Consider the following 72,089-nt stretch of genomic DNA (forward strand, 5'->3'; position numbering starts at 1 on the left):
ATGTGGTAGCTTGAGGACTGAAAAAAAACCAAGATTTTTATGAACAAATTGTTCTTTTTCATTTCACTATGACTCTGATACACGTCTGCTAACAGCAAAACCAGCGCGCTAATTCCGATACAGAAGTTGTGCCTTTTCCCAACGACCACTTTGGAGTTGATAAAGTATCGCGATGATTTACAAATGTGTTTGAAATTAACTTGTTCAGACGGGCTTTGTTTGTGCATAACATGCACTAAGCCCTTCTGAAAGAGTTAATTTCAAACACTTTTGTAAATTATCGAGCTATTTTATTTTAGCTCTTACTGTAAACAGTTGGTGCGGATGCAGACCACGGTTTTGTGAGGTCAAATTTAAGTCAACAACAATGAGGAATTCCTGTCTGGCAATATTTCCGTTACTACTTCCATTGTGCACTCTCAAATATAAATTGTCCAAATACTGACTGGTTTCTTTACTTCTTGAACAAAAATCATTAAGGTTTCTTGTCGATATGGATAATACACTACGAAGTAACATTTGTGGATTTTTTTAAAATTTAGGTTCGACTGTTATGTTGGACTGTTTTCTGACGGCAGTTTTTCGCAAGTATAAAACATCAAGTTCCCTGCTGTGATTCAGAACAGTAAAGATGTATTGATCATTCAAAATAATATTTCAGAGGAACTACAAATCGGTGTTTCACATTTCGGTTTCAAAAAAAAAAGACTCGCAAAACCTGGACTCTTTATAACCTGGCCAATTTTTTTTGGCATGATCAAGCCCACTCTTATTTTTGGCCTCTTTTTTCCTATTGACTTTATCGTTGAAATTTTCAAACATGAATCCTAGTGCAATGTACTCACATTATTTCCGGATATCACTCAAACTCAATCAGAATGAAAACTTATGCGGAAGTTGGTCACGGAAGAACGTATACAGATATCCGGACATCTCAAAATGCCGGTCTTATTTGTTATATTATTTGTGGTTATTCTCAGTGACTTTGAACTTTGTTGTTCAACTGGCATTTTGCTATAGTTCACAGTGCGCCATTCCGGTTTCATCAAGTTACTTTTAAGCATTGCAGGATAAAAGTGTCACTGGTCAGAATAGACTAGAGGGCGCAAATACAAACGCACTGGATCATGATGATGCACACAGTTTTATACAAGTTCAAAAGCTGGATGCATTTTGTAGAATTCATGGATAGATTTGATTTTTTGGAGAACGCATTTGAGATAAATAGTCAACCCAAATTACATTTTTACTGAACAGACATTTTTTGGCCGTATTGTACTTGTGGAATTCAGCCATGCCTCCCCACCAAACTCCAAGTTATCTCCTAGAGGATTTTTAATGACTCATATTGTTGTTGGTATTTTTTCAGCCAGCAATCCGCTTAAGTGTTGAAGAGTGCTTCTGCGAGAGAATTCAAGAACTGTGCTTAGGTGAGTGTCTGTTGACATTTTCTTCATTCAAGCATCAGAATAGAGCGGTGATTTGGTAGGAGACTGTTCCTTTTTTCTATGCATTGAATCTTTTTGGTCCAAATTAGAAACCAGAAAACGTCATTCAATTACCTCTACGAAAAATATCATCCTGGCCATGATGGTTAGTCTTCTCAATTATCCCTTCTAAAACAATATCCTCCAAGCCATAGTCTCCTCAATTATCCCTTCTAAAAATATCCTCCTAGCCATGATGGTTAGTCTCCTCAATGATCTCATCTAAAAAATATCTTCCAAGCCGTGATGCTTTGTCTGTTCAATAATCTCGTCTAAAAAGAATTCCTCCAAGCCATGATGATTACTATCCTAAATTATTATCAACTCTAAAAAAAAAATAGCTTCCAAGCCGTGATGGTTTGTGCGTTCAATAATTTCTTCTAAAAAAATCCTCCTAGCCATGATGGTTAGTCTCCTCAATTTTCCCTTCTAAAATATCCTCCTAGCCGTGGTGATTAGTCTCCTCAATTATCCCTTCTAAAATATATCATCCAAGCCATGATGGTTTTCATTTCAATAATCTCTTCAAAAAAAATCCTCCTTGCAGTGATGATTAGTCTCCACAATAATTATCCCTTTAGAAAAGATCCTCCTATCCATGATGGTTAGTCTCCTAAATAATGATCACATCTAAAACATATCCTCCTTGCCAGGATGATAGTCTCCTCAATTATCCCTTCTAAAAATATCTTTCTAGCCATTATGGTTTTCATTTCAATAATCCCTTCTAAAAAATATCCTCTTAACCGTGATAAGTCACCTCAATTATCCCTGTAAAAAAAACCTCCTAGCCGTGGTGATTAGCCTCCTCAATTATCCCTTTTCAAAAAAATATCCTCCTAGCAATGATGGTTAATCTCCTCAATGATCACATCTAAAAAATATCCTCCAAGTCCAGATGATTAGTTTCCTCAATTATCTCTTCTAAAACATATCCTCCAAGCCATGATGGTTTTTATTTTAATAATCCCCTCTAAAAAATCCTCCTAGCCATGATGGTTTGTCTCCTCAATTATCCCTTCTGAAACAATATCCTCCTAGCCATGATGGTTAGTCTCCTTAATTATCCCTTTAAAAAATATCCTCCAAGCCATGTTGGTTTTCATTCAATAATCCCTTCTAAAAAAATCCTCCTAGCCGTGATGATAAGTCTCCTCATTTAACCCTTCTAAAAATATCCTCCTAGCCATGATGGTTAGTCTTCTCAATTATCCCTTAAAAAATATCCTTTAAGTCATGATGATTAGTCTCCTCAATTATTACATCTAAAAGATAACATCCAAGCCATGATGGTTTGTCTGTTCATATAATCAATAATAATAATGTTCAATAATCCCTTCTAAAAAGATACCTCCTTGTCATGAGTGTGAGTCTCCGCAATTATCCCTTCTAGAAATTATCCTCCAAGCAATTATGGTTAGTCTCCTCAATTATCACATCTAAAAATTAACTTCCAAGCCGTGATGGTTTGTCTGTTCAATAATCTCGTCTGAAAAATATCCTCCAAGCCGTGATGGTTTTTATTTCAATAAGCCCTTCTAAATAAAAATATGCTCCTAGCCATGATGAGTAGTCTCCTCAATTATCCCTTCTCAAAAAAATCTTCCAAGCCGTGATGGATTGTGTGTTCAATAATCTCTTCTAAAAATATCCTCCTAGCCATGATGGGTGGTCTCCTCAGTTATCCCTTCTAAAAATATCCTCCTAGCTATGATGGTTAGTCTCCTCAATTATCCCTTCTAAAAATATCGTACAAGCCATGATGATAAGTCTCCTCGATTATCCCTTCTCAAAAAATATCTTCCAAGCCGTGATGGATAGTGTGTTCAATAATCTCTTCTAAAACATATCCTCCAAGACGTGATGATAAGTCTCCTCAATTATCCCTTCAAAAAACTATCCTCCGAGCCATGATGGTTTTCATTCAATAATCCCTCTGAAAAATATCCTCCTAACCGTGATGAATAGTCTCCTTAATTTTCCCTTCTGAAAAAATATCCTCCAAGCAATGATAGTTAGTATCCTCCATTATCCCTTCAAAAATATCTTCCTAGCCGTGATGATTAGTCTTCTCAATTATCCCTTCCTTATCATCCAATCCATGATGCTTTTCATTTCACTAATCCCTTCTACAAATATCCTCCCAGCCGTGATTATTAGCCTCCTCAATTATCCCTTTAAAAAATATCCTCGTGGCCATGATGGTTAGTCTCCTCATTTTAATAGCCCTTCTAAAAATATCCCCCTGGTCATGATGGTTAGTCTCCTCAATGATCACATCTAAAAAAAATATCTTCCAAGCCTTGATGGTTTGTCTGTACGATAATCTCGTCTAAAAAATATCCTCTAACCATGATGGTTTTTATTTCAATAATCCCTTCTAAAAAAATATCCTCCTAGCCGTGATGATAAGTCTCCTAAATTATCCCTTCTCAAAACAATATCTTCCAAGCCGAGATCGATTGTGTGTTCAATAATCTCTTCTTCAAAAATATCCTCCAAGCAATGATTGTTTTTATTTTAATAATCCCCTCTAAAAATCCTCCTGGCCATGATGGTTTGTCTCCTCAATTATCCCTTCTAAAACAATATTCTCCTCGCCATGATGGTTAGTCTTCTCAATTATCCCTTCTAAAACAATATCCTCCTCGCCATGATGGTTAGTCTTCTCAATTATCCCTTCAAAAAAATATCCTCCTAACCATGATGGTTTTCATTCAATAATCCCTTCTAAAAAAATCTTATAGAACTGCGCCTGGAACACACCTTTTTGAACCGTAGCCTTTTTGTTCGTGGTCTTTGAATCATGCGATTCAGTTTCAAATTCTCCCTATTATAACTAACTTCGTTCGATGACGTAACAATGCTGAATTGTCGCAAAGACGTTTATGGTAATTCAAAGAATATCTATGGCTGCAGACCAGCAAATAAACTGCCATGGACCTCAGTGATAAATACCCCCACTTGTAAAGATCAGGACGAATACTCACAACTCTCCAAGGTGTTTGAGACACCCATCAAATTACAGCTTATTTCATCATCTTTCATTGTCTGATCAATGTTTGCGGTATAATCCGATGACCTTTTTGGAACAAAAATTCCACCCAAAGATGATGACCCTGTAGTCCTGTAGCCCATCGCCCAAGGCAAAATCTGCCACTTCACAAAACACTGAACACTCAGGTTTATTAGGACAAAAGATATTGCTCAAACAGGGGCGGATCCTGGAATTTTTGCAGGGGGAGGGCCAGGCTCCTAAAAAAAATATGTCAGATTGTTGTGACAGGCGAACGGGTAATATTTTGTGTGCATGTTTCACAGCGGGGGCTGGGGGGGGGGGGGTTCGGCCCCCTCCCCACCCTCTGGATCCGCGCCTGTCAAACTATTTTGTCAAATTTTGACCTGAAATGCTTGTAATTTGATGTATGATGACGTCATGACGACGTCACTAAAGTATCCACATTTTCACACTAAGGTTCATGTTCATATCAGGTTTCGTCTTTCTGCAACTTCTTTTTGCATTTTAAATTCACCTAAATTTGACCTACCAGTAACCCCGGAAGGAAAGGTTAGACATCAAAAATGTTATCAATCTATAGTCAATCAGATTTCAAAGTGTGAACATGATTGTTCATTTTGTTTATGAGGTTTTGCAGTGAAATTGCTTGTAATTAGATACCTGATGACGTCATTATGACGTCAGAGTATAAAAAAGGTACACCTCGGAGTCTTGATGTTCATTCAAAGTTTCAAGTTTATACCATGTTCTGTACGGTTCAGAAGAAAAGTCGCAGATAATTATTGTCCGGAAAAAAAACAAGAAAGAAAGGAATAAAGTAATATATTTCTTAATATATTTTCATTTCGCACGCTTAAAACTAAATTATTGTTCACATACTGACTGATTTAGTTTTTGAAAAAGTTGAAATCTTGTCACTATATGGATAGCACACTGCACATTCACGGAAAGTTGTATTGTCAAAACAAAGGCTATCAGGTAGGACTTTTTCTAGTCATATCTGATTGCAGTTTTTAGAAGAGTTTAAAAAAAAACATCAAGTTCCCTGCAGATTTCAGAATAGTTTCAACTGATTGTGATTAATGCTTAAACAAATTCACGCACTATTAATACTTTAAAAAAAGTGTCTTTCTTTGGTTTAAAGAAGACATATTGCGAAAGCTCCAACCTTTATAAATAACCTCACCCATAAAATAAGTATGATCAACCACCCCTTATTTTCTTCCGCATTTTGCCATTTTAATTTTATCACTTTGATTTGAAAACATGCGATGTACTCACATTGTTTCCCGGCAATCAGTAATTCAGGATCAACAGTTATGGGGAAGTTGGTCACGGAAGAACGTTTTTCAGGAAATCCGGACATCAAAAACATTCCTGTCTTATTGTGTGTTATTGCTCAAGCAGTACCCTTTCACTTTGCCATTTCGCTAGAGTTCACAGTGCGCTTTGATCATCAAGTTACATTCAGCAGGATGAACGAGTCATGAATATAGAGGGCGCAAATACAAACGGACCGGATCGTGATATGATGCACACAGTTTTATACAAGTTCAAATTGCTTAACTGGATGAATTTGTAGAAATCATGTGTAGAGTTGGTGTTTGTACAAATTGCTCAGGCTTTCTGTTCGCCTGAAGAGATTGAAGCACAAGCTCTCGGATGAATTCACTCATGTATTTGCATGTAGGGTTCCACTCAGCATGCAGATTCTGTTGGATATTTGGACAAACAGCGATATTGATTTTTGGCTTATTTTTCGAAAGTTTTTGGTGATTGGTACAGATTTTTACAAATCTGAAATATTTTGTGAGACAAGTTTCAGTTGACAAACAGATGGTGGCTTACCAGAGCCAAACCGGTGCGCTGATTTCCCATCCGGAAAATAAATCTTTATGTAACGACTGTAACTTGACTGCGGTAGTCCAGCTGTAGTGTTTGCGGCCCTACTTCCTTGGTATGAGATCGATTTCCCCCACAAATGCAGAAACTGCATGCTCATTGTGATTCCTATAACTACAAGTTCAAGCAACTTTGAACCAGTTAGAGGAACATATGATCAATTGCTCACAATCTTAAGTATGATGCAGCACAACTAACTTTTGAACTTTTAGCTTGGTTGATGCTATACATTTGACCAAAACAGGGAAATTAAAGGGATTATTTTTTTGGTTCTTGTCACTGAATTTCGTTGCTAACACACGTTAATAGTCTGCCCACCGGCACACTATTTCGAAAACGTCTTCAGTTTTTTAAGACGATATATCTTGTCTGATATAACACTATACAAACACGAAATAATTCAGTGTCAAAAAAATACGGCGTGGGGTTCAGGTCCCGCTTAATCATGGGCCCCGAATTCTTTGTAATTCTAAATGCTCTGTGGCGATCTGAGGAAATTTCTGACCACTTTAACCATTTTTTGTTTCGAAAAGATGGTAGTTGTACCCAGTGCCTGCCTTTATTGCGACGTCAATTTTTTTTTTGGCGGGGCGGGGGGGGGGGGGGCCATGGTCCCCCCCCCCCCCCCCGGATCCGCCTTGTCCGCTGTTCGTCTTAAAATATGAAGCAAAAGCTCTGTTTGCATGCAGGGTTCCACTCAGCATGCCACTTAGATTCCCTTGAATATTTTCTTGAAATGGCGATTGTAGTATTTGCTGAATACTTTGAAAGTGTTTGGTCAGTTGGTACACAAATAATAATAAAAAATATGGGACATTATTCGGTTAACAAACAGATGGTGGCTGATGCTAGTAGTCAAACCGGTGCGCTGATTTCCAATCCGGAACATAATTATTTTTTGTAACGACCATACCTTGACTGCGGTGCCCACCTGATTTCCGCCGCTACTTCCTTGGTATGAGATCGATTGTCCTTGATAATGCAGAAATGTATGTTCATTGCGATGCCTACAATTTCAAATGCAAGCAATTTAAAAAAGAAAACATAGGATTATTTGCTTCTGAATCTTTTTTTCGTGAGAAGCAACAAAATGGCTTAAAAACCTAAGAAGGTCGCAACTAACCTGTTGAAGTTTCAGCTCAGTGGATACTATCATTGAGAAAAAGCAGAGAAAACTTAAGCACTATTTTGTTGGATCTCGTAACTTGATTCCGTTGCCAACACCTTAACAATTCTTTTTTTATTTTTTAAAAACACTTTCAAAGTTTTCAAACGATTATAACAGGCAAAATACTTTCACCGGGTATTTGATACCAGTCTTATCTTCACTCTAAGCATTGCAAGGTTTCTGTTATTAAATCGCTAAGTACTTTTCCGGGCAATTGCAAATGATCCTACGTGGTCTTTAATTCTTTTTGCATACAGATTTCTCTCAGAAAATCTGAGCATTTGTTTTGGTAGTTACTGCGTTTGATTCGAAAATATTAAATCCTACAAAGAAGACTTGAATATTGTTGCTCGTGCGTGGGTCTGTTCAGTGGGTGCTGGGCCGTTGCATGCAGGACGCATTCCGCTTAAAAATATATTATCAATCCAGCACCCGATTTCACGAAGCGCTGCGACGCGTCGCAACTCAAGTTACGACGTGTAACACGTCGCAACTCGCGACGCGTCGTATCTTCCATTTCACTAAAGTTGCGATGTGTTGAACGCGTCGTAAGTTCCTTGACAACGGCTTAAAACACGTCGCAAGTTACGACGTGTCTAGTGGTCATCGCAAAATAAGAAGAGTCATTTCTAAGCCAGTTTTATGCCACAAACATAACATTAACGAGATTATAATACCGAGGCAATGTGTGTAAAGTTGTAAATAGAAAATTCATTGAATAATTATGAATTAGACCGGAATAGTGTTGAAATTTCAAAGTAGCTATACAGTCCAATGAGAGCTTGTTTTCCTTCAAAATTGTATCGCACGGCCGCCATTTTGTTATACGTTTAAACAAATTTCGAGCCGAGATCCGACGACTCTTTGTTGAATATCAGACGACTATTTACTGTACGCCGACTAAAGACATAAAACAGTCACCGAGTTGTGCTATAAATACACCTACGACGCGTCGCACTTACGACGTGTTTAGTGAAATGGATCGCAGGATGCGTCGCAGCTGCGACGTATCGTAGAGATACGACGCGTCGCATCGCTGCGATGCATCGTAAGTTACGAAGAGTTTGATGAAATCGGGTGCTGGGCCGTTGCATGCAGGACGCATTCCGCTTAAAAATATATTATCAATCCAGCACCCGATTTCACGAAGCGCTGCGACGCGTCGCAACTCAAGTTACGACGTGTAACACGTCGCAACTCGCGACGCGTCGTATCTTCCATTTCACTAAAGTTGCGATGTGTTGAACGCGTCGTAAGTTCCTTGACAACGGCTTAAAACACGTCACAAGTTACGACGTGTCTAGTGGTCATCGCAAAATAAGAAGAGTCATTTCTAAGCCAGTTTTATGCCACAAACATTACATTAACGAGATTATAATACCGAGGCAATGTGTGTAAAGTTGTAAATAGAAAATTCATTGAATAATTATGAATTAGACCGGAATATTACAATTGAAATTTCAAAGTAGCTATACAGTTCAATGAGAGCTTGTTTACCTTCAAAATTGTATCGCACGGCCGCCATTTTGTTATACGTTTTAAACAAATTTCGAGCCGAGATCCGACGACTCTTTGTTGAATATCAGACGACTATTTACTGTACGCTGACTAAAGACATAAAACAGTCGCCGAGTTGTGCTATAAATACACCTACGACGCGTCGCAGTTACGACGTGTTTAGTGAAATGGATCGCAGGACGCGTCGCAGCTGCGACGCATCGTAGAGATACGACGCGTCGCAGCGCTGCGATGCATCGTAAGTTACGAAGAGTTTGATGAAATCGGGTGCAGATCACATTTCGCCCGACAGAGATTTTGATCTGGGGGTGTTTTACTTGTGAAATTCAGCTATGCCTCCCCCAACAGCCCCCTAGATATCTCCCAGCGGATTTTCAATGACTCATTTTTCGTTGGTATTATTTCCAGCTCGCAATCTGCTGAGTGTGAGGATTCCTTCGTGATAGAATTCAAGAACGTTACATCGAGGTGAGTGTCTGTTATTTGACATTTTCCTCACGCAATCATCAGAACGGAGCAGTGATTTGGTGGGAGACTGTATTTTTTTCTCTATATTTATACACCTTTTGGTCAAAATTTTAACAGAAAAATCGCTCGAGTGATATTCCCTCCCTATATTAAACACCCATCGTAGAACTGTGCCAGACATATTGGCCTGCAGTCTTTGCAAATTCCTCGTTAAACTCATCAGGGTGCCTCGAACTTATAGCGGAAACACGCTGAAATTTCCTTCACATTATTTTTATGCAGGTACATCAGTTGGCAGAAAAAGAGAACTAAGATGAAAACAAATATTGATCACACCAATATTTAGTTGCTGTGTAATCAGATTCTTTGGAATTAGTCTTCTTTTATTTATTTTATAAATCGGAATTGTGTTCGCAACCGTTGTCCTAATTTTTTCTTGATCGTTCATCACTTTGTAATTCGTTTGTGATTGTTTACCACGTTCGGGAATCATAATATATATGTTTTCCGTCCAATTTCGCAACTTGTTCGTCCAATAAGAGAGACTGTTCATTACACTGCAAACGGTCGCATTTAGCGTATTCGATTTTTTTATAAATATTTTACACCCACCAAAGCGTGTAGGCAACTTTTTCGTGCAAAAGAAAAACCATTTCTTTTGTTGGTTTTCGATTTTGCACTGAGTGTCGGCGAATCTGTAAGAGGAAGTATTCATTTCCAACGAAAGTGCAATGGAATAAGGAGTTCATTTAATTTGCAATTTGCAATTATATGATTTTTAATTTTGCAACAATTAACAAACTGGTCACTTGTCCTTACATAAAAACCTGTATTTTGACATAGTATTTTATCGGCGAGTGTTCTAGATGTATTTCCTTCTATCACTTTGACACTTTACATTGATACAGTTCTGTTCTGCTTTTTCATATTCCCTTCCCAGGCATTCCAATCTTTGAAATAGCTGTACATTCCTTAATCCAAACTTTTCAAAATCCATGTCATTTTTATACTCTGTTGTATCACTATAATACAATACCTTGCTAATGCAACTTCCAAATATCATTGAACTGTGTTGCTTTTGTAAACGTATGCATTAAAGTGAAATCCCGAGCGAGACTGATATTCAAATCACAAGAAATTCAATGCACAAGTCACGTAATTTGCTGCTTACCCTTCACGCGTGAATGAAGAATACCCTGAAACATGTTGAGCTTTCGCTAAATTCAACCGGGTGTGAAAAGGTCTGCATGTTTTATGCGATTTTGAAAAAAAATGTTTTATTATTATTATTATTATTAGCAAAGTATGAAATTGGGCGGGAAACCCTATAATATTTCATAGTGAATGAAAAGTTCATTTCTGCTTTAAAACTCATAGTGAACTGGAGTTAAAAGTAAATTTGCCTGGACAAGTGCAACGAAAGCTTAGAATGCCAACAGACTTTTGACCGAGTTACTAGTGTCTCAAAAAAAGATACATGCCTTCACAAATATTAATTTGAAAAAAAAATCGTTTCAATAATAACGTGTAAACAAATTGAAAGCTTATTTCACGAATCAGTCAATTCGAGAGAAGTTGAACAATGCGACATTAAAACAGGTTGTTTTTCTTGACGAATTCGGCCGAGAAAACCTACTATTTTAATTACTTGACCCTAATAACTTGGTGAGTATCCTGTTTTTGAGTGGCAATGTATCCCAATGAGAAAAAAATCTCACTCATTTATCTTAATTGATAATAAAATAGTATTAAATGTAAACTTAACCAGTATTCGTTTGTATGTTTTTTTTTCAGCCTACACTGAATTCCTTGTGATCTCTTCTTGGACCTGATCTTCAAGAACGAACCATCGAGGTGGGTGTGGTGAGGTTTGATTAATGATTCTATCAGGACCGGGGAAGGGGCAAGATGTAATCCGGTCCCCCCCCCCCCCCCAAAAAAATACTACAGCTCCGGAACGCTTCGCCCTATCGGAATGCATTTTGGTGACCTTTCTTAACTCTTATTGGCGGGCGAAATAAAAAAAAATCGATTCGATGGGTTGCCATGACAACCGGTTTGATGTTAGCCCCTTGATCCCTCATACGCCAGTGTTATATAACAAAGAAACATTCTTCGAACAATGATTCCTCCAAACTCTCATTTTTTTTTTTTTTTTTCTTTCAAATCTGACGGCGGATTGTCATGAATTTTAGATTAGTTCTCCTGTTAATCAAACCTCAATATTTTTCTCTACTCTTCCCGTTTTTAAAAACTATTTTTATTGAAAAAAAATCTCACCTGATTTGTTTCAGTTTAATCGTTGTTATTCTGTACAGAATGAAGATCTTCGTGGCAACCGTTCTTTCAATCGCCCTCCTTCTGGGTAACTCCGTCAACCTCCGAGCTTCCGTTACTGGGCCGGTTGCCTCGGACGGTGATGGTCCTGCGTCTCAGGCGTGTCCGATGTGCTGCCAGGGGTCGGCTGCAATTCCCGGCATACCAGGTTTGCCTGGGTCCCTAGGTCAGCCAGGGTCAAGGGCGAGCCAGGTCAAAAGGGTGATATTGGACAGAGTGGACCTATGGGTGAGCGTGGAGCAGCTGGGCCTCAAGGGGACGAAGGCATAGGCCAGCCCGGAAAAATTGGTCCAAGAGGTGTCCCAGGTGTTGTAGGGCCAACGGGGAAACTGGTGTCAAAGGTCAAAAGGGTGAGCCAGGCGAGACACCAGACGACTCCAACCAGCGGGTAGCATTCACCGTGGTGAGGACGAGCAGCTCGGATACCTCTACGAGTCTCGACACCCGTTTGCCCTTCCAGGCGACCGAGACGCTTCTGCCGGGTACCAGCTTCGATCTCGAGACCGGCACGTTCACGTGTGGTGTGCCGGGCACCTACGTGTTCATGTTTTCTGTGTGCAAATATCCTTCCAGCAGCCAACTGAACGTTTATCTCCGGAAGAACGGCGACGTGGTTGTCGCTGGCCTTAGCACTGATTCAAGTCACTATGAGCAGGTGTCTGGGAGCGCGGTGGTGGTTCTGCAGCGTGGAGATACGATGTATCTCACAATGTACGGTAGGGCGTATAGTGGTTCCTATCACTACATCTCATTCAGTGGCTTCCTCCTTTACCCCGAATAAACACAATCCACACATAAAGATACACGAGCATCGTGTTGCTGATTTTTTTAATCGCTTTCCATTTTGCCGAAACAATAACCAATGAATTAAAAGAAATAATGATCAATGACAATGTCACAAAATATTATTATTTATGTTTTCGCATTGCGCATGCGCCGATCTGTATACTACAATGGATTTGCCAATTTTTTTGACTTTTTGCAAAACAAAATATTTAGCTTTATGCATAAGTATTGGGATATAGTGAAAAGTATGCGTTACGTTTTTTGACAACGATTTTTTTGTACCCATAGTATTTTGATGGAATATTTTTTTAAAGCAAGCTGGGTCATCATTTTTTTTAGAAACAAAAGTTTTGCAATAAAGCAGTGCCACCATGTATCCAGAAAAGTAAACAACAATTTAAAAAAATTGTGTTTATGGTGTTATCTCGACCAACCTGGATTTTTTAGGCCATGTTTCTGACCGCCATTTTTTTTTATTGCCACATATGGTCAACATATAAAATAACGTGTTTTCTTTCCCCGAAAACAAATGCAACTTGTTTGTAGTATTGGGTATTTAAAACAGATTAATTAAACACAATAACTGTATCCTAATTGAAGCAAACAAAGTATAAAAGACATACAGACAAACAAAATATTTTGCTACTACCTACCTGGATAATTTTAGGGCGTTTACTGTAACATGTTATTTTCTTCGCCATATGTTCCCTGTATGCCCAGCACAGATGATGTCAATTAAATCAATCCCATGTATGTATCAATTTTTATTTCATGTCACGAAAAAAGTCTCGAGTGATTAAATCTGATTTTCTTATAGACTTTAAGCTTGGCATTTGGATTAACAATTGTTTGAAATATTCTAATGCTATTCACAGCAATTAGAACACACTGGATTTTATGAAATGATTGCATTATTTTAAACGTTACAATATGTGAGAATTATGTAAAAGTAGTCCAATTGACTGGCTATGAAAACAGTATGCATAAAACCTCATTCTGAGGATTACCAAAAGCACCACCATTGTTGATAAATACTCTCTTTTTTTCGCTTGGCTTCGTTATGAAAAAAAACCCATGATTTTAATTACTTTCAGTTGAAACAGAAACGTGCCTACAGTAATGAAAAAAGTAGAGTTGGCTGTTGTTTTTAAAGCCCGTAAAAGTCTGACAAGTGTTTCTTGATTAAAAGACTCCAAATTATTTGAAGTCTTTCATTGTTCTTAATCAGCATTACTTGATTGCATTCAAGAAACTCACTTTGAAAACATCAGTGAAAGTGTGAGCCCGTTAGATGGTAAAGAAACAATGTCAACGAAATCAATCAAAACAAAGCACAAATTCCATTCAAGTGAGGAGGGTCTTTCAACTGTTTGGAATTGTCCTTTGTCACTTTATCATTTCAAGTGAATTTCTTTGTATTGACGTTTATTTGGATGCCATATTTGGCATCCCTGCTGACAGCATATCCTTGGATAATGTCTCCAGCCGGCACATGTACATGTAAGCTGAACAAGTACGCTTCCTGGGAATAGGTAGACTCCTGCAAGAAATCAAAGAAAAGGTTATAATGGACCCTTCCTGCACGTCAATCAACAGTGCACATTGGCCAATCAGATCACCACTTTTGATCAGGTGACCACAGTAGCTCAGTCAGACTGGGTCATAAGCACTGTTAGATCTATTGCTCACCCCGCCCCCATTTTTTGCACCAGCAGTTAACACCCCCCCCCCCCCAGTATTCTGTAGAGTGCCCTTTTTACACAAGAAACTTTTAGTTTTTACACAAGTGTCCTTAGTTTTGTTTAAAAAGTTTCTTGTTTCGCCAGCGGCTTTGAAAGAATTGTTGGTATTTCGTGTAAACGTCAGCAATTGTGCCGCCATGAAAAGCGCCACCCATTGACTTACCGCCGTTTGCGAGTTAACCACGCCCCTTAGACAACTCTATAAGCCTTTTCGCTGATACCACCATCTTTGAATTATTGTTTTCGGGGGGGGGGGGGGGGGGGGGCAGGCATTACAATGAAAATACGTCTCATCATGCAACTGTAGCTGAGAATGATGGGATGTCTTTTCATTGTAATGCCCCCCCCCCCCCTATTTCAAAGATGGCGGTATCCGCGAAACGGCTCATGGAATTTTGTACATTAATTTTTGTTTGTCTCAGATTTTGGCGTTCCGCGTCCATTTGTATATCATGTTTAGACAATATTTCACAAGCTGCGTTGACGCAATTCCACTGTGATAGGTTAATTGTCTGATAGTGGCCATTATTGCCGGTTTAAGCACCCCATAGGAAGATGGTACCCAGCCCCGTCCCCCTACGCCCCGCTTTTGGATTTTACGGAGGCCGGGTGACTAGTGAAAAAAAACCTATCTACATGTTCCTTCAGCACGAATTGGCGAGTGCCCTTTTCATGTCTAAATGACCCCCCCCCCCCCCCCATAAAAACAACTGGCTTAAAATCGTGCAATCTCTATAGACATTAAAAGTAATTTTCACAGCTCTCAAATGGCGAGCATGTGGTTTAACAGTGGTGGATCTACATGTATAGACGGTCACCTCCCCCCCCCCCTCCCCCCGGCGCAAATAATCTAAACATTTTCCAGATCTCCCCCCCCCCCCAACTTGACATCGCACCCCCCAGCCAAAGTTAGATCCACCCCTGTTTAGGATTTCACGCTAGTTTCTGCTATAGTGAGTAGGTTTGCGTAATTGTTTAGTAAGTGACCTTAGATTAGCCACTCATTATGTTCATGGGAATCGCCAACACTACAACAGACATTTTTGCATGACACTTAGAAATTACGGCTTTTGCAAAAGTGTAAACAATCAGTTATGAGGATTACTTCTGTGCTTACAGGGATAGCGCAGGATTTCTGTGCTAGTGTGCTAGATCATCAGCACAGAATTGTGTGCTTAAACCATGAAATTGAGTCTATTGAGTTAGTAGTGGCTTTGTGTACTTACATGACAATGAGCTGAGCCTCCTGGGAATGTTGGAGAAGCAATTCACGGATCCGCATCTGTCTGTTGGTCTGAAAGAAAAAGAAAGATTTCAGGCAAAAAAATGGAGTGATTTATTGATGTTTAATAAAGTGGAGTTCCATGCACTTGGCAAATCAAATGAACTGAGAGTTGTACGGAAAAATGGATTGAAAGTGATAATCTCATTATTGAAAATCACCCACCAGAATGTCAAAGGTTGGACACAATTAACAGATGTTGCAAGGCTGGACTTAAAAACACACAAACCAGGGACTAAGCGTAAAGCGGATACTGGGAAAACTTTAAGTGTATTGTCTCCATGCATGGACAAAAGAGGGCGCTTTATAGTCAAACTAGCAGAAGCCGGAATGAGGGACACTTCACTGGTTCACTCATGCTGGTTATCGTGTATTTGGAACCAGCATTTATAAGCCACGATGGCGCCCAAATGGCCCTCGTTTATAGTTTTCTCTGTGGAGGGGGGGGGGGTGCTTGAGCACAAGGAGGAGATTCTACCTTCTCGTTGAGCGTAGTGACTTCCTCCTTGCTGATCTTCCAAGGAAACTTCTCCGTGGTCTCCCCTGCTTCCTCATCCAGCATCCAGGGTTTGGACAGCTCCTTGAACCGTCTCAGGCTCTCAGTCCTTGGGCTTCTTGTTCAGGTCAGGGATGACCTCCACGTCCGAGCAGTTGATGCGGAACTTGCTGAGCATGATGGCCATGTTCATCTTCTCACTGTCCATTTGCTCCTTCTTGCTCGTGGTGGCAAAGACGCGCAGCCTGCATTTCTCCCAGTTGGATTTCAAGGAGATGAGGTTGGGATGAGTAGGGTCAAGCCTGGGGGGGGGGGGGGTGTGGTGGTTGGAGGTGGGGGCTGAGGGGGGGGGGGTTCACAAACAAAAATTATACAGAGCATTATTTCCCTTTGACATGCAGCCATCCAGAATAACCTGAGAGATCTCTGAAAGGCTCCCTGAAATGAATAGGACACTGAAACAAAATAATAAAGCCAACCAAGAACAAAAAGTGTGGTGTTTTCTATTAGGCCAAAAAAAAAAGTCGGTCTCTGGTCGGCGCGAGCGTCGATTTTAATCATGCACGTCAATCTTTTTTTTTTCAAAATGTTTCGCGGTAACTCCGACAGCGCCCTCTATTGCCGCATCTCCTCAATTTTTTTTTAACAAAGAGCACCAAGGAATGGGAAATTGCTAGAGAGCACCATCGAGAGCACCAAGTCAAATTATGGAGGACACCAATGTACATGAGGACACCAAAAAAGCAAAATAGTACCCCACCTAGGGCCAAGTTCACACAAGGACTATAGTTGACCAATGGTTAACTAACGTTTGCCCGAACTCTGTCTAGTCGACGGTGATTGACTACGCTAGTCGACTATTTGGAACCAGCCTACTGGGGTTGGTTGCTTCGCTGGTAACCAATAGCCGTGCGTATTCATAACGCTAGCAGAGAGCCAGGATCCGGAAGTTTTGCGATGACATTTTGACCAGCATTTGACTAGAGACGTTCGCATGTTGCTATCAGTGCGCAGGCGTAAGGTACGTCACAAATCAACCACTAGTCGACTAATGGTCCTTGCCCGAACTTGGCCTTTTCTGTACAATCCAAGCTTGAAAAAAAAAAGAACACACACAAAAAAGCCTCGTCCCCGCGTCAATTCCGGAACTTTGGTCTGACCAGAGACCAAATATTTTTTGGTCTACATATAAGAAACAACTGTGTGGTAGGGTAGGTAAAAATCTATTTTGGGGGGGGGGGGTTGACATTTCTATAGCCTGAAAATATAAGGTGGGATGATAGTCATTAAAATTTACTTTTTTTCTCTATTTTGCATGCATTAGTTAACATGTGAATCATTCTGCACTTCTGACCAACTTACACAAAAATAAAAATAAAGTTTATAGTTTTCACTATAGGAGGGGGGGTGCTTGAGCGCAAGGAGGAGATTCTACCTTCTCTTTGAGCGTGGTGACTTCTTCCTTGCTGATTTTCCAAGGAAGCTTCTCCATGGTCTCCAGGCTGCTTCCTCATCCAGCATCCAGGGTTTGGAGAGCTCCTTGGTGATTGTGTTGGTCTTGATCTTACCCAACCCACCAATCTAGACGGAAACCAATCAGGAAGGAAAATTTGAATGCATTTGCTCTAAATAAATCGTGTCCAGGTCTTGGAATATACCAACGCTAGTGCTGAAAAAAAGCTAGAAACCTGGACAAATCTGGTTTAATGATCTTGTTATACATTTTGCGACTTTGACTCAATTCTTTAAAGACCTGCTAGCATTTTACTCAAACTGTTCATCAAAATTCATTCCGCAAAGTCTGTGAGTACACATTTCGGTACTCAAAATACTCATCGAAATATTCTGCTCACCCTGTATGTTGAAATCACAAAAACTAGGTACTACACGTTAAGTTACGGAAGACAGATAGTGCCACTCAATGAGTGTGAATATATTTCTTTGGTGCGTGTGGGAATATTTTTTTTGTACAGCGGCCGCCACTTATTATGTGGCGGCCGCGAAATAATAATTGGCGGCCGCTGTACAAAAAAATATTTACACACGAACAAAAAAATATATTCACACTTTTTTATGTGGCGGCCGCCAGTTAATAAGTGGCAGCCGCCACATAAAAAAGTGTGAATATATTTTTTTTTGTACAGCGGCCGCCACTTATTATCTGATGGCCGCCACATAATAAGTGGCGGCCGCTGTACAAAAAAATAATTTTTCACACACACCAACGAAAAAATATTCACACTCATTGAGTGGCACTATCCATCTTCCGTATAAAGTGGGTACTGGGAAGAGCTCTAAGTGTATTGTCTCCATGCATGGACGAAAGAGGGCGCTTTATAGTCAAACAAGCAGAAGCTGGAATGAGGGACACTTCACTGGTTCACTCATGCTGGTTATCGTGTATTTGGAACCAGCATTTATAAGCCACGATGGCGCCCAAATGGCCCTCGTTTATAGTTTTCTCTGTGGAGGGGGGGGGGGGGGTTGCTCGAGTGCAAGAAGGAGATTCTACCTTCTCATTGAGCGTAGTGACTTCTTCCTTGCTGATCTTCCAAGGAAACTTCTCCGTGGTCTCCCCTGCTTCCTCATCCAGCATCCAGGGTTTGGACAGCTCCTTGAACCGTCTCAGGCTCTACTCCTTGGGCTTCTTGTTCAGGTCCGGGATGACCTCCACGTCCGAGCAGTTGATGCGGAACTTGCTGAGCATGTTGGCAATGTTCATCTTCTCCCTGTCCATTTGCTCCTTCTTGCTCGTGGTGGCAAAGACGCGCAGCTTGCATTTCCCCATTTGGATTTCATGGAGATGAGGTGAGGGATGAGTAGGATCAAGCCTGGGGTGATGGGAGGTGGGGGCGGAGGTTGGGGGGGGGGGGGGGGTTCACAAACAAAAATTATACAGAGCATTATATAAAGCATGTGTTTCCTTAGACATGCAGCCATCCAGAATAACCTGAGAGATCTCTGAAAGGCTCCATGAAATGAATTGGACACTGAAACATACAATAAAATAATCAGGCCAACCAAGAACCAAAAGTGTGGTGTTTTCTACTACATACAAAAAACAACTGTGTGGTAGGGTAGGTAAAATCTGTTTTGGGGTTTGACATTTCAATAGCCTAAAAATATAGGGTGGGATGATAATCATTAAAATTTACTTTTTTTCTCTACTTTAATTTGCACGCATTAATTAACATGTGAATCATTCTGCCGTCTACTGACCAACTTACACAAAAATAAATATAAAGTTTATAGTTATCACTGTGGGGGGGGGGGGGGGTGCTTGATCCCAAGGAGGAGATTCTACCTTCTCTTTGAGCATGGTGACTTCTTCCTTGCTGATCTTCCAAGGAAACTTCTCCGTGGTCTCCAGGCTGCTTCCTCATCCAGCATCCAGGGTTTGGAGAGCTCCTTGATGATTGTGTTGGTCTTGATCTTACCCAACCAACAGCACAGAACTCCATCGTGGGCAAAATCTTGTCCTTGTACCAGCCTTCAGAAAAAGAAAAAAAACAGTCAATTGTTATTTAATGATCATTAACTTGGTTATCGTTAAGATCGGAGTAAACCTGAAGTTAAGACAACCTAGATATACCTCACGGTATACCAAACGTTAAATCTGACACCTTGGCAGCAAGGAGATTTCCACCTTTCTATGAATATGCCTTTGAATGAGCATGACGACTATTTATAAAAGATATAGACATATATCATACTCGGCAATAGGGATAGTCAGTGGAAAGAACTTGGGACAGGTGTGTACAAAGTTACGTGCAAGACTCAGACTTGTTTTAAGCGAATTACTGAGAAGACGACCATAATTATTGGTAATGAGGATACTTTTATTATGGAGTAGATTAACCATCTTGGTTAGGGGGATTTTTTTCAGAGGGGAATTATGGAGGAGACTAACCATCTTGGCTAGGGGATATTTTTCTTAGAAGGGAACTATGGAGGAGACTAAACCATGCTTGGCTCGGAGGGTGCTTTTTTTGAAGGAAATTATGCAGGAGACTACCATATTGGCTTGGAGGATATTTTTTTTAGGAGGGAATTACTAAAGGGACTAAACATCTTGCCTAGGAGGATATTTTTTAGAAGGGAATAATGGAATAGACTAACCATCGTGGCTAGGAGGATATTTTTTAGAAGGGAATTACAGAGGAGACTAACCATCTTGGCTAGGAGAATTTTTTTTAGAAGGGAATTATGGAGGAGAGGCACCATCATGGTTAGGAAGATATTTGTTTTAGAAGGGATTTATTGAGAAGACTAACCATCCCGGCTAAAGGACATTTTTAGAAGGAATTTATGGAAGAAACTAACAATCTAGGCTAGAAGGACATTTTTTTAAGAAGGGAATTATGGAGGAGACGAACCATCATGGTTAGGAAGATATTTGTTTTAGAAAGGATTAATGGCTAGGAGGATATTTTTAGAAGGAAATTATGGAGAAAGCTACAACCATCTTGGCTAGGGGAATATGTTTTTAAAGGAATTAATGAGGATATTAACCATCTTGGCTAGGAGGCTATATTGTTGTTTTTTCTTTTTTTGTGAAATTGTTTTATAGAAGAATATTTCATCAAGTATTAAATATCGTGACAAAGGACGAATTAGTTATAATGCAGGCTAGGGGGCTTACTTTGTTAATGAGGAAAAAGGATTTTGATATCTGAAGGAAGGAGGTTAATGGAAACATTTTCCAGATCCCAAACCATACCTGACATCGCACCCCCCTCCCCCAGCCAAAGCTAGATCCACCCCTGTTTAGGATTTCACGCTAGTTTCTGCTATAGTGAGTAGGTTTGCGTAATTGTGAAGTAAGTGCCCTTAGATTAGCCACTCATTATTTTCATGGGAATCGCCAACACTACAACAGACATTTTTGCATGACACTTAGAAATTACGGCTTTTGCAAAAGTGTAAACAATCAGTTACAGGGGATAACTTCTGTGCTTACAGGGATAGCGCAGGATTTCGGTGCTAGTGTGCTAGATCATCAGCACAGAATTGTGTGCTTAAACCATGAAATTGAGTCTATTGAGTTAGTAGTGGCTTTGTGTACTTACATGACAATGAGCTGAGCCTCCTGGGAATGTTGGAGAAGCAATTCACGGATCCGCATGTGTCTGTTGGTCTGAAAGAAAAAGAAAGATTTCAGGCGAAAAAATGGAGTGATTTATTGATGTTTAATAAAGTCGAGTTCCATGCACTTGGCAATTCAAATGAACTGAGAGTTGTACGGAAAAATGGATTGAAAGTGATCAATCTCATTATTGAAAATCACCCACCAGAATGTCAAAGGTTGGACACAATTAACAAATGTTGCAAGACTGGACTTAAAATCACACAAACCAGGGACTAAGCGCAAAGTGGATACTGGGAAAGCTTTAAGTGTATTGCCTCCATGCATGGACAAAAGAGGGCGCTTTATAGTTAAACAAGCAGAAGCCGGAATGAGGGACACTTCACTGGTTCACTCATGCTGGTTATCGTGTATTTGGTACCAGCATTTATAAGCCACGATGGCGCCCAAATGGCCCTCGTTTATAGTTTTCTCCGTGGAGGGGGGGGGGGGGGTGCTTGAGCGCAAGAAGGAGATTCTACCTTCTCGTTGCGCGTAGTGACTACTTTCTTGCTGATCTTCCAAGGAAACTTCTCCGTGGTCTCCCCTGCTTCCTCATCCAGCATCCAGGGCTTGCACAGCTCCTTGAACCGTCTCAGGCTCTACTTCTTGGGCTTCTTGTTCAGGTCCGGGATGACCTCCACGTCCGAGTAGTTGATGCGGAACTTGCTGAGCATTTTGGCCATGTTCATCTTCTCCCTGTCCATTTGCTCCTTCTTGCTCGTGGTGGCAAAGACGCGCAGCTTGCATTTCTCCCAGTTGGATTTCATAGAGATGAGGTGATCGATGAGTAGGATCAAGCCTGGGGGTGGTGGGAGGTGGGGGCGGAGGTGGGGGGGGGGGGGTTCACAAACAAAAATTATAAAGAGCATTATATAAAGCATGTGTTTCCTTAGACATGCAGCCATCCAGAACAACCTGAGAGATCTCTGAAAGGCTCCATGAAATGAATTGGACACTGAAACATATAATAAAAAAATCAGGCGAACCAAGAACCAAAAGTGTGGTGTTTTCTACTACATACAAAAAATCAACTGTGTGGTAGGGTAGGTAAAATCTGTTTTGGGGGTTTGACATTTCAATAGCCTAATAATATAGGGTGGGATGATAGTCATTAAAATTTGCTTTTTTCTCTATTTTGCATGCATTAGTTAAATGTGAATCATTCTGCACTACAGACCAACTTACACAAAAATAAATATACAGTTTATAGTTTTCACTGTGGAGGGGGGGGGGGGTGCTTGTGCGCAAGGAGGAGATTCTACCTTCTCTTTGAGCGTGGTGACTTCTTCCTTGCTGATCTTCCAAGGAAACTTCTCCATGGTCTCCAGGCTGCTTCCTCATCCAGCATCCAGGGTTTGGAGAGCTCCTTGATGATTGTGTTGGTCTTGATCTTACCCAACCCACTAATCTAGACGGAAACCAATCAGGAAGGAAAATTTGAATGCATCTGCTCTAACTAAATTGTGTCCAGGTCTTGGAAAAGACCAACGTTAGTGCTGAAAAAAAGCGACAAACCTCGACAAATCTGGTTTAATGATCTTGTTATACATTTTGCAACTTTGACTCAATTCTTTAAAGACCTGCTTGCATTTTACTCAAACTGTTCATCAAAATTCATTCCGCAAAGTCTGTGAGTACACATTTCGGTACTCAAAATACTCATCGAAATATTCTGCTCACCCTGTATGTTGAAATCACAAAAACTAGGTACTACGCGTTAAGTTACGGAAGACAGATAGTGCCACTCAATAAGTGTGAATGTATTTTTTTGGTGCGTGTGGGAATATTTTTTTTGTACAGCGGCCGCCACTTATTATGTGGCGGCCGCCACATAATAAGTGGCGGCCGCTGTACAAAAAAAATATATTTTCACACGCACCAAAACAAATATATTCACACTCATTGAGTGGCAGTATCCATCTTCCGTATAAAGTGGGTACTGGGAAGAGCTCTAAGTGTATTGTCTCCATGCATGGACAAAAGAGGGCGCTTTATAGTCAAACAAGCAGAAGCCGGAATGAGGGACACTTCACTGGTTCACTCATGCTGGTTATCGTGTATTTGGTACCAACATTTATAAGCCACGATGGCGCCCAAATGGCCCTCGTTTATAGTTTTCTCTGTGGAGGGGGGGGGGGATGCTTGAGTGTAAGAAGGAGATTCTACCTTCTTGTTGAGCGTATAGTGACTTCTTCCTTGCTGATCTTCCAAGGAAACTTCTCCGTGGTCTCCCCTGCTTCTTCATCCAGCATCCAGGGTTTGGACAGCTCCTTGAACCATCTCAGGCTCTACTCCTTGGGCTTCTTGTTCAGGTCCGGGATGACCTCCACGTCCGAGCAGTTGATGCGGAACTTGCTGAGCATGTTGGCCATGTTCATCTTCTCCCTGTCCATTTGCTCCTTCTTGCCCGTGGCGGCAAAGACGCGCAGCTTGCATTTCTCCCAGTTGGATTTCAAGGAGATGAGGTGAGGGATGAGTAGGGTCACGCCTGGGGGGGGGGGGGGGGGAGGTGGGGGGCGGAGGGTGGGGGGGGGGGGGGGTCACAAACAAAGATTATGCAGAGCATTATTTTCCCTTTGACATAAAGCATGTGTTTCCTTAGACATGCAGCCATCCAGAATAACCTATGAGATCTCTGAAAGGCTCCATGAAATGAATTGGATACTGAAACATTATATTAAAAAAATAAGGCCAACCAAGAACCAAAAGTGTGGTGTTTTCTATTATATATAAAAAACAACTGTGTGGTAGGTTAGGTAAAAATCTGTTTTGGGGGTTTGACATTTCTATAGCCTAAAAATATAGGGTAGGATGATAGTCGTTAAACTTTCACTTTTTTTCTCTATTTTGCATGCATTAGTTAACATATTGTGAATCATTCTGCACTACTGACCAACTACCTGATTCTACCTTCTCTTTGAGCATGGTGACTTCTTCCTTGCTGATCTTCCACGGAAACTTCTCCGTGGTCTCCAGGCTGCTTCCTCATCCAGCATCCAGGGTTTGGAGAGCTCCTTGATGATTGTGTTGGTCTCGATCTTACCCAACCCACCAATCTAGACGGAAACCAATCAGGAAGGAAAATTTGAAAGCATTTGGTCTGAATAAATTGTGTCCAGGTCTTGGAAAAGACCAACGTTAGTGCTGAAAAAAAAGCGAAAAACCTGGACAAATCTGGTTTAATGATCTTGTTATACATTTTGCAACTTTGACTTAATTTTTTAAAGACCTGCTTAAATTTTACTCAAACTGTTCATCAAAATTCATTCCGCAAAGTCTTCTTCAAGTACTCAACTGTGAGTACACATTTCGGTACTCAAAATACTCATCGAAATATTCATTAAAATAATTCACCAGAGGTACACAAGACTTGTAAAAAGGTACTCAACTAATACAAAACCTCAGGATTCATTGAAAACAAATGAATCGACTCATAAAGTAGTACTCAGTAAAAAGTAGTCTACTTGTCAAAAAAATGCTCAACTCATACTCGACTTATCGCAGACTGCTTCACTCGTCAAGCAGACTCGACTTAAAAGACCGAAATTATCAAACAGTACCTCAATCCACTTAAAACTGGTGTTCCAGAATCCCTAACTTATCTCAACTAAACTCAACGTAAATAGATTCACGTTTCAAACACAGGCAAAGTTCTTTTATTCATTTTCCATTGATTAGAAGCTGGAGTCATTCTGAACGACTGCAACACACAATCTTTGGACGACTTTTATGTGTAGTTGCTCCTCAATGTTTCAAACGTCAAACTTAATTCAACTCTTTGGAATAATTTAGTTCGGCACTTCTCTGAATGCTAGTCTGAAATGCATGTAGTTGTCAAAAGGCACACAACTCATCAAAATGCACAAAACTTGAGCTATCCACGCATACTCAGGTCTGACCCTGATCCCCCTCATAAGCGTACCTGCATGAGTGCCTGTGCCCCGGTTCTTAGCGTAGGGCTTGCTACCATGGCTGGGAATGCCTTGATCTTCTGAACATCCACCCATTTCTCCTGAGAGTCTGTCAGAAGCTCCATCAAATGTGTACTCTGCTCACCCTGTATGAAAGGCGGGACAAAATGTTTCCCCTTAAAGCTTAGCATCTATACTTTACTAAAGAAATTAATACTCTACTAAAATAATAATTAAAAATATAATGTCTCTCAAATTGTTCACAAAAAAAGACAAATCACCCACTCTTTATGACATTTATGTTCATGCTACAAACAACTTGCAACTGTAGCAGATTACTTATGATTCGCAACGCTAGCTTCTGATCACACTGCTTCACAAGGACAAACTTTTGTCAAATCACAGACAAATTGCGACTATAGCAGATTACTTACGATCAGCACTGCTCCGCATATGAGAAGGCTTGTGCTCTTGGTGATATATGGGAGAGGAAGTGAACCAGGGCAGGCCTGCATCCAGGGCAACCAGTCAATGCAATAATCTGTGGCCTGTACAGGGAAATACAACAATCCACAAATTGAAAGGACGAGGGAATAGAACCTGGGACCTCTGGATTGCCGTTCCAGTGCTCTACCAACTGAGCTACCAAGCTGCATCGTGTTTAGTCTCCCGCTTTGTCAACGTCTATGTTAAGAATAGGCATTGGTCAGAATTGTAATGACTCGAGTCACAATTTTATTCAAAATTGATGTTCACGTTACTTTGCGAATACAGAGTCAGTGGACCAGTTATTTTCCTAATTTCAATCACAAAGTACAAATTTAAAGAGATCACTCACTAATGCCTCACTATTCAGCCAAATGACAGCAAGCAATTACTACACAAGTGAACCACTTCTCCAAATTCTGCAGTTTGTTCAGCTCATTCCTGTGCCTGAGGTCTGCCGAGTCTTGGTCTGCACTCTCCTGCACCGATCTCCCCAGGGTGAAGTTATCACAGCCGTACTCCCCGCCCCCAAAGAACCCCACAAGGGGCGTGTCGGGAAAGACCTCGTGAAAGGCTCCGCTTTCCACATCCTCGGCCTGGTAGAAATGGCGCCCTCGCCCAACGCAGCTGAACAAGAAAGCCAGGCTGTGTTTCGCTGGCAATCCCAACCTCTTGAGTGCCTGGAATTTCGAGCGAGCTTTGTCCCTGGTGGTGACGCTGTTATCAAGAACCACAGATGCTGCCCTCACGTTGGGTCCGGAGAATGTCACTGTCAGACAACTGGGCAGTTTCTTGGAGTTTGTTCCCCTGCAACGAATGTAATTTGACATTATTTAATCCAGCAATACCCATGATGATACTAGCCATGGTCAGCCATGACCAATCTGGAATTTGCAAGTATGTCTATCCTTAAACATATTTTAAGTGAGACACGTCCAAGTCTGCATGCTGAATAAAACTAGTGGCCTCGAACCGCCAAGACACACATCCGCACGCCGTAGAATATTTTAAGTTTCGTTCAAAAGAGGGCGCGCCACATCAATTTAGTGGTCTCAACAACGCATCAACACGGATGCTGCACTTGAAAATTGGACAAAAAGAACAATCACGTTTCCGATGAATTACTCAAGAAATACGGAATGGATTTAATTGAAATTTCGTGCAATTAGTTTTCACGATGTGTAGAAGAAGTAGTTTGAATGGCGGGAGAAACTGTGGAGCTATAATAATATGATCGTAACAATCTGGTGTTTTATACACTAAAAATCCACGTTAACTTCCATTAGGTTTGTATTTGTCGCGATTAAAACCCTGTATTGTTACGGTCATAATAGCTTGATTGTTTGACCTTTTCTTATGAAATTAAATCTGTTCATGTTTAAACATCATGACAAATGAGTGCACGAAAATTCATTTAAATGTAACGTGTATTTCTTGAGTTGTTGCCTCCAAAACGAGTTTGTTCTGTATTTTAAAATTGAATATTCAGTGATTTGTCATGATGATTGTGTTACATTATGAGATTTAATTTCATGATAAACCATCGAACAATGAGAAAGAGCATACCCGAAAGAAATATAGTGTTTTAAACGTGAAAAATACAAACCAAATTAAAAATGAAAAGTCAACGTCCATGGAAAAATAATAACACACTCGTTGTTTGAGCAATAACCCAAGCTCACCAGGTCAAGCTATATTAAGTTGTAAGTTTAACAAGTGATCGGTCTTGATGTCTTACATGAGGAGATTAAATTTCGTGAGAAACCGTCAAACAACTTAAAAAGTCTTTCGAGAAAGGGCGCGCTGAATAAAACTAGTGGCCTCGGCCAAGACATACATCCGCAAGCCGTAGAATATTTTAAGTTTCGTTCAAAAGAGGGCGCGCCACATCAATATAGTGGTCTCAACAACGCATCAACACAGATGCTGCAAAATTGGACAAAAAGAACAAACTCGTTTCCGATGAATTACTCAAGAAATACGGAATGGATTCAATTGAAATTTCGTGCAATTAGTTTTCACGATGGGTAGCAGAAGCAGTTTGAATGGCGTGAGAAACTATGGAGCTATAAATATAATATGATCGTAACAATCTAGTGTTTGAAACGCTAGAAATCCACGTTGACTTCCATTAGGATTGTACTTGTCGCGATTAAAACCCTGTATTGTTACGGTCATAATAACTTGATTGTTTGACCTTTTCTTATGAAATTAAATCTGTTCATGTTAAACATCATGACAAATGAGTGCACGAAAACTCATTTAAATGTAACGTGTATTTCTTGAGTTGTTGCCCTCAAAACGAGTTTGTTCTGTATTTCAAAATTGAATATTCAGCTATATGTCATGATGACTGTGTTACATTATGAGATTTAATTTCATGAGAAACCATCAAACAATGAAAAAGAGCATACCGAAACAGATATTTTTAAACGTGAAAAATACAAACAAAATAAAAAAGGAAAAGTTGTAAGTTCCGCAAGTGATCGTTCTTGATGTCTTACATGAGGAGATTAAATTTCGTGAGTAACCGTCAAACAACTAAACAAAATCTTTCGAGAAAGGGCGGGCGTGCAGTGTGAAACCTTATCTATCTGCAGGCCTTCAATTCTCCGCCGGAACGCTGAGTCTTGACGTCCAGAACATAGCGTAAGCAGGGAATTTTTCTTTTCACAACTACAACTATTCATGCATATAGAAATAATTATTTAGTTTGAGAATGTGAAAGAAGAAACTTCCAATTAAGTTCCGTTTGCATTTTATTGTAATTAATCCTTCAAAAGAGACCATACATCACATTACATATAGCAATAAAATCATCAAGTCAGGATACCCCTCCCTATATGCAGCTCCCCCAACTCCTTGTTGATCTGGTGCTTCTAGAAGCACCAGATAAACAAGGAGTTAGATTGAACAGAAGGCTACACAGAATCCAATGAACCCCCGGGCCTCTGGCCAGCCCCATACAACCCAGATACAGAATGAGAAGTGACCACCTGCTATAATAGCGTGGTCAGGTACGGTTACAACCATTGATCTCCATATACACAGACACCCATAATTCCCGCATTTCCCAATTTCTAACAAAAAGAAAAACGGATAACGAAACCAATTTTCATTTCCTAAGCAAAAAGAAAAACGGATATCGGACTTCGAATCCAAAATCCATTGTCGACAGCAAAACGGATATTAACGAATAACGATTCCCAGTCCTATTCGACAGCCAAACGGAAAACAAATCCCAAATCCTATCGAGAAAGGAAATGGGATTTCTCAATGCATGATGGGAAAATTCGGACTTCGAAACTTTTTCGCAACTTCGTCTCAAGGGTTAGCTTTATTTTGTAACTTTCTTTCCTGTATTAAGTACCTGTCACTGTCAGTGCGTACCGCTCTCAGGGTGCACACCGGTAAATCGATCCGCCAAGCTCATGAATAAAAGTTATATCTTCAAAATATTCTATATTAGAGAGTTCTGAGAGCCGTAAAATTGGTGAATTGAAGAGATATGGTAATGAACCTCTGGCCCGGACTTGGGGCTTCCAATTCTGAGCATTTTGGATGTTATTGGGCTCGAAAGTGGCGCTATTTTGCCATGCTGTGGAGGGATCGTTTTTCAAGATGGCTACTTTTCCGCTTTGGGGAAAATAGGGGTCGTCTTCTTTGCGTGAAAATATCTCGAAAGTCAATGGTCAACCCACCAAAAATTGAAAAGAAAATGAAAGATGACACATTGATCATCATTTTTCTGTGCAGCTTGAATACCTGTGAGAGTTTTGAGTATTTTAAAAAATAATTTTGAAGTATGGGCATTTAGCACTAGTGTCTATGGGAGTTTATTTGCAGGTATGCATCCCTCAACACTACGTAAACGAGATTGTATAATTATGACGCCGTTAATTGTGAAGAGCGCCACCTGTTGTTTGGTTATCCGATATCAACATTATGGATAATGTAGCGGTAGGCTAGGCCTGTACAACAGGTAAGTCTCGGCTGGACTATTTACTTGTCAAAATTCAACTTCCTTTCGGCGTACTGGAAAGATTCCCATATCTGGACTTTACTCATTTCTCCCTTCAGTGATTTATGCCACAATTCCGGTTTAAAATGTCCAAAAATATTGGATTTAGCAGGGAAATTTGTTACCAATGAATTCAACAGCACCGCCATGACCGCTGTATTTCAACATGTTCAAGTTGCAGTGAATCTTTATTGATTCATTTTATTTCATCAACAGCTTTGAAAATGGAGTTGAGGCCAGACAGACAGGGGGCATAGGACTGCATATTTGCTCTCAGGTCATTTTATCTAATGCATTTAATGTTAGACACTATTCGTTTTTGAACTTTTCTCCAAAAACCTGAAAATATTTTTTGCCAATCACCCTCTAGGCTCTAGTAATATTCAAGACCAAAAGTGTTTAGAATTATTTTTGACCATTCTCTTTATTTGGTGAACAATTTTGACCATCGTCTGACTAGAGGCATTTGCATGTTGATATTAGTGCTCAGGCATCAAATTACGTCAGGAATCGACCACTAGTCTCGCCCCAACTTGCTCATAGTTGTTTCTGTGGCATGGTTTAGCTGTATTTGTCCTTTTTAGGGGAAAAAAGTAGTGCAGGTGGGAAAATTATCAGAAAAACTAAGATGACATTTTTGTGTGTTTACGTTTCTAGAGTTACTTCTACAACGACGATAGGTTCAACTACAACTATGCGCAGGCCAAAGCCACAGCAGGCAACTACAAGGAAGCAGAGGAGGTAGGTTGGACTCCCGGACCCAATTTTCGTTGTTGCGCCCTCAATAGTTGGCCAGTCATGGCGCAGTGACTCGTCATGGTGCCTGAACTAGTCATGGTGCCTTTCATTTGCAAACATCAAAAACCCAAACTACCAAGTTATTATGAAATACCTGACTGTTAGGGAATAATAGTCTCAAGCATCCTGTGAAATCACGGCACCTGGTGTGCTGTTATTTCTAAGAGAAGTGGAATTTTGTATCAATTTCCACCGATGGTCGGCCCTGTTTGAGAGAGAAGCCCGACTTTCTGTCTGTTCTCATCCATATACTGTTGCCGTATACCTAGATGTAGAACTAAAAGATATTCCAATAGCTTATTTTCCCACGTGCTGCATCTCTTTGGAATTCCTTGCCTGGTGCTTATTTCCCTCCAACCTATGATCTGTCCTGATTCAAGAGGAGTGTGGAGTGCTGTGGCCTCGTGGTTGAGGGCGTTGGATTCGTGGTCTGCGGTAAAGCTGCAGGTTGTGGGTTCGAGTCCAGCCTGGGGTCATGGTGCGTGTGCCCTTGGGCAAGGCACTTTGTTACTCATTGCTTCTCCCCACCCAGGAGTAATAGGCTCTCAGCTTTGGTCCAAAAAATGGGCCACCGGTACCAGACGATTGAAAAGAGCAATGCTCATAGCGATTATTTGAAAGGCACATCTAGAGTTGGAGAATGTGTGATAGCTTTGCAGTGTGAGTGGTGGCAGTGTTATCACTTTTGATTTGTGTTTTCAAAATTGCCGTCAATATGCTTGAACCGGATAAATTGTATGTTGTAGCAAGCATGTTTTGGCTGCCATTTAAAAAAAAAAAAAACAAGGGATAGCACCCAAAAAGCTGCCACCGCTGCAATGCTGTCGCATGTTTTCCGACTAGAGGGGTGCATACCTTGCCAAAACTCACAATGAGCATTATTGCCCTCATTTGATACTGACCAAACCCCCACACTGATGGCTTATAAGTGGGTGCCTATGAGGGCAGAGATGGTGTGGTTGATTTAGCTGCTTTGCGCTGACTTGTAGCCCTGTATATCTGGAGTGGCTTGTAGCCTTGTTCAGGGCGAATAGGCATACAAAAAACAAGTCTAAAACCCGGATGGGGATCTTTCTGTGCCTCCTAGACCACTGTTTTGGTTGGCAACACTTGGTTTTAGCATGATTTAATTGGAGTGGGTTTCGTTTCTCTTGTTTTCCAGATTTTTGTGCTCATTCAGAGTGAGAAGATCAAGAATGACTACACGTGTCTCTGGTTGGCAAGATGCTGTGAGTATTACCGTCAATTGTGAATGACGTTTCCTCTTCCAACTTCCAAGTTGCTAATGATGGGAATGAATCCACCTGTTAAGCCTCAACTCATAATGTATTGACCACTCACAATTGTGACTGCACAACCAAATGTCCAACTCAAGTCACGACACGTCGCGTGCATGCATTTCATGTACTGCTGGAAAATCCAGAGTGGCATTAGGGAGATGCACATGTTGCCCATGTGTGAGGTAGACTGAAGGGTCTCTAACAATGACATAACCAGCATGCAATCATCGCCCTGATCGTATATTAAGGACGTGACTTTGCGTTTCATTGTGTAAACGTTAAGCAAATATTTTAAGAACCGTTTTAAACGTTTAGCCATTGACAGTGGCTTTTGCCTACCCATATGTCTGATCTGCAGACCGGCGTGATTGACATGATAAATCAACAATGGTTGACATTGTAAATAGCAGGCAGTCGTTGATAAAGTAAAAATGTAACCAAGTGTTCCCCAAATGTAATCAAGTACTACGGTGCTTCTAAGGTTTTGTAAATTAAGGAGGATTTGAAAACAACGTTAATTATTTGTGCTATGCTTCTAAGGTTTAGTAAATTAAGTAGGTTTTAAATCTGTGTTAATTATTTGTGCTATGTGTGGTTATCTCCAAGGAAGATCGCGTGAACAGAACTCCCTTTTCTATAATTCTGGTTTTGTTTACATGTTTTGAGAAATTTGTAAACGGATTGAGAAGTTTTTTCGTTTAAACGTGTAAACTTCACATCTTAGTCGTACATTTGCCATGTTGGATTTGCTCAATCACATTTCAAGCAGATTGTACGACAGAAATTTGCTACATTGAACATCCCTCTTGGCTCCCAAATATTGTACACAGTTACACTGAGCATTGCTGGCCGAAAATTGCTGAAACGAGCATCCACTGAACCGAACCATCTTTTGTGGACCCCAATGTGTTTTCTTACAGCAGTATCCTATGTATTTATAACCTTTCTTTGTGTTGTTTTCGTTGTTCAGACATCGTGAATCGTAAGGCCAGACTAGCCTGGGAGTTGTACCTTAAGATGGAGACGTCTGGCGAATCGTTCAGCCTGCTGTAGCTCATTGCCAACGACGGCTACAAGGTAAAACATCATCCCCTATTTTTGTCCGTTGTATGTTTGGTCAAGATTTTGGCATTAGCCCTAAATTAGTATCCAGTCACTCAATCTCAACCTGCAGCCGATTTCACGAAACACATTTGTCACTTCGTCCAAACGCAAATCGTAGAGGAGACATAAATCTAAATATAACGCATGTGTAGAAAAGAATGCAGTATCCAGACGCCCTTTCAGCTGTTGTGTACAAAGTCTATGGCGAGTCAAGAAAACTTTCCAAGTATTTCTGAACAAAATTGGAAATGTTTCTGCAGATTCGTGTTTGTGAAACATTTTTGCAATAACTCATCTTTATTGAGATGATGTGTGAAGACAAAAGTGGCGTCTGATTGCAACATTGTTTTCACTTGTAAAATCAACGATAATACGAATCCCCGTCAAAAAGAAAAAAAAATGATTCGTTGCACATTTACCACTTTGTGTCATTAGCTTGAATAATGAAGGATGCACTTTTGTGTCGCAAACTTTGGTAAGCATGTAGAGGGCATCATAAAATATTAGAATAGCCAAAAATCCCAAACTGCTTAAAATATTGATTTGGGACAAATTCATCACTTTGTCAACACGGTGGCGAAATGATCGAAAAAATTCAAGCTTTTCATTCGAAATTCTGATAAATTTTTGCTCAACCTCAAAATATAATTGTCACAGCTTCTTCCCGATTCTCAACTTTTCTGTCGGTAGATGGCCAGTTCTACTATGCAGCCAAGGCTTTCGATGTCCTGGAAAGATTGGACCCCAATCCTGAATACTGGGAAGGCAAGCGAGGGGCGTGCGTGGGCGTATTCCAGCAGATCATAGCTGGTCATGAACCAAGGTGGGTGTCATCTCTGTCAATCAGCAGTGCACACTGACCAATCAGATCAACTTATGGTCAGGTGACCACACTACATCTATCAAACAGTGTGCACTGACATATCACTCCGGTGCTCTACCAACTGAGCTATCCAGCCCAATGTTGGCGGTTCCCTAATTGTCAATGTCTCTGTCAAAGGGGCGCTAGTCAGAAGCCCTCAACCCGCATATGCCATGCAGCCAGGGATCACGCCCAACGTCACGATGCAGACCTGGCAAATATCAAACGGGGATCACTCAGAGAGGATACGGCTTTTTATTACAAATCTTCATGAATACTTTTCAACTTCTTAGCCCTCTAGTTCAAATTCATTGATTTTTATGGATTTTTCCTTTGTCCCCATATTCTAAAAACAGCTTTCATTTTCACTATTAGGTTTTGCCCTTCACTGACGTATAAACACTGTATACTCAGTGCATTACCTCCCGAGTGAAATTTGGAAAAAATCACTCGGTTGGGACTCGAACCCATGACCTCCTGCTTTCTAGTGCAGACATCTTACCACTGGACCACCAATCCCGTAAGCTCGGTGGTCGAGTTGTGGGTTCGAATCCCACCCAAGTGATTATTTTTCCAACTTTCACTCGGGAGGTAACACACTGAGTATACAGTGTTTATACATCGGTGAAGGGCAAAACCTAACATTGATTTACATCACCCCGACGCAAAGTCCATCTTGTTAATAGCTTTCATTTTCATGTGCACAAAACCCAGTGAAGTTCAAGCCACTAGATTTTTGTCATTTTTTTTCCTCTACAGAGGAACACTGCAAGACATCCTCCAAATCTTGCGCAACACCGGTAACCCACAGGTGGAATACACCATCCGTGTCATGAAGAAGTGGGCCAAGGACAACAGGGTACCAGTTTCCTGAGGTGGTCCATATCCTATAGTCTTGAGATTGTTTAAATTTGTACATTCCAAAAACCCCTGCTTGCAAAGGGATTTTCCAAAAATAAAATAATGGAACGATACTGTTGATTAAGAGTGATTTAATTATTCTTGACGCATGGGAAATTTGCCTTGAAATATTTCTCTGTTTAGCTTTGGCAAGATAGTTATGCAGGAGAAAAAACAACAGTTCTGGAGAGAGGCTGGTTTCTCATGGCATAAACAAAGTAGGCTTGCCTAGTTAAGCTGGACTCTGTGACTCAGTCAGTGACTTGGTCAGTGACTCAGTCAACAACTCAGTGACTCATTCAGCGACTCCATGATTCAGTCAGATTCAGTCAGTGACTCAGTCAGTGACTCGTCAGTGATTTGGTCAGTGACTCGGTTAGTGAATCACTCAGTGACTCATTGAGCGACTCAGTGGCTCAGTCATCTACTCAGTGACTTGGTCAGTGACTCAGTAAGTGACTCGGTCAGTGACTCTCTCAGTGACTCGGTCAGTCAGTGGCTCATTCAGTAACTCAATGACTCGGTCAGTCAGTACGTGACTAATAGTGACTGACTCGATACTCAGTGACTCAGTCAGACAGTTGAAGTCAGGTAGCATTGAAATGTTCATATCATAATTATAAAGGTTCACGTCATAAATGTTGCTTAGGACAACTCTGCAAGTTTGTTTTCTTGGAGTTTCTGGGGCCTGTTTAGAGACGAGCCAACGGCATGAGAATGGGCCAGGAATGGTTATTCAAGGAAGGGGGTAGTCATCTGTATGTAATGTAATTATACTAATTAATGGTTTATATTGATATGAATATACATGTACAAGTTTTCAGAGCACGTTTGTCAGGTAATTAGGGTGTAAGGTCCAGAATAAGTGATTTGAACTGAGCCCAATTTCATAGCGCTGCTAAGCACACAATTTCTGCCAGCAGAGCCTCTCCGCCTATATTACTGAGACTGTAAGCAGTAAACAAAAGGCATGCTAATACCTCAGAGAAACAATTTGCTTAACTTACCGTAAGCAGAAAACACAGCAAAAGGCATGCTAATACCTCAGAGAAACAATTTGCTTAACTTACCGTAAGCAGAAAACACAGCAAAAGGCATGCTAATACCTCAGAGGAACAATTTGCTTTACTTTTGACGTAACAATGTACATGTAGATCTCAATGCGTGCTGAACCGTTAGCACATCCACGCCATGAGTGCTTAAGGATGGTACAATGTTCTGCTGTAGTAATGAGCACAGCTTTTCTGGTAACTGTTAAGCAGCGCCATGCAATTGGGCCCAGGTTGTATTCAAGTCCCAAGTCCGCACAAATCCTTGAAAGTCAATCTTGTCATCCATGTCCCAAGTCAGTTTCAGAAAATCCAATCCAACAGAATCTTTCTCAAAGGCAATCTATCACATTGTCAATACTATATTTTTTTTCATGTACAATATTGGGAAAGAATGTTGCAACCTGATGCTGCTTTTTCTTCATATCATCTCAATGAAGTCATTCATTGCATAAATGATGATAAGACATGAATCTGGGACTGAGAAATACTTGGGAGAAAATTTTCTTGACACTCCATAGACTTTGCACACAACTGCTGAAGTGGGGTCAGGTTGCAACATTCTTTTCCAATATTGTGTGATATTCTGACTTCATTTCTTTATTTCATCTGTAAAAACATTAAATGTTTACTGCCTTTCTTTAAAGGGAAGATACAACATTTGCAAACATCACAAAACGAAATGATCAAAATATCGCGAAATACCTTACTGGATTGTTGGGGAATGACAGTCTAAAGCATCCTGTGAAATCGTGGCTCCTGATGTGCTGACATTTTTAAGAAAAATTGTACTTTTCCAACGCTGGTCGGCCGACCAGCATTGGAGAAAACTGGCTATTTTTCAAAAATTGCTCCGAATTTTTCATAATTAGTTATTCCGCATTTTCTTTGCAATTGATTACACACCTGTGAAGAGGTACAAGTCTGCTAGACTGATTCTCTGACCTTACAATTCCCCAAAGTCTATTAATTGCTCCGTTTTATCTTATAAGTGGGGTCACCAGACTGCAAATACATGTCTGGTTTTCTTGGCTTTTCCAGCATCTACAAGCCCAAATGCGAAAAAAGTCATTTTAACAATATTTGCTATAACATACTAATCCTCCAAATCCATTTATTTCTGAAAATTGCAGCAAAAGCAAATGTTGTACATTCCCTTCAAGTCCGATAAATCTTATCTTGCAGTGTAAATATTGTGTAGGTGAATTTTAAAAGTAAATGTTACTTAAAAGATTGTTGAAATGCTGTGCATAGTTCTTTGAATAAAGAGATATTAAATCATCACAATAAATAAAAGTGAAAAAAATACCTGTTTGTTATTGATTTGTTTGTTTTCTTGGTAGTTTGTTTGGGATTCCTGAAAACAAAACTTAATTCAATTTATTTAAAAGATAAGTTTAGTAAATTTATGTTTGGGCATGGGGCTATAAAAAGTTGGGAAGGTAAAAAAAAAAAGAATAATATAATTTCAATTTGAAAAAAAGTAATATAATTTCAATTTGTTTAAAAGTAAGCTCAGTCAATTCATTTTTGGGAAAGAAAAAAAAGTGAAGACAATTAAACAACAATACTATGGTGGGACTCGAACCTGAGTCGCCAGATTGGGAGTCCTACACCGGTCCAGCGGACCATTATCGCACTTAAACAAAGCGTCAGTTCTGCTTTATCATAACCGTAAGATAGGCTTATCGTGGCTTTTCACGTTGACGCCCATGCACGCTTAGACGTAAAACACAGTCTGACGATGTAAAACATTCGTTTGATTTTTGGTGTAGCTGTTCTAATTGATCAAAATTTAATTGGAAAAGGGTAAAGGGTGTCAACTGAACTAAAATTGTGAACTTCAATGAAATAAAACTCGTACAATCCTTGGTTTCAGTACGAAACACACGTGTTCAACGGATGCAGAGAAGCCTATTTCTTTTGTTGAATTCCTTTGTTGGATCTGGCGTTAACAATAAAATGTTTCCATTGAGGGAAAAGGATTAAACGCCGCGATCTTTTTTCACGCTTGAGTGCCTCTGAATGGGGAATATTGAAGCGGAAAATCACGAATTACAGCACTTAGGCAGCATTTTATCCCACATAATGATACTTTTTGAAGAGGAAATTGCATACTGAATACATCTATAGTTTCAAAATTCAAAAATTCGCCGTATTTAAAAAGTCGAGGAATTTTTTTTGGAAAAATTTCATCAAAACTTTCCTCATCCTAACGTAGGCGGCGCTATATATATTTCATTCTCAGTGCGCGCATTGTTATCGCGCTAGCCGCCGCCCCATCTGAGTATCAACCGCTATCCACTGTACCCAATCTTATCCTAGCATCACAATTTCAATTTATCTCACCAATAAAAGTTGAAAAGGTCTACAACTAAAACAATAGATAATTAAGGTCTGTGAAAAAAAATGCAATCAGAATAAAAGTCAACTTTAATGGAACAAAAGAGACGCGTATAAGGATATTAATAAAAGGGGCCCGGTATACACATGAAGCAAGAGGGAGGCGGGAATTTGTTTTGTCGTGTGAGATGGGGGGGGGAACAAGCAAAATATTTTTACTAAAAGTTGTTAGTGGGAAAAATGTTTTTAAAAAAGGGTTATAAACCGTACATGTATACAAAACAGGCAGCCAGCCCCGCCCCCATCCCTTGCAATGCCATACACACACGCTAATGCGCGCTAGCCAACTCTGGATACGGTGCACGTGCGAGAATGAAATATGTATAGCGCCGCCTACGTTAGGATGAGGAAAGTTTTGGTGAAATTTTTCCAAAAAAATTACCTCGACTTTTTAAATACGGCGAATTTTTGAATTTTGAAACTACAGTTGTATTCAGTATGCAATTTCCTCTCCAAAAAGTATCATTATGTGGGATAAAATGCTGCCTAAGTGCTGTAATTCGTGATTTTCCGCTTCAATATTCCCTATTCAGAGGCACTCAAGCGTGAAAAAAGATCGCGGCGTTTAATCCTTTCGCCTCAATGGAAACATTTTATTGTTAACGCAAGATTCAACAAAGGAATTTAACAAAAGAAATGGGCTTCTCTGCATCCGTTGAACACGTGCGTTTCGTACTGAAACCAAAGATTGTACGAGTTTTATTTCATTGAATTTCAGGATTTTAGTTCAGTTGACACCCTTTACCCTTTTCCAATTAAATTTAGATCGATTAGAACAGCTACACCCAAAATCAAACGAATGTTTAACATCGTCAGACTGTGTTTTACGTCTAAGCGTGCATGGGCGTCAACGTGAAAAGCCACGATAAGCCTATCTTACAATTATAATTAAGTAGAACTGGTTGAGCATTTGAGCGCGTTAATGGTCTTGTGGACCGGCGTAGGACTCCCAATCAGGCGACTCAGGTTCGAGTCCCACATTATTTTATTGCTACTTAATTTTCTTCCCTTTTTTTACATTCCCGAGACATAAATTGACTGAACTTATGTTAGAAAAATTGAAGTGTTGTTTTCAGAATCAAATAGAATAAAAAATATAAAATATTCTTTTTTTATATTGTTTATTCCTCCATGATTGGATCAAGAAATTCAAAACTATGGGAGAGACAAGTTTGGAAATAACACAGTGTTTCCTGAAAAGCAGTTAAAATTTTATTTCTTTCAACTCCAAAGTAACAGTCTATATGAATTTAACTTAACACAGAGTTATCACTGACTATGGTATTCTCGAACTAGTTGCAGAGCATTTTGTTACACAAAATAAAACAATCATATTTAACCAAAACATTTCACGCATGTCAGTACTGCATGCGTACAGTTTTACAAACAAATGATAAGGACTAGTAACTGGGTTTTGGCATTAAAGATGACTCATTGTCCAAAATCAAGTATTTTTTTCAAAATCAAAAAAATATATAATTAATATTCTCCGGAAATGTAGTGTGTTAAAGCGCTCAAGATACTGGCGATCTAGAGTCAACTTTCATGACAAAAAGCAATGCAATCGGTTTCGAGAAGATAACTCAAGAAGTACTTGGTGCATTAATTTGAAATATTGCATAACGATTCAACCTGATATATGTATCAAATCTCTTGAATTTGGATATCAATTGTTGACCAATAATAAAAATATACACAAGACAATGTGGCATGTAAGCGCGCAAAATACAAGGCGAATTTGAGTCAATATGTTTATGGAACAAAAACAACACACTCGTTGTTGAGACGACTTTTCAAGAAATGCTTGTTGTATTGGACTGGAATCAAATCTCCTGATAAGTTATCATACACAACACATCACTTGCGAATTTGGAGAGAAACCGTCAAAAATATAATTAATATACTCCGGAAATGTAGTGTGTTAAAAAGAACTAGCTAGCTACAAATAACTGGAGATTTTAGTCAACTTTCATGACACAAAAACAACACACTCGGTTTCCAGAAGAAACTCAAGAAATACATATTTGCATGAAATCGACATTTAATAAATTGATTAAACATACAGATGATTGAACAAATCTGTTGAATTTAGTGAGGAATCATCAAACCGAGAGCGTTTTTGTGTCATGAACTTGACAATTCAAAGGCATGTTTTGTGTCGTGTTGACAATGTTTGCATGCACGGTACAGTGGTGACCAATAGCGCGCCCTCTTGTGAAAGAAAAATGAAAATGACATAAATTGGCGGGATTTTCTCCGTGTTTCCCCAGTACATTATTTTGGTTATATTGTTTTTATTGTCGGACGATCCCACTCCAAATTCAACAGATTTGTGATATATGTTACCTTTAATCACAATACGAAATATCGATTCAATGCAACACGCATTTCTTGAGTTATCGTCTGGAAAACGAGTGTGTTGTTTTTGAACTATGAAAGTTGCATTCCTGCTTTCAGTTTAAAGACAGAACATTCTTTACGATGGTGACCACTATTTGTGTAGCGCGCCCTCTCTTGAAAGAAAATTAAGTTTAGTTAAATTTGGCAGGTTTTTCTCCGTTTTTGACATAAATCGGTAAAATAAATTCTAATCTTAGAATTAAGTGTAGAAATTAAGTATTTTTGTGTTGATTTACGCTGGTCGTCTCACCGAAAGTTCATTATTTTCGTTTGCAGATATTTCATTTTATTGGCCTTGTTTAAGTAAAAAAGAATCAGTTTAACCCCTAGCATTTGCTTTTGTTTATAATTTTGGGTAAAAACGGGAATAGTGAAACTTGGGACTTTCCACAAGTTTGAATTTGGTGTTAAAATAAACAAACTGAGGTTATGACCTTCGTTCATAAATGGAAATACATGTAGGTTATTTCAATTTCACTGGAAGGCAACGATCCCACCCAGCAAAAATAATAAACTGATCCACTTAAACCCCGCCCCATGATATTCTGACCAACACAGCCGTGATTTAATGTGGTCTGACACGCGTGCATTTGCGTACGACGCGCGCGTCTTGAACACGCATTGCAGCATTGGTTGAGTGGGTCACGCGTTGCTAGTGTTCACATGGCAGTGGGCGCGGCTTAATGACTCGGTTTGCTACATCCACGATCACCATTTACAATGGAATTTATTTCCATTTACAAGTTCGATTTGAAATTCAAAAAAATAAAGGGAATTTCTCCTTTGTAATGATCCACAAAGTTTAATCAATTTTCAACTGAAGAAACCCAATAGTTTCCAATATCATACAACAAATTAAAATCAATAATTAAAATTACAAAATGAAAATGTTTCCAGATGGTTTTCTCTGAAACCTTCGCATTTTTACATGTGCTTCCAAAACCCATTCAAATCCAACAGGGTGCAGTTGACCAATGAACTGACTAGGAAGTCGAGAACTAGTGTTAGCCATTACAGAGTCCTCCAAAACCAGCGTCAAATTGGGACGAGCCAATCCATGTACAACATGAAAACAAAATCTGGACAATTCCTTTTCTTAATTTTCATTTTCATATTAGGGTCACATCAAATGAAAAAATAAATAAATAAAAACATGAAAAAGAAGTAGTCAACAAAATACTAAAATGAAACATAAACACTCAAATTAGTCGACCACACATTAATTTCTAATCATTGGATTCTCATTGTTTCAAGTCACTATGTAACATTTTTGATGTAAGAGACAATACATGTAAAGTACACATGTACAAAATTATTTACTACGTAACCACGCTGACAATTATATGAATCTTCGAGAATGAAAAATTGGACATGTTTACAAAGAAGATTTAACTGTCACTGAAATTATTATTGAAACCCAACAAATCTCAACAGATTTTTGTTGAAGGACACATTAGGGTTCGAATCCAGCTGCTGGCCATATGCTGTGTCCTTGGGCAAGCCACTTTACCCCACTTGCCTCTCTCCACCCAGGAGTATAAATGGTTCCAGCATTAGCTGGGGAGTAACCTGAGATGGACTAGCATCCCATCCAGGGGGAGTAGAAATATTCTTGTTTCATGCTACTGAAACTGGAGATAAATGCCAGCCTGATGAGCCACATTGGCTTGTGACAGACTGAACTTACATCAAGGTACATGCATCATGGGTAGTTATGCATAATTGTTAGGAACTTACAAGTTAGGGATCTCTTATACACGCACACCCTGCAGAAAAACTGCAAAAACATTCTTATTTTTAATCCGACAAATCACTCTGTTACCCACTAAAAGTAGGCAACAGATCATTCAGAGTGAAAAAAAAATACACTTAGATTGAAAAAAAAAGTTTGAATAGATTTTTCTCTGTTAGAGTCTCAGGTGTAAAGAAAAGAAAAGAAATTTCACTCCGAGAGAAATATGGGAAAGACTGTTGCATCCTGACGTCATTTTTTCATCATATATTATCTCAATGAATTAGTCACTGCAAAAATGTCGAAAAGACATGAATCTTGGACTGAGAAACGTGAGCCCAATTTTGTTAGAAAGTGGTCTTAGACTCTCCATAGACTTTGTGCATAGCCAAAGAAGTAGCGTCTGGATACTGCATTCTTTCCAAAAGCGTACCATTACTACTACCTTGGGTTTTAATCTCGGGTTTAACACGTTTCTCACAAATGCCATCCAGAAAGGAAAAATAGGGATTGATTTCCCTACTGCCTTTATACATTGAGTGTCAACTGTACATAAAGTTCAGGGATATAACTACACAAGTAAACAAAAAAAGATACTAGTAAAATAAAGACCATCAATCTCGACTTGAGACAGTTTTAGCTTCAACCCAAAATATAAAGTACTTTTCTTATTAAGACAAACATATCAATGCAAGATTGAACTGGCAACTCTCAAATAAAATGCCCAAAGTTCAACCCTGTCTAGTCGACACAAAAGTTTGCTCTATAATCTCTGAAATCTGGACATCTATGATAACTTTCCCACTCTTTTCCCTATCAGACATTGTAGTGTGAACCATTCTCCACAGCTAAGTTCTGTACAAAAATAGGTTATTTATTTATATATGATACATAAACTACGTCTACCGAAACAGAAAACAATTCTAATTTTCTCTACGATTGAAAAAAAAAAAACACCACAATGATCAGTTGCTTGTTAAGATTTCCGTTATAAAATAGATAAAAGGTACGCAAGAATTATTTTAGCTCCATTTATACATAATATTCAAGTAATGTAACATTCGGTATTTGTATCATTATGATATAATGAATTACAATATCAAGAAATTATTCTTAAATTGTTCAGTTCCTGTGTGTTAGGGAGCGTCTTTAAAATTGGAATAATTAGCCATGTCTGAATTACTGGGCTACGACTACGGCTTGATATTACACATGAGCCATAGCTGAGTAAGTCAGACACGGCTATCCTTGTTCTGTATCAAACAAATTACATGTCAATGGAAATGCTAGTTCCTGATGGCAACCTAGTATTTTCCCCATTGTGCTGCAAACGGTACCAGACTACTCTTGAGCAAGCCTTGATCAAGGCTGTGTTCAAATTACTTGACTACGGCTTGCAATCACACACACGTCTATGGAAAGCGGCTGAGGTCACTTCCCATAGACTCCTGTACTTCCTAGCCGTAGCCACGTCTATGGAAAGCGGCTGAGGTCACTTCCCATAGACTCCTGTACTTCCTAGCCGTAGCCACGTCTATGGAAAGCGGCTGAGGTCACTTCCCATAGACTCCTGTACTTCCTAGCCGTAGCCACGTCTATGGAAAGCGGCTGAGGTCACTTCCCATAGGCTCCTGTACTTCCTAGCCGTAGCCACGTCTATGGAAAGCGGCGGAGGTCACTTCCCATAGACTCCTGTACTTCCTAGCCGTAGCCACGTCTATGGAAAGCGGCCGAGGTCACTTCCCATAGACTCCTGTACTTCCTAGCCATAGCCACGTCTATGGAAAGCGGCTGAGGTCACTTCCCATAGACTCCTGTACTTCCTAGCCGTAGCCACATCATTTGGAATTCACTGAATCTGGGGAACTTTTCAAGAGTTCTAAGTTGTATAATGCCTCCTTTTAAATACCAACAGACCGGTAATTTCTCATTTGGTATAATCAAAGGGAAGACATATTCTTAGTTGTTTCAAGAAAGAAACACCAGACTGCCAAGGCTTACAAAGAACTAACAATTAAGAGATCTCGTCTATGGAAATACATAGCTTAATATGATGGAATAAAAAAAAAATAGGAAAAAAAAAAATACACAATAAGCCTTTTTGGAGTTCCAACTGCGCATTCGTAACCTGTGACAACGCGCATTGTTTGTCTCAAATGGCCTTTGACAACATCGCGCCACTGACTTTACAAAAAGGCTGTTTGTGCATTGTGGGTACTGTCAAAGGGCATTTGAGACAAACAATGCGCGTTGTCACAGGTTACGAATGCGCAGTTGGAACTCTGAAAAGGCTTATTGACATTATGCTGATATACATAGGACCACTCTCCAGAGGGCGCTATTCAATGTATCTGTTCACTGTACACCGAGTTCCATTGTGAGTAACCAGTATTGTAGTACTCATACTGATAGAAATGACTCATACTCAGGCAAAGTACTCATACTCATACTTGTCATGCCAGAATATGCGTACTCGTACTAGTACTCAAGGCAAAGTACTCGTCTTTGTATTTGAATTCATGATGACAAAGTACTTCAATGTGTCCTTGTGCCCATGGCAACGTACTCGTACTCAAACTCAGGATGACAAAGTACTTGTACGTGTACTCATCGCGAAGAACTCACGCTCATACTCAACCACACGATGACAAAGTACAAACTGCAACACTATAAGTAACGCTACCACCTACCATGATTAAACCGGTTAGATAATTTCCACGTACAATGTAGTTAGCTGGGAAGTATCCCGTGTGACCGTTTAACTCTCCATCGATCCAATTCTCGTCGATCTTACTGACGATGCTGATGATGTCGCCCTCCTGAAACCCCAGTTCGCCCTCGTTTTCTGCCTCAAAGTCGTACAGTGCCTTGCAGCGTTCCTTCGTTGCCGTTACAGGTACTGAGAAATTGGAAATAAATATCACAAAAGTAGTCCTGAAGTCCATCGCCATTTTGAAAAACGATGTCTATGCTCCATTGCAAAATAGAGCAAATTTTGGGCCTACTGGTAATTTCATCCAAATTTCGTCCTCATCACGGCATGGACCCTTCTTTTTTTTTACAAACCCTCAAGTTCACGGCCCACAAAATGCTCCAATACATGTAGCAAACAAATTGAGGACATTCAAATGGTGATTTGGCCAGGGAAGGCAATTTGGGGCCTATTTACTGGCCTGCAACCTTAAGCAAACTGTGTGCTGAGCTGGAGCATGAGATCCCTGTTGACTTACCTGGTGCGTTGTAATCCACCGTTGACGGGTACGCGTCGGTGTCGTCTCCGTCACTGGAGTCTCTCTTCGTGGAGTAAGAGTTGAAAGTACTTCTGGGTTTGCGTTCTGATTTGGGTCGACTGCCTGCCTCCTCAACCCTGGAAAACATCACAGAACATTGAGAAGGATGCTAACTGACAAGTTTGGGTATTATAGTCAGTCAGTCACAAGGCCATCGCAAGGCCATCACAAGTCCATTACAAGACCATCACAAGTCCATCACAAGTCAATCACAAGTCATCACAAGTCCATCACAAGTCATCACAAGTCATCGACAAGTCCATCACAAGTCCATCACAAGTCATCACAAGTCCATCACAAGTCCATCACAAGTCATCGACAAGTCCATCACAAGTCATCACAAGTCATCACAAGGCCATCACAAGTCATCACAAGTCATCGACAAGTCCATCACAAGTCCATCACAAGTCATCACAAGTCCATCACAAGTCATCACAAGTCATCGACAAGTCCATCACAAGTCCATCACAAGTCATCACAAGTCCATCACAAGTCCATCACAACTATATTACAAGTCAATCACAAGTCCATTACAAGTCAATCACAAGTCAATCACAAGTCTATCACAAGTCATCACAAGTCTGTCACAAATCTGTCACAAGTCCATCACAACTATATTACAAGTCAATCACAAGTCCATTACAAGTCTATCACAAGTCATCACAAGTCATCACAAGTCTGTCACAAGTCCATCACAACTCTATTACAAGTCAATCACAAGTCAATCACAAGTCTATCACAAGTCAATCACAAATCAAGCACAAGTCCATCACAAGTCAATCACAAGTCAATCACAATTCTAATGAAAAGTGAGTGGGGGGGGGGGGGGCAGATTTCCCCTGTTGGCATACCTTTCATTGAGTGTTGACAGAAGGCTTTCCAAAACCTCTGCAGACTGTTTGTGGTATTCTAGCTGAGCCTCGGCTAACGCTTGAAGCTGTAACACCTGCTCAACCTGTTAAAGAAAACCAATCAATTAGTCCGTAAATCTCTGTTCATCAACATCTTACTCCAGAAATAGTTGGATGGATTTGCTACCAACTCAAATAGGCCCATTTATCAGACTTGCAACAGGAAATTTGATACCTTACCATGTCTATTAACCATGTTTATTGAATCGAAATGAAACACAATACGCCATAGCTACTTTTGAGAAATAGGAAAGATTTTCCCTTTTTATTTCAAAGGGCCCCATGACATGAATTTCATTTGGGAACATAATTTGTACAACTTTCTACTCCCCTTTAAATGTATGAAAACTATTTCACATCCATTTTTGGATAAATGTATTGAAAAGTGTACTTTTTAAACATTTATATTGTCCATGCTTTTCCTGACAAATGAGGGCGCTGTTGCTGTGATGTAATTTCAGGAAGACACTGTTCAGTTTAGGTGTTTTCTGTTCAAATTGTGAACCCAAAATTTGCTCATTGAAAACATTTGTGAGAAACTTAGCTCAGTGGCTTACTGCCATGTACTGACAAAACAAAAAAAATCACCAAAGAAACTTTACAACATCATAATATCCCAAATTTTGGTGCTGAATATAACATTGAAGTTTCCGCCTAAAATGACATCACACTTTTGCTCATGAATATGAAAATTCTCACTGGCATAAAAACCAAAACGGCACCTAAGTACCCTTAAAAATTGCAAAATGATAACTGAAAATTATGAGGTTAAATTCGGACACAAAGGTACATTTTCAAGGATTGCATTTAAAAAATTACATTAAATGGCCATTTAAAGAAAATCTTACACAACAGAAATAAATAGGAAACCGTCAATCTCTTCACCCATACAATGTCGGTATAAATTATTCTTCCATGGTTGAACTGAAAGAAATATCAAAATAAATGTGAAGAAATATAAAGTGAAAAGTTGTTCTTGAGACTCAATGAGTGGTATCTGATTGAGTAGTAAGATGCTCTAGTGCATCTTGGCTCATCTTTGCTCCGATTTGTCAGGTACTTACATCACTCTCAAGGAGGTTCCTCATCCCGTTCTCAGCAAGCTCCTGAGATTCGTGAAACTTCTCTTCTGCAAATTGGATTTCTTCTTCAGGAATTGTGCTTCCTGTAACACAAACAAAAACAAGATTGATGAGAACAAAAGTCAGAAATATTGGCTCAGAATTATCCAAGATGCCAGTATTTTCCTGGTGTGGAAATGTAGTATAATTCCTGCATCATGCAAGCATGCATTAACCCTAACAGAACTCAACCCATCAAACCCCAACGGCATGTTTAGTGGGAATCTGTCAGGATGGGTACAGTACCCTTAAACTGACAGTCTTTTACATTGGGTTGGCACACCTCCAGAATCAAAGTCAGAAATATGTGTGTGCAGTTTCCCATATGGTGTTGGAATTTGCCAGGATGGGTATGGTTCCTGGTACATCATGCTAGGGAGTTAGAGTTAATCCGTCACCATGTACACAATGAGTCATAAAGAAAGTGACCAAATTAGAAACATATTTCAAAAAATATGTGGCTCACTCTGTTTAATAAAAATAGGGGTAAAGTACTTGTTATTGACTAGTTACTGTAAAAGTTTCACGTAATTTGCATACTCTATTCCCAAGTAATGAATATTTTGATACAATGATCCAACATTCAGTTGTCCACCACTGATCATTTATCATTCTACAAACAAATAAATACCCATTAAATACCATGAAACATAAACGTTTTCCCACCTCCATGAGTGAATGGAAAAACGGACAAAAACGGACAAAAATCGCCATCAATATTTCAGAAAAAAAGAGTGGACTTGTTCCTCGTAATCGAAACACAACTCTGACAGTAAAAATACTGTTTCAGTCTTGACTCAAATGATCAAAATCTCATTTGTATTTGAATGCCTGTGTGTAATCTGTAATTCTCACTCAGCTCAATAGCTTCCAATGGCATTCCATGGAGCTACATTTTGTATACTTCATTCGTCTATTAAATTTGATTGCTTTTTAAGATTTTTTTGTATTAATCCAGGTTTTTTGTTCAAAATGGCGGGCGGAAGTGATTCAACAACTGCTTCACGAACGAACAAATCATACACAAACATTTCTTCCATGAAATGCTGTTATTATCCTCGTCCAAGATGTTTAGATTGTTTAAAACGTGGCCCATGAACGCCAACTTTTGTGAAATCGATCGTAAGTTCATTGCGTGGCCGCGCAATAAGTTTGTTGCGTGTAAGTCCTACGCATGGCGTAAGTTACGCACTGTTTTGTGAAATCAGCTGCATAACAAAGTTCCGTACTTATTACAACTCACACATATTTAACACTTAGACTTTCTCAATTTTGTCCTCGGAAAAAGTCACTTATTTACACTTTTCCAAGTTTGAGTCCACGCAAAAATGATTTGGGTCAATTTTTTTCATCAATGCAATTGAATATTGACCAACAAAATGCGCAAACAGGCTCATTAATATGTATGAGATGTAATGAATATTCATGATACCTTCATATATATAAATTCATGTTATTTCTGAGAGAATCAACTACAACCAACATTAACTCTTTGCCAACATAAGTAGTTGTCCTTCTTAAAAAGACACAATAATTTACAACAGTTACAAATTACATTCTAAAACTTGTAACACAATATGTATTTTGATGTTAAACTAAAAACACTCTTAAAATCAACCATTTTTTTGGTCAATCTGAAGATCTTCCACTGCAACTTTTCTTTTTCTTTTTGAAGATCTTGTTGAGGTTTTATTGATAACATAAATTGTCGTATTTCATCACCCAGTAAAACAGACATTTTTGGTCTTTGGACTGTTGCTTGATTTGGATGTGCTTAAAATAAACTGAAAAAAAATGAAATGAAAAAGGAATGATAATCTCCAATCAAGAAAACATAGCAGCTGGCTTAAACATGCAGGCAAAGTGAAAATGCTGCAGGGTTACGTTTGTTCTATGACATGCTGTTAGTGTTCCAAGCAGGATGTTTGAAAACAAAACATGCAAGTTTCATGAGGACGTTCACATGAAATGCCAAACAAAATAAAGGAAGTAACATGCACAAGCTAGCATCAAAACCAAAACAAAACCAAAACTGCAAAATGACAAAGTGAACTCTAATCCAGTTTTGATTTTCAAAAAAAATGACTACCGAGCTTTAGAAATCTGGGATAGTATATTTCAAAATAGCGGTGTTTGGTATAGCAACGTTCCACTGTATATGAGAATGTAATTTCCAGTAACCCTGCTTAACCCTTCTGTTAGTGAGCATAAGCCATGTCTGAATGACATGGCTACGACTAACACTAGCCCACATGGGAAGTGGCTTCATCTGCTTCCATAGGTGCAACTAATGTATTAGCCCGTAGCCACTTCATTCTGACGTGGCTTTACGCTTTTTCCTTTTCCCTTCATTTTCGACTCTGCACCCACGGCGAAATCTACAAATATATACCGTAGCACTATACTGCCTACTCTATAGCCCAGACTGCTGGCCAAATTTGATACGCTTTAGGCCGACAATCCATGTGTCCATGTTTGACGTGCGTATTGCGTTTTGCATACCAGTTGCGTATCTGCGATGCGTACTCTGAAAATCCACGAGTACGTATTTCTTGGCACACTTGACCGACGTACAAGCTCATATTCCCACAATGACTGGTCTTAACGCAGCAGGGATAGCGCAATGCGCAATACAGGTACATGGACCTATGTATGTATGCACATTGCTTATCAAACAACTGATTTTTACACATCAGTCAGTGCGCACTACGCATGACGGACACACAGATTTTTGGCCTGATACTGTATTTTCTGAATCCTCAATCAATTCTGATCTATTTCACCACAATATTTTCTACGAAATGCTACGCTACAAAATCGGTGTTGACATACCACCTGCTGCTGAGAGGAACCGACGAAAACGTTTTTACAGGTACATGGAAAGTAAAAATAGAAACATGATGTCATCATAGGATAATAGACCAATGGGCTCTTCGCACAAGTACCTCCTCAACGGTAAGAAAGGGAGAGTTGGGGTCGGAGAGACGACTGGGAGAGACATTTGAACGCATTGCCAACGACGCCTGACGTCACAGGTAGACGCTATGGCTTTGTGCATATTGGGAATGAAAGTAGTCAGGGTACCATGCGCTATACGTAGTGTGCCCCATCCACTGGACTATCGAAAGTGATCAAATAGCTCCCTCTCCTGTTTGCGCATGGAGACCATTAATCTAAACAGCCGTTGGATTCCTTTGTATTCAGTTTGGTCGTTTTTTATCCCGGAGGCTGTCTAGACCAATCCTGAAGGGGTAGACGTTTATTAGGGACATGTAACTGATTAACTAACTAAAACACACTTTTATAAGATGGAATTTTGCGTCGGGGTGATATAAATCAAATTAGGTTTTGCCCTTCACTGACGTTTAAACACTGTGTACTCAGTGTGTTACCCACCGAGTATACAGTGTTTAAACGTCGTGGAAGGGCAATTAACCTAATTTGCTTTAAAACACACTTCAAAATAGAACGTCATGATAGTACCATACACGTACAGGCTTTCAAGCAGACCCAGGTGAAAAAGTAGGGGAAAAGTAGGGTCAAAATTTACAAAAACCAACAGGACAGAAGTCGGATTTTGGAGGACAAAATCAGGATAAAAGTAGGACTTTTGCTGGCTTTCAGGAGCAGTTTTCGTTGATGCTCGCCCATGTCCACAGCATCATAAGCCTCATTTGGCATGTTCTGTACTCACAACACTTGTGCTCCATCCTCAACTAAGCTCTTGGAAGTACAGTTGCAGTACTCCTGCGCCCAAGCCCTTCATTGTGTGATTTGACAGTGTGTAACACTGCCTTGAAAGTTTTCAATTAGATTAAATTTCTTCGGAGTTGTGGGACAAAAATCAAGAAAAAAGTAGGAAAAAATGGAGCACGGTAAAAAAAAAAAAACTAGGAAAAGTAGGAATATTTAAAAGCCTGCACGTACATGTGGGCTGAGGTTAATCTATTACATGGACATTTATCACAGTGGTAAATCTTAAGCATCTAGCATTCTACATACACACATTCACAATATTGTTGTAGGGAAAGTACAAGGTAATATTGTGCATTAACAAATGTCAACAACACTATCTATTCTCATTTTTGAAACTCACAGACAATTTCGCTTATTGTTAGTTCAAACTTGTAGTGAGCTATGGGTGTACACTATGGGTGCTAAGCACAATAAGGGACCATTCATGACGAGTCTAGGAACTAGACTATTGACATACCGACCAAACCTGCTAATGCTGATGAGTATGTAGATGATGCACAGTGAAAAATGAAAGTAAAACATTAATACAGTGAGTGGTAAAAAAAAAATGATGTTGAATTCAAAGGTGTGGACAATTCCTTCATAGCGACGTCAATTTACAGGATTTAATGATTAAACTCTTCTATTAGAGACAGTTAGGCCTATCGATCAAAGTAACAAAGTTCAGTTCCCGATGACAATATCCACTTTTGGAAACAATATTTGGCAGATCATATTTGCCGCTGAGTGAATATGGTTGACACACAAAGTTCAAACTTTTTCTCGACTGTCTAAACTAAGTCCTCAAAAAATCTAAACCACAATTGAAGGCTTACAAGGAACACTATTTTAAATGCAATTTTTGTTTTTCTTTTAGTGCAAACAAATATTATACGCATTGTACAGTATGTCCAAAAGAAATGTCCGTCTGACTATTTTTGAAAACCATGAAGTCCAATTTGAAAAGTTTGATTGTGTAGATACTCCTTAGCCTTGGCCTCAACCCCGATGAGTTTCATTTAATTTCAGTCACGCATCACTGCACAATTGTCAATTGATCACAACAACATTTTGGGACACTGTGACCAAGTTCCTGGCCTTAATCAATTTCAGTGCTGTGTTAAGTAAGCTGTGTAAAATCCTGCATGTTGTGAAAAGGGCTGCAATTGGGATTGGAATCATTTGCCTGGCTATCAGTCATCATGGCAAGACCTCGGTTTAATGCTCAAGGGCAAATGATTCCAATCCCAAACCACATCAGACTTTTTATCATGGACACTTTTTTGGGACATACTCTATGACAATTAATAATGATAAATTTAGTGTCAGGTTAACAATAACACTTTGGAAGTCTAATGGTTTATTTTTGTTTTAGTTATGATCTAAGTAATGTAAGATGATTTGATATGATGGAGTTGAGATAATCTGTCGCCACCTTTTGCTTGCTTCTTCTTTTTGTAGTCAAAGTCAAGACGTCGCCCCTGTAACTTCTTCCGATGGTGCTGTAGAAATCAAACATTGGGGAGAAAGTTAATGTACTGTTTGACAAGAGACATTTGCACATTGCTGTAAGGCTCCTTATATAAATTATAGTGTGACAATTTTCGAGTTCCTGTTATCTCTGAGCATTGTCATTTGCTGTTCAAGTATCATTAAGAATGACTTCAACAATTTGTTGGGTAGGTTGTCTGCTTCACATAATCACTCTTGGCAGACGACTGCATTAACCCTAACCTTCCCAAATCCTCCAAAATCCTCTTTGCAAAATGGAGGATTTTGCAGGATTGAGGCTGTTTAATTGGCAAAAATGTGTGGCTGATTTTGCAGGATGCAGTGTGTCGAGGTCTTGGGCCGGGCCTTGTGTTTGTTTATGCTCAGCTGTGCATAAATTATACTTGAAGTCCTCCGCACTGCTCCAGGATGTCACTGGCTCTGCCTCAACATATTGACAGTGATTGCTGGAGGATTTTGTAGGATTGAGGCAGTGATCATTCTTCCAAGGATCACATTCAAGAAATAACGGAGGATTTTGCAGGATTGAGGCTGCATGCAATTTTGACATGGAGGCAGTTGGAGGATTTTGCAGCATCATCGCAAAAATGCCCAGGGAGTTAGGGTTAAGAATGACTTTAAACAATTTTGTATTCATTGTGTAGGTAGTTTGCTATTCATAATCACCCTTGGAGGACGACTGCATTAAGGAGTGCATCAGAATTATAAAATCACAGATGTCAGATGTAACAGGGACAGGAAAAAAGTGGACCCCAAATTTATCGAATGACAAAAAGTACACAGGCATAAGTTACAACCCAAATCAACCAGCAATCGATCACTTGTCTTGTATCAATTTTTTTCCAGATTGGCCACAATTTGTGCTTGAATTTCCCCGCAGGTGGCTGTGCAACACAGTCCTGCTTCTATCAAAATCAACCAAATTTTGTCAGATTCTGTAAAGATGGAACTCACGTTGATCTCTTTCAGATCTTTGTTCTTGAGATGATCCAGGGGATCCAGGAAGTTCTGTCTGACGTTCAGATCGAAGGCGCCTTTGACTTCAGAAAGTTGCCTCAGTGATTCTCCCATCTCGACCATCGCCATAGCTGTATCCAAAAAATAACCAAAACAATTTTTTTTTTTTAATGATGCCTATAAAAAACATGTTTTTATTGTTCTGTTGTTTCCACCAAAACTAAACAGCTGTGCTAAGTATACCCTGGGAGCTGAGATCGTCTATGAAATGCATGGTCTATGAAATGCATTATTAGACCGAGTAAAAAAAAAAACGGTTTCCCGTCTGTTTTTTTTTTACCTCCACCATGAGGTATATGTTTTCATCGGCCTTGGTTTGTCTGTGAACAGGATAACTCAGGATAAATGCGGAGGCACTAGGCTCACGTGAATCGCGCACTCCGGACTCCTTCGACCAAAACATTTGTGAGCCTCGTCTTTAAGAACGTGTGCACGTAGCCGTGGCGCGACCTCAAAAATGGCTTCTAATTTTGTTCACCGGATTACGCTATATGAGAATGTATTTTCCAGTAACCCTGGTTAACCCTTCTGTTAGTGAGCATTAGCCATGTCTGAATGACATGGCTACGACTAACACTAGCCCACATGGGAAGTGGCTTCATCTGCTTCCATAGGTGCAACTAATGTATTAGCCGTAGCCACTTCATTCTGACGTGGCTTTATGCTTTTCCATTTTCCCTAATTTGTGCTTGAATTTCCCCGAACATGGCTGTGCAACACAGTCCTGATTCTATCAGAATCAACCAGATAATGGGTGATGTTATATTTTGTAAGATGGAACTCACATTGATCTCCTTCAGATCTTTGTTCTTGAGATGATCCAGGGGATCCAAAAAGTTCTGTCTGACGTTCAGATCGAAGGCATCCTTGACTTCAGAAAGTTGCCTCAGCAATTCGCTCGACCATCGCCGTACCTGTATCCAAAAAAACAAAAGGCAAGATTTTATTGTTCTGATGTTTCCACCAAAATGAGAACAGCTGGGCTATGTATACCACGGGAGCTGGGATGGTCTATGAAATGCATTATTCAGCGGAAATATTTGAGAGAATTGTGCCTAAAGATGATACAAGCATGGCATTTGGCACACAGTCAGAGTATGTCTTATTAAAGGGCCAGCACAGATTTGTCCTTTGAAAAAATCTAGTTAACAAGCAATATTCAAAATTTTCAAAATGGCTGCCATTGGTCATTTTTCTACCTATAGTGGAATCTGGCGACCAGAATTAGCAGGTTTTTACTGCGGTGGTGTCTCGCACTCACACGCATACTGAACGCGTTCTTAAAGACGAGGCGCGCGTGCATTTTGGTATTCTTATTGGTTGAAGGAGCCTAGAGCACGCGCCCTACCTGAGTGCGACTCGCGCAAACATTGCGCCACCGCAGAAAATGGCTGCCATCGAATTTGTCTATATTTGTTCAAAGGACAAATCTGCGATGGCCCTATGGCCAAATATCTTTCTCGTGACATACTCTGACTGTGTGCAAAATGCCATGCTTGTATCATCAAAGGCACAATCCCATCGCCTATCTGCTGTACTAGTACATGTAGCTACAATATTGTTGGAAACAAATAAACAGACAACTGACAAATTTGCCAAATAAAGGGCGAGTAAAAAAAACGAAACACAAACGGCTGGACCAATTTTTGATTGAAGTTTTTCCTGTAGCACTTTCAAAATCTAGGATATGAAAGCCCAGTTATTAAACTTTCTTTTAGTACAAGAATCATTCAAATCACTCATGTACTTTTCAAGTTACGAAATTTTGAACACATCCGCCGTTTTAAAGTTCTGTCCACACATCACAAAAATAGGAAGTGTTCTTGCAGCAAAGTGATAACAATTCTCACAGGGATGCATGTGAATTGTTTTCATTTTATTGAAAGAACACTGACCTTTTTGTGATCCGTGGACAGAACTTTTAAAACAGCGTTTGTGTTGAAAATTAAGCAATTTGAAAAGTTCATGAGTGATGTGAATGATTCTTGTGCTAAAACAAAGCCCACTGATTGGGCCTTCATATCCTAGATTTGGAAAGTGCTACAGGCAAAACTTCATTCAAAAATTGGTCCTGCTATTTGGGTTTCATCTTTCTTGACTCACCTGTATATTGCAATGCATGCATTTATAAATAAAAAAAATTTAAAAATACAAAGTGGGTGCAAAAAAAGGCAGCGGGCAGCTACGAGAAACTGGTTTATTTCTTTACTTGGCCTTGCATATCTGAAGTGCTGGGCCCTACATAAATTACACAATACTCATGGTACTATGTTGGTGGATTGGAACACTGATTAGAGCACCTTTTTGAGAGCTTTATGATCAGTCTACCACAGAAGGAAAGAGAATACATCTTGAAGCTTGCTCACCAAACGTCGAATCTTCTCCTAATTCTCTGCCGTTCTTCAGCATGACTTCTCCCAGGAATCCTACGGGTTGTTGAGGCTTGGTTCCTCCCTTGTTCTGACCACGGACTTTACTCATGGCTCTGGAGACTGTTCAGGAAAGACAATACGATTGATTAGGGTCAGCACACAAATAGAAGATCTATCTCTATTTGGTTTGTTTGAAGTGAATACTTAGACCCGATTCAAACCGGTGTTCTATAGTCACCCCCAACGTAATTATTCCAAAGGTTACAATTGAAGGTAATATACGACATTTGCAAACATCAACAAACAAAACTACCAAATTATTATGAAATACTTTACTTGACTGTAGGTGAATGACAGTCTCAGACATCCTGTGAAATCATGGCACCTGGTGTGCTGTCATTTTTAAGAAAAGTGGAATTTTTGTATTGATTTCAAAAGATGGTTGGCCGACCATCGTAGGAAGAAACTGATTTTTCCAAATAGTGCCCCAATTTATTTAGTCCACATTTTTTTTGCAAGCGGTTACACATCCGTGAATGGATGCAAGCCAGCTAGTCTGGTTCCCTGAGCTCAGGGAACAACACAAGATCCGGCCCAAGACCTTGACACAGTGCATCCTCATAAATCAGGCACACATTTTTGCCATATAGCCTTAATCCTGCAAAAGCCTACATTTTGCAAATAGGATTTTGGAGGATTTGGGAAGGTTAGCGTCAATGATGTTCGAATTTTGGTTCTTACCTGGATTGGGCTGAAGGTATTCTATTGTCTTGTTCACCAAATCATCCACTGTGTGACCTGCCACGTCAATTTTCTAATGAAATAAAAAATCCATTACCCAAAGACGATGAGAAGAATTCAATAAGCATAAATAATCTCAAGCAATATTTATTAATACTAAATGTGTTAAAACTTTTTTCGCTATGGCAGGAGAGATTCATACCCTGGACTCCGTTGCGTGTACACAACAGAGTCCAACCTGGGCTAGGACTAGGGCTAAGTTACACTTACAGCAGACAGGGCTCTGGAGTGCTCTGAAACGTGCAAAACAAAACGGGCAAAGAAAATGTCCTCAGTATTTCACTAACCAAGTTTGGAGACTCAATTCAATTTTTAAAGGAGATTTTTCTTCAATGTTTTGCAGATGAGAGGGAAGTCAAGTGATTTCAAAATGGGACTAAATACTAGACTGGTACATGTCCAACCCTCATGACCATATGGTCCAACTATTTGAAAAGAGTGACCTCTTCATTCAGTGTCAATAGTCTGGTGGCTTGACTACGGAGAAATGTGTAGTAAATTGAGACTAGTTCCCGCTTCATGCCACATGTTTCTTAAATTCTTTTGGCATGGTTGATTGATGCAGTACTGAAGCTGTGTTGGACTGGTTGTTTCAGGTGCCAGTCTATTTTCTTGCTTTGCATGTTTTCAATACCATAAGTTTTGGGACTCTCATACACAGTATTGAGAGTACAGTAGTCCGAGTAACTTGGACCCAACTTATCGTCTTTTTAACATTCAGATTTCACCCTCAAAATAGCCTCCCAATTACTAGATAGGCCACCTGAGGTACAAATAGACATCGATGATTAAAATGGTTGTACTGAAGTTTATTTACGATCCAGAAGAAAAGTGAAATTTCCCTTTCAATTCTGAGAGCTCCCCTTGCGATCATGAACACGTTAAATTGTAAAAATGTAGTCTTCATGCCCAGCATACATTCAATGGTCCCCATATCCCGAGTATGATTCCGTTACCGAGCGCGAAGCATCGATTATGAAAATGAGTAGACTGGATCTCGCTTGTGAACACAAGTGGATTTCAAACGGTAAAAGACAATCGGGAACTAGCTTGAACTGGTTTCCGTCCATAAAAGCTGTCCTAGTTCCCGACTCTCTATTATCGTTCGAAATGTACTTGTGTTTACAAATGAGATCCAGTCTACTCATTATCATAATCGATGCATTGCGCTAGGTTACGGAATCGCACTCGTGATATGGGGACCATCGAATGTTCAATGTACGCTGGGCATGAAGACCACATCGCATCGTTCAAACATTAACATGAGTCGGAAATTGAACGTGTTCACGATCGCAAGGGGAGCTCTCGGGATTGAATGGGAAATTTCACTTTTCATCCAGATCGTAAGTAAACTTCAGTACAACCATCTTAATTATTGATGTCTACTTGAACCTCAGGTGGCGTATCTAGTAATTTGGAGGCCATTTTGAGGGTGAAATCTGATGTTTTTGTTGGGCAATGTTGGGTTTTGGGGTCAAAAGACAAAATTGTGTTGCTCGGCATATACGGGAATTAGCTTGGACCCCACTATTGCCAGACCATGTCCGAATGTTAAAAAGGCGATAAGTTGGGTCCAACTTAGCCCCATAAATGTGGCCAATTTACTGGACTACCTCCGTAAATAAAGGCCACACTTCCACCATGTACAAAAACATGTCAAACTTTGTCAAATTTTGATTTGCACATTTAGGCTTAATTTGAAGTTTATTTTTGCTTTTTAGTAGAAGCCTACTCACCATCTTTATAGCCTAATCAGAAAGTGCTGCCTTTTTCAGATGTCTCTTTTTCGTGAAATTTCCAGATTCGTTTGCACACGTTCGCGTATCAAACAAAATTTCAACATGAAATTTCACGAAAATTAGACATCTGAAAAAGGCAGCACAAACATGACAAAAGTGAGCATGGTGAGTAACTTCTAATTCTAAACCAAAAATAAAGTACAAACTAGGTCTAAATGTGAATATCAAAACGTTCGACATGTTTTTGTACATGATGGACATGGTGGAAGTGTGGCCTTTATTTGCGGAGGTAGTCCAGTAAATTGGCCACATTTATGCCGGCTAGGGTCCAACTCCAAGTTAGGCTACGGTCCGCGGACTACACTTGAACCTTCAAACACCATGACCATGATTTTTGCTGACCTATCTCGAACACTCTATCTAGCAAGAGCATCATCACGATAACCCCAGTCCAACCGAGGGATTCCTTCTGCCAAAATCGCTTCATTCTCCACAGCTGCGGCTATTTCCTTATCGAATATCACCTTCAGTTCCTTCCACTTTGTCATGTTTGTAAACAACAATTTTGCTCCATCTGGCATGTCTGGTTGTTGTGTATTAAATTTAGTTTTAAATTTATTTAAGCCACGCAGCGTGGCGCCACCTATTGTCCGATAGTTTCGGGGATTATTGAGGAAACTGTAGTGCCAAAGAAGCTTGCATTTGATTCACACTGGTTTTATTATGCAGCACAAACTTTTGCACGATATGGATGCCTTAAGTTTTGGGACTCTCATACACAGTATTAAAAGTCCCAAATTTTCGGACTAGGCCTAGCCTAGCCCTAGGCCTAATCATTAAATGACATTTTTTTTGCCAGCCATTGCCAGCATAATTTATTACTTTTTTTATTAGTCAGAATGGGACAAAACTATACGTTCACGTTACAAGTGTCTTACTAAGCTGATCTTGAGTAACTGCTCCAAAAGAATCCTGTATTTTATTCTGAAATTTACCTTTCAAAAACGAGTTGTGGATCACGTTGCAATTTCCCCATGAGGTGATATCTGGCGCCATCTGTCAACTGATAAGAGAACTGCGCCCTCTATTGATTCGATAAATAGCGCCCTCAATTGATAAGATGAGTGGCGCCCTCTATTGACCTTTCCCGTTTGGGGCAAACAAGTGGGGCGAGTTGGTAAGGGGGCGAGTTGGTAACTGTATGGTCAGTAGAGGGCGCTGTTTTGTTTTTCAATAGAGTGCGCTATTTATTGGATCACAAATTAGCTGTTTATGTATATCAATAGAGGGAGCTCTTCAAATTTTCAACAGAGGGCGCTATATCGGACAAGTAGAATGGCATAACCGGAATGTGATCAGTTTATAGTTGCTTGCCCGTGCAATTTTTTTAGTTTTGACAATGAAAAATACATTTTGTTTTCAAATTTCTATTTTTCTAGCAATATGAAAGCTTTGCACTTTGTAATGATGGAGACATCTATCGAAACGATCCGCCCACGTTTAATTATAGAATTTTGATGTTACAAAAATTTCGAACTATTTAAGAGCCCAATAAATCCCTCGAATCTAAAATAAAGCTTTTAATTTTTTTCTCTGACGGCGTGAAACGTCTGAGAGCGAAATAGAAAATCAAGTGGTTACATTGTTTAAACTAGTAAACCAAACAATGCGGGTAGAGCTACTTTAAAAGCCTGAACTTTTCACTGAAAAGAAACAATGTAGTGTGCATGTGACTGTCGCAAAATTACACCGTTTTTTTTAAAGGTCAATTACAATGTTAACAATATTTGGATTGATATGATGAATTTCAAGTGTAATGCTATAGTCTCATAAAAACAAACCATATCCTTCATGTGCAATCATAGATGTACTGTGCTGGACAAACTATTTCAAAAATTAAGTGATGCATCGAATTGACTTGTGGCCAGATGACTGGTCATGACAAATAGACAAACAAGACAGAAGATTGAGATAAAATATTGTTTTTCTCCCCATCGGCAGTGTCCTCCGTCAACACGGAGAAAAACTTGGCTATAGGCTGCAGTCACAGTCCAAACAGAACATTTGCCTCACTTTTGCACAGAAATGATAGTCAAGCTGGACACGCTATCTCAAAAATTAAGTGATGTATCGAATTGTATTGTGGCCAGATAATTGGTCATGAAAAGCAGACAAACAAGACAGAAGATTGAGACAAAATATTGTTTTGCTTTCCCTCAACAGTGTCTTGTGTCGCAACACGGAGAAAAACTTGGTGATCGGCTGCAGTTGCAGTCCAAACATAACATTTGCCTCACTTTTGCACAGAAACGATAGTCCAGCTGGGCACGCCATCTCAAAAAATTAAGTGATGCATCGAATTGAATTGTGGCCAAATGGCTGGTCATGACAAATAGACAAACAAGACAGAAGATTGAGACAAAATATTGTTTTTCTCCCCATCGGCAGTGTCTTGCGTCAACACGGAGTAAAACTTGGCTATAGGCTGCAGTCACGTCCAAACAGAACATTTGCCTCACTCTTGCACAGAAACGATAGTTCATGTAGACACGCTATCTCAAAAAATTAAGAGACGCATTGAATTGAATCCTGGCTAGATGATTGGTCATGAAAAAAAGACAAACAAGGTAGAAAATTGAGAATAAAAAATATCGTTTTCTCTGCCTCAACAGTGTAAACACAGTTATTGTATTCACTCAAGATAAACACATTGCATTGAAATGAAATTACCTCTAATATTTTGCCATGATATTTGACAAGAGCATCTTGAAAATTGACAGGAACCGCCAAGAATGATTGTAAAACAATTGAAGAAATTGGTATTGTGTGGACACTGCGTGTTATTTTTATCGTCATGCATCAATTTCTTCCGAAAGAGGGCGTGCTAAACAAACACCGTTCACCGCGCACAGACTTCAGTCCACTATCTTGTTTCAACCTCATTTTCGTTCTCTTTAAACGAATTCCCATGAAAATATACTCCTGAATGCGTTATATTATGACGAATTATTGGTCGGAATTTCACTAAAATACAATTTGTAAATTGTGACTTATCCACCGAACCATATATTATTTTCTGTCATTTACAATGTCATTCATTCGGAATGTATTTTACAGGTTTAACACACTAAGTTGTTTCGCTCACATTATTTTTGTTCTTTGACGAATTCACTTGAAATTGTACTGCCGATCGTAACACATTATAAACAACTACTCAACAAAATACTGAGTTAATACGTTCAGTATTTGTCCGAACCATTTGTGTCTTCTTTTTAGTCAATACCAGTTCGTGTTGACTCTGCGTGTTAGCAGTAGCGACCATTGTGCATGTGGTGCGCCCTCTATTGAAAGATTAAACCGCTGGGTACAGCTGTCTCTGTGCGAGACAATCAACATGCAAAGAGTAGTTGGAAAGAGTTTTGGTAAAATGCCCTTGAAAAAGAGGAAACAAAGGAACCTCTTGGATATTTCTTTTCTTCTCGAAATGGAGTTGTGACTTTTTTTGCCATTCCCAATTGAAGTCACTGTCCAGAATATCAACCTTACTATTAAACAGAAACAAAATCACGCATAATGTCACACGATAACTCAAAAATATTTGTTATATTGCATTGGAATGTTTCCTATAGAGGTTGAGCATGACAGTCAACACAAGCATGATAAATATTGAGAGAAAACACACAGATTATCGGCGGCAATATAATTTCAGTAACACGGACAAAACCCATCCAAAGTGAAGTCACGGCCTCCAGAAAATCGTGTGACACCTACGCCACACGATTGCTAGTTGGCGAAATATAACTAGTTATTTTATGGGATTGAAATTTTGACTGGATGTAAAGTATAACTTGCAACATTTCCCTGTTAAATATTTAGAGAAAATAATTGTGTTGTTTTGGAGTGAAACTATATCTTCTGATTGGTCATCATAGACAACACCACACTTTTTAATTTATAGAGGAGTAGTTAAAAAAAATAATATATCCCGAAAATGTAGTGCGATTTTGAGTGAACTTATTTGATGACAAAAAAACAACACGCTCGGTTTCCGGAAGATAACTCAAGAAATACATGTTGCATAGAATTGACATTTCGTAAATTGATTAAATGTTGTAGATTACAAAAATCTGTGAAAAAGAGAGAGGAATTGTCTAGTAATAAAAAGAATATAGCAAAAAAAATGCGTTGTATTAAAACGGAGAAAAACCTGCCTCATTATTAAAGTCAGCTTTAATTTTCTTTCAAAAGAGGGCGCGCTTCACAAATAGAGGTCACCACCGTAAATATTTTTTTGTCAACACGAGACACCTAACTGAAGTCAACGTTTGTGACACAAAAACAAAACACTCGGTTTCCAAACAATAACTCAAGAAATACCCAAAGACGTTGAATATGGAGAGCAATTATTAATCCATGAAAAAATATAAACAAAAGAATAAGTGAGTTAAGCACGAAAAATAGAAGTCAACGTTCATGGAACAAAAACAAAACCTACTCGTTGTGGAGACGATTACTCAAGAAATGTTTGATGCCTTGCATTGAAGTATTCCATAGTGATTTAACGTGATATATCGATCAAATCTCTCGAATTTGGATATGAATCGTTCCTCAATAATAGAAATATAGCAAAGACAGTGTGGCGTGTAAACACGCAAAATACAAGGCGAATTTGAGTCAACCTTCATGGAATAAAAACAATACCCTGTTTGTGGAGACAATAACTAAAAAAAACATTGATTTATTGGAGTGAATTTATACCTCCTGATTGGACGTTCATATGTAACACAACCGGTTCGAATTTGGAGAGAAAGCATTAAAAACTTAAATTAATATACCTCAAAAATGAAGTGTGTTAAGCACGAAAACTAAATGGCGATTTCGAGTCAACTTTCATGACACAAAAACAACACACTGGGCTTCAAAAAATAACTCAGGAAATATCTGTTGCATGGAATCGACATTTCGTTAGTTGATTAAATGTGACAAATCACAAAAATCTGTTGAATTTGGAGAGGAACCGTCAAATAATGAAAGTAATGTAACGAAATCTTTTATTTCAAGTATTCATACGTACGCGGGTATGTATACACGCATTTTGAAACAGTGCCCTCAATAGTCAGGTAGCGTCTAGCCCAACCCCCTCCACCCCTGCTTTTCCAACTTTCAAAGTTGATGGTTCCGCAAATATGAACAAGAGATTGCCGCTGCTGGTCAAGAGGAGTAACTGTAGCCTTTCCACAACGTCACCCTGATTAGCGCCGGTAGTTAACCTAGTGGCGAAACAGCGAGGCGTTCGGAACGGAGACTAGACATAAGTCGAGTGAGCTGCAAGCGAGGTTTTGAAAATCCCGGCTTCATTCCAATACCGGATCCAGCTCTATTGCCAAGCCGCATGCCCGAAGGCGGTTTACAGAACGAAGCCGGAGTTTGGGAAACCCCGGTATGTCTCATGACCTCGGTGACTTTCGGTCGTTTTGTAAACATAGGCTTCGTGCCTGGTTCGGAACAAAGCCATGCAAGGCCCCTAATCAGACAAGTGGCTCTGTCATTTACTTGCATGGTATGGTCCCACTGGTATGGGGGAGGGGAGGGGGAAGGGGGGCATGTGGTCGTTCAACTATCCCACCCCACCCCCATCGTCGCTACGTCATTGCTTCAGAGATTATTATAAATCGAGGTGGTTCGCAATACAGAATGGCAAACTCTGGTGTGATTTGTCCGGATATCAACCGGGCTAGTTCAGGGTGAATCGTACGCGTTATGCGGAGGCCACGAACTAGCAAATGTAGGAAGTCTGGTCGTTCCATACAAGCCTTTCTTGTTGATATAGGGGGGGGGGATCTTAAATCACTTTACATGCTATTTTGGAACTGTGCCATTACTTTAGGTAGTGAACGTTTGCTTTTTAGGTCCATCATCACCGGTCATACATTCTAACATTTCTGGAAATGATTATTCGAACTGGGAGATATTAAAGTGTAAAAACCTTTTCCACATTTAGAAGGCCACGATTATACACGGGCCGTATATGATACCTAAAGCTCATGGAAGTTTTTTAACTGTATTTTATTTCCTCAAAGTCCCAATCAAGAAGCAAAGCCTACCTCAGGGGCATAACTACGGGGACACGGGGCATATGTACCCCCAACCCCAGTGAGAGCCCCCCCCCGGCTCCAGTTTGAAAGCCTGAAATAAAACATTAACTGTTGTAATAATACGTTTATTTTGCGCTTAGTGCAGCCTTTGTAAAAATAACGCACCCCAGGTGCCCTACCCCAAGTTAAACCCAAGTTTCTCCGCTGGCTTGAGTACGATTTAATTCCTCATATAAACCCGAATATATCCACACAATTTAATAGACTGAAGCGCCAACTGTGTACATCGAATGAATCACGGCCGGTGTATACGTCACTTGTCTATCCACCAATCACAGTTTGTCGGTGACAAGTCGGTGACGACAAGTCGGTGACCACAAGTGAGTGGTCTGTGACTGACAGGTTGTGTGTGTCAATCATAAATTCCATGTTTGGATGTGTCACCGACATCCATACAATATCCACCAATAAGAAGCGGCCATTTCAATATCAGTGACTAGTTTTTATGGTGACTTTATAGCCTCAACGACATTAACATTGCTTTCATATCATTAATATGAAGCGAGTCGGTGATGCGTGATTGACAGCGCACAGGAGCCATGCAATCACAATCCAGGTCCGAGTTTTTAGTCACTGCTCAGGAAATCGATGGCACTATTTAAGACATGTGGGGCCGTCCACCCTTCACATCAACCACAGGTCACCTTCGGACGACAACCAGAGAGAGAACTGACTGCAAGAACAAGATTTTGCTCGGTGAGTGTTTGAAACAATCATTTTCCCTCTGAAGAAATTTGCTGTCGTTTGCACAATGTGTTTGAATCAATGCGGGATTCAGATTTTGTAGAATGTTGCTGATTCAATGATTTTTCAAACAACGAGCTCGGTAGTAGGCTTGATATTTCCCCGTCTTTGTGTGTTTGTGAAATGTGGTAGCTTGAGGACTGAAAAAAAGAAGATATTTCTGAACAAATGTTCAATTTCTTTTTACTATGACTCTGATACACGTTTGCTAGCAGCAAAGCCAGCGTGCTAATTCCGATCCAGAAGTTGTGCCTTTTCCCAACGACCACTTTGGAGTTGATAAAGTATCGCGATAATTTACAAATGTGTTTGAAATTAACTTGTTCAGACGGGCTTTGTTTGTGCATAACATGCACTAATCAAAGCCCGTCTGAAAGAGTTAATTTTTAAACACTTTTGTAAATTATCGAGCTATTTTATTTCAGCTCTTAATGTAAACAGTTGGTGCGGATGCAGACCACGGTTTTGTGAGGTCAAATTTCAAGGCAATAAAAATGAGGAATTCCTGTCTGGCAATATTTCCGCTACTACTTCCATTGTGCACTCTCAAAACTAAATTGTCCAAATACTTGTTTCTTTACTTCTTGAACAAAAATCATTTGGATTTTTGTCGATATGGATAATACACTACGAAGTCACATTTATGGACTTATTTAGGTTTGACTGTTAGGTTGGACTGTTTTCTGACCGCAGTTTTTCGCAAGTATAAAACATCAAGTTCCCTGCTGTGATTCAGAACAGTAAAGATGTATTGATCATTCAAAATAATATTTCAGAGGAACTACAAATCGGTGTTGCGCATTTTCGGTTTCAAAAAACAAGGCTCGCAAAACCTGGACTCTTTATAACCTGGCCAATAATTTTGGCACGATCAAGCACACTCTTACTTTTTGCCTCCCTTTTTCCTATTGACTTTATCGTTTAAATTTTCAAACATGAAATCCTAGTGCAATGTACTCACATTATTTCCGGATATCACTCAAACTCAATCAGAATGAAAAGTTATGCGGAAGTTGGTCACGGAAGAACGTATACAGGTATCCGGACATCTCAAAATGCCGGTCTTATTTGTGTTATTATTTGTGGATATTCTCAGTGCCTTTGAACTTTGTTGTTCAACTGGCATTTTGCTATAGTTCACAGTGCGCCATTCCGGTTTCATCAAGTTACTTTTAAGCATTGCAGGATAAAAGTGTCACTGGTCAGAATAGACTAGAGGGCGCAAACACAAACGCACTGGATCATGATGATGCACACAGTTTTATACAAGTTCAATAGCTGGATGCATTTTGTAGAATTCATGGATAGATCTGATTTTTGGAGAACGCATTTGAGATAAATAGTCAACCCAAATTACATTTTCACTGTACAGACATTTTTTTGCCGTATTGTACTTGTGGAATTCAGCTATGCCTCCCCACCAGACTCCAAGTTATCTCCTAGAGGATTTTTAATGACTCATATTTTTGTTGGTATTTTTTTCAGCCAGCAATCCGCTCAAGTGTTGAAGAGTGCTTCGGCGAGAGAATTCAAGAACTGTGCTTAGGTGAGTGTCTGTTGACATTTTCTTCATTCAAGCATCAGAATAGAGCAGTGATTTGGTAGGAGACTGTTCCTTTTTTTCTATGCATTTAATCTTTTTGATCAAAGTTAGAAACCAGAAAACGTCATTCAATTACCTCTACAAAAAAAAATAATCCTGGCCATGATGGTTAGTCTTCTCAATTATCCCTTCTAAAAAAATATCCTCCAAGCCATAGTCTCCTCAATTATCCCTTCTAAAAATATCCTCCTAGCCATGATGGTTAGCCTCCTCAATGATCACATCTAAAAAAATATCTTCCAAGCCGTGATGCTTTGTCTGTCCAATAATCTCGTCTAAAAAAAATTCCTCCAAGCCATGATGATTACTATCCTAAATTATTATCCATTCTAAAAAAATAGCTTCCAAGCCGTGATGGTTTGTGCGTTCAATAATTTCTTCTAAAAAAAATTCTCCCATTCATAATAGTTAGTTTCCTCAATTATCCCTTCTTAACAAATATCCTCCAAGCCATGATGGTTAGTCTCCTTAATTATCCCTTCTAAAACAATATCCTCCAAGCCACAATGGTTTTTATTTCAATAATCCCTTCCAAAAAATCCTCCTAGCCATGATGTTTAGTCTCCTCAATTTTCCCTTCTAAAATATCCTCCTAGCCGTGGTGATTAGTCTCCAGAATTATCCCTTCTAAAATATATCATCCAAGCCATGATGGTTTTCATTTCAATAATCTCTTCAAAAAAAATCCTCCTTGCATTGATGATTAGTCTCCACAATAATTATCCCTTTAGAAAAGATCCTCCTATCCATGATGGTTAGTCTCCTTAATAATTATCACATCTAAAACATATCCTCCTTGCCAGGATGATAGTCTCCTCAATTATCCCTTCTAAAAAATATCCTTCTAGCCATGATAGTTTTCATTTCAATAATCCCTTCTAAAAATATCCTCTTAACCGTGATAAGTCACCTCAATTATCCCTGTAAAAAAACCTCCTAGCCGTGGTGATTAGCCTCCTCAATTATCCCTTTTCAAAAAAAATATCCTCCTAGCAATGATGGTTAATCTCCTCAATGATCACATCTAAAAAATATCCTCCAAGTCTAGATGATTAGTTTCCTCAATTATCTCTTCTAAAACATATCCTCCAAGCCATGATGGTTTTTATTTTAATAATCCCCTCTAAAAAAATCCTCCTAGCCATGATGGTTTGTCTCCTCAATTATCCCTTCTAAAACATTATCCTCCTAGCCATGATGGTTTGTCTCCTCAATTATCCCTTCTAAAACATTATCCTCCTGGCCATGATGGTTAGTCTCCTTAATTATCCCTTTAAAAAATATCCTCCAAGCCATGTTGGTTTTCATTCAATAATCCCTTCTACAAAAATCCTCCTAGCCGTGATGATAAGTCTCCTCATTTAACCCTTCTAAAAATATCCTCCAAGTCATGATGATTAGTGTCTTCAATTATTCCTTTAAAAAACCTCCTTGCCGTGTTGATTAGTCTCCTCAATTATCCCTTCTCAATATATCCTCCAAGCCATGATGATTAGTCTCCTCAATTATCACATCTAAAAGATAACATCCAAGCCATGATGTTTGTCTGTTCATATAATCAACATTCATAAATACCTCAGACAGTTTAGCTATTCCTATTGGTCGAGAGCCCGTCACGTGGCCGGTATTAAACGGATGATAAAGACATGGCTAGGATGATAAAGACATGGCTAGCTGGTCTTAAACACTTTTCCAGTGTCACAATAAAATGTGGACTCCTACAAATCCAGTGCCTCTTACCGTTTCATTGGTTGAACGTTCACAATCCTCACGTAGGCATGCGCAACACTTCAAGCGAGTCAGAATTTTATAGTTCTAAATTCAAAACGCAACGCCCCAGGTGCGTTCTGCGTGACATCGCGCAGAACATGTTACGCGCGCGTCAATCTCCATAAAAGGGTTGTTTACATCTTACTCGCCAGCTGAACACTCCATTATTTTGCTAGAGGGATGTTTCAAAAAGCATGAAGTGAACTTGTTGAACAAAATCGGGATTTTTTGAACGAATTATTTGAAATTTTTTGTACGGATAAGGTATTTATGAATGGGAATAAATATGTGCTCGGTCGGTATTTATCACTCGTTTAATACCGCTTAGAGTCTGGGTGCTGATAATTACCCTCGCCTCCGGCTCGGGTAATTATCAGCACCCAGACTCTAAGCGGTATTAAACGAGTGATAAAAACCTCCGGAGCACACATTTATTCCCTTAATAATAATGTTCAATAATCCCTTCTAAAAAGATACCCCCTTGTCATGAGTGTGAGTCTCCGCAATTATCCCTTCTAGAAATTATCCTCCAAGCAATTATGGTTAGTCTCCTCAATTATCACATCTAAAAATTAACTTCCAAGCCGTGATGGTTTGTCTGTTCAATAATCTCGTCTGAAAAATATCCTCCAAGCCGTGATGGTTTTTATTTCAATAATCCCTTCTAAATAAAAATATGCTCCTAGCCATGATGAGTAGTCTCCTCAATTATCCCTTCTTAAAAAAAAATCTTCCAAGCCGTGATGGATTGTGTGTTCAATAATCTCTTCTAAAAAATATCCTCCTAGCCATGATGGTTTGTCTCCTCAGTTATCCCTTCTAAAATATCCTCCTAGCCATGATGGTTAGTCTCCTCAATTATCCCTTCTAAAAATATTGTACAAGCCATGATGATAAGTTTCCTCAATTATCCCTTCAAAAAAATATCCTCCGAGCCATGATGGTTTTCATTCAATAATCCCTCTATAAAATATCCTCCTAACCGTGATGAATAGTTTCCTTAATTATCCCTTCTGAAAAACTATCCTCCAAGCAATGATAGTTAGTCTCCTCCATTATCCCTTCAAAAATATCTTCCTAGCCGTGATGATTAGTCTTCTCAATTATTCCTTCCTTCTAAAACATATCATCCAATCCATGATGGTTTTCATTTCAATAATCCCTTCTACAAATATCCTCCCAGCCGTGATTATTAGCCTCCTCAATTATCCCTTTAAAAAATATCCTCGTAGCCATGATGGTTAGTCTCCTCATTTAGCCCTTCTAAAAATACCCTCCTTGCCATGAGGGTTAGTCTCCTCAATGATCACATCTAAAAAAATATCTTCCAAGCCTTGATGGTTTGTCTGTACAATAATCTCGTCTAAAAAATATCCTCTAACCATGATGGTTTTTATTTCAATAATCCCTTCTAAAAAATATCCTCCTAGCCGTGATGATAAGTCTCCTAAATTATCCCTTCTCAAAACAATATCTTCCAAGCCGAGATCGATTGTGTGTTCAATAATCTCTTCTTCAAAAATATCCTCCAAGCAATGATTGTTTTTATTTTAATAATCCCCTCTAAAAATCCTCCTGGCCATGATGGTTTGTCTCCTCAATTATCCCTTCTAAAACAATATCCTCCTCGCCATGATGGTTAGTCTTCTCAATTATCCCTTCAAAAAAATATCCTCCTAACCATGATGGTTTTCATTCAATAATCCCTTCTAAAAAAATCTTATAGAACTGCGCCTGGAACACACCTTTTTGAACCGTAGCCTTTTTGTTTGTGGTCTTTGAATCAACATGCGATTCAGTTTCAAATTCTCCCTATTATAACTAACTTCGTTCGATGACGTCACAATGCTGAATTGTCGCAAAGACGTTTATGGTAATTCAAAGAATATCTACGACAGACCAGCAAATAAACTGCCAAGGACCTCAGTGATAAATACCCCCACTTGTAAAGATCAGGACAAATTTTCACAACTCTCCAAGGTGTTTGAGACACCCATCAAATTACAGTTTATATCATCATCTTTCATTGTCTGTTCAATTTTTGCGGTATAATCCGATGACTTTTTGGGATAAAAATTCCATCCAAAGATGATGACCCTGTAGTCCTGCAGTCCATCGCCCAAGGCACAATCTGCCACTTCACAAAACAATGAACACTCTGGTTTATTAGGACAAAAGATATTGCTCAAATATCTTTGAGGGAGCCTGACCCTCCCCCTTGCAGGGGGTTGGGTTAATAGGGTTATGGTTAGGGGAGGGTCAGGCTCCTAAAAAAATATGTCAGATTGTTGTGACAGGCGAACGGGTAATATTTTGTGTGCATGTTTCACAGCGGGGGCTGGGGGGGGGGGGGGTCGGCCCCCCTCCCAACCCTCTGGATCCGCGCCTGTCAAACTATTTTGTCAAATTTTGACCTGAAATGATTGTAATTTGATGTATGATGACGTCATGACGACGTCACTAAACTATCCACATCTTCACACTAAGGTTCATGCTCATATCAGGATTCATCCTTCTGTGGCTTCTTTTTGCATTTAAATTCACCTAAATTTGACCCACCAGTAACCCCGGAAGGAAAGGTCAGACGACTTTACCTTCGAATATCAAAAATGTTTATCAAGGTATAGTCAATCAGATTTCAAAGTGTGAACATTATTGTTCATTTTGTTTATGAGGTTTTGCAGTGAAATCGCTTGTAATAAGAAACCCGATGACGTCATTATGACGTCAGAGTATAAAAAAGGTACACCTCGGAGTCAGCGTTGATGTTTGTTAAAAGTTTGAAGTCTGTACTGTTCAGAAGAAAAGTTGCAGATAATTATTGTCAGAAAAAAAACCAGAAAGAAAGAAAAAAAGAAAGAAAGAAATTTCTTAACATTTCCAAACAATGATCGGGTAGTACCCGATCACCCAAATATATCAGGGTTTTGTTGTTCGGAATGAGGAATTCCTGTTTGACATTATTTCCGCCTCTACTTTCATTTCGCACGCTTCAAACTAAATTATTGTTCACATACTGACTGGTTTAGTTTTTGATAAA

The 72,089-nt window shown here is 39.5% G+C and overlaps 3 protein-coding genes across 3 annotated transcripts; 1 reads left to right on the forward strand and 2 right to left on the reverse strand.

The window, feature by feature from the left end:
• Window positions 1-25,769: 25,769 nt before the first annotated feature.
• Window positions 25,770-26,699, reverse strand: LOC119737436 (F-box only protein 22-like). Its single transcript, XM_038211794.1, has 2 exons — window positions 26,083-26,699; window positions 25,770-25,792 (listed from the first exon to the last, which is right to left on the reverse strand). Exon 1 carries the CDS (start codon window positions 26,558-26,560, stop codon window positions 26,093-26,095), a length of 468 nt encoding a protein of 155 aa, XP_038067722.1. The 5' UTR covers window positions 26,561-26,699; the 3' UTR covers window positions 25,770-25,792; window positions 26,083-26,092.
• On the forward strand, window positions 26,606-34,853 carry LOC119740648 (intraflagellar transport protein 56-like). The gene is made up of 4 exons (XM_038216015.1): window positions 26,606-26,627; window positions 32,862-32,906; window positions 33,624-33,756; window positions 34,555-34,853. The coding sequence occupies exons 1-4, from the start codon at window positions 26,606-26,608 to the stop codon at window positions 34,667-34,669; spliced, it is 315 nt and encodes a 104-aa protein (XP_038071943.1). The 3' UTR covers window positions 34,670-34,853.
• A 9,657-nt stretch (window positions 34,854-44,510) lies between these two features.
• On the reverse strand, window positions 44,511-59,347 carry LOC119737444 (endophilin-A1-like). Its single transcript, XM_038211806.1, has 10 exons — window positions 59,180-59,347; window positions 56,979-57,035; window positions 56,232-56,357; window positions 53,803-53,936; window positions 52,772-52,838; window positions 50,434-50,439; window positions 47,545-47,645; window positions 46,421-46,524; window positions 45,510-45,646; window positions 44,511-45,178 (listed from the first exon to the last, which is right to left on the reverse strand). The coding sequence occupies exons 1-10, from the start codon at window positions 59,262-59,264 to the stop codon at window positions 44,913-44,915; spliced, it is 1,083 nt and encodes a 360-aa protein (XP_038067734.1). The 5' UTR covers window positions 59,265-59,347; the 3' UTR covers window positions 44,511-44,912.
• Between the last annotated feature and the right edge of the window lie 12,742 nt (window positions 59,348-72,089).

This window comes from Patiria miniata, unplaced genomic scaffold (assembly GCF_015706575.1).
Source record: "Patiria miniata isolate m_02_andy unplaced genomic scaffold, ASM1570657v1 HiC_scaffold_10, whole genome shotgun sequence".
Lineage (NCBI taxonomy): Eukaryota > Metazoa > Echinodermata > Asteroidea > Valvatida > Asterinidae > Patiria > Patiria miniata.

Excerpts from the sequence above, each read along its gene's own strand:
- LOC119737444 (XM_038211806.1), bottom strand. The coding sequence starts at position 59,264 with ATGAAGCGATTTTGGCAGAAGGAATCCCTCGGTTGGACTGGGGTTATC. Across the intron at positions 52,839-53,802 it reads AAGATCTGAAAGAGATCAAC|CACCATCGGAAGAAGTTACA; the intron begins GTGAGTTCCATC and ends TGATTTCTACAG. Across the intron at positions 45,179-45,509 it reads GGTGGATTACAACGCACCAG|TACCTGTAACGGCAACGAAG; the intron begins GTAAGTCAACAG and ends CCAATTTCTCAG.
- LOC119740648 (XM_038216015.1), top strand. The coding sequence starts at position 26,606 with ATGACCAATCTGGAATTTGCAA. Across the intron at positions 26,628-32,861 it reads GACCAATCTGGAATTTGCAA|GAATCGTTCAGCCTGCTGTA; the intron begins GTATGTCTATCC and ends GAGACGTCTGGC. Across the intron at positions 32,907-33,623 it reads TTGCCAACGACGGCTACAAG|ATGGCCAGTTCTACTATGCA; the intron begins GTAAAACATCAT and ends TTCTGTCGGTAG.
- LOC119737436 (XM_038211794.1), bottom strand. The coding sequence starts at position 26,560 with ATGTCAAATTACATTCGTTGCAGGGGAACAAACTCCAAGAAACTGCCC.